The sequence below is a fragment of the Spinacia oleracea genome, chromosome 3 (assembly GCF_020520425.1).
Source record: "Spinacia oleracea cultivar Varoflay chromosome 3, BTI_SOV_V1, whole genome shotgun sequence".
Classification (NCBI taxonomy): domain Eukaryota; kingdom Viridiplantae; phylum Streptophyta; class Magnoliopsida; order Caryophyllales; family Amaranthaceae; genus Spinacia; species Spinacia oleracea.
This window is the reverse complement of record NC_079489.1, coordinates 15,417,243-15,489,331: the sequence shown is the minus strand read 5'-3', so window position 1 is coordinate 15,489,331 and position 72,089 is coordinate 15,417,243. Positions and strand designations below refer to the sequence as shown.

General features: G+C 35.3%; 3 protein-coding genes and 1 non-coding gene across 13 annotated transcripts; 3 read left to right on the top strand and 1 right to left on the bottom strand.

The window, feature by feature from the left end:
- Positions 1 to 4,758: 4,758 nt before the first annotated feature.
- Positions 4,759 to 13,671, top strand: LOC110789090 (inositol transporter 1). The gene is made up of 6 exons (XM_021993738.2): positions 4,759 to 5,252; positions 6,399 to 6,469; positions 8,710 to 9,045; positions 11,948 to 12,055; positions 12,140 to 12,322; positions 12,806 to 13,671. Exons 1-6 carry the CDS (start codon positions 5,114 to 5,116, stop codon positions 13,484 to 13,486), a joined length of 1,518 nt encoding a protein of 505 aa, XP_021849430.1. The 5' UTR covers positions 4,759 to 5,113; the 3' UTR covers positions 13,487 to 13,671.
- Positions 13,672 to 51,016: 37,345 nt separating this feature from the next.
- Positions 51,017 to 54,140, top strand: LOC110789089 (uncharacterized). Of its 10 annotated transcripts, none has more exons than XR_008930008.1 (5): positions 51,017 to 51,575; positions 52,284 to 52,596; positions 52,775 to 52,818; positions 53,051 to 53,159; positions 53,263 to 54,140. XR_008930008.1 is itself a non-coding variant. In XM_056838892.1 (4 exons), the coding sequence occupies exons 1-4, from the start codon at positions 52,531 to 52,533 to the stop codon at positions 53,295 to 53,297; spliced, it is 225 nt and encodes a 74-aa protein (XP_056694870.1). In that variant the 5' UTR covers positions 52,366 to 52,530; the 3' UTR covers positions 53,298 to 54,140. The 10 variants fall into 10 exon arrangements, 2 of the variants coding, with proteins under 2 accessions (XP_021849429.1, XP_056694870.1); XR_008930009.1 differs by having other exon boundaries at positions 52,775 to 53,159; positions 53,263 to 53,331; positions 53,682 to 54,140; XR_008930005.1 differs by having other exon boundaries at positions 52,284 to 52,567; positions 53,051 to 54,140.
- Positions 54,141 to 55,575: 1,435 nt separating this feature from the next.
- On the top strand, positions 55,576 to 55,647 carry TRNAQ-CUG (transfer RNA glutamine (anticodon CUG)). The gene has a single exon. It is a non-coding gene; the product is annotated as a tRNA-Gln (tRNA).
- A 122-nt stretch (positions 55,648 to 55,769) lies between these two features.
- On the bottom strand, positions 55,770 to 60,823 carry LOC110789079 (protein DETOXIFICATION 35-like). The gene is made up of 7 exons (XM_021993725.2): positions 60,363 to 60,823; positions 57,403 to 58,028; positions 57,227 to 57,283; positions 56,875 to 57,113; positions 56,648 to 56,766; positions 56,472 to 56,558; positions 55,770 to 56,082 (listed from the first exon to the last, which is right to left on the bottom strand). Exons 1-7 carry the CDS (start codon positions 60,639 to 60,641, stop codon positions 56,017 to 56,019), a joined length of 1,473 nt encoding a protein of 490 aa, XP_021849417.2. The 5' UTR covers positions 60,642 to 60,823; the 3' UTR covers positions 55,770 to 56,016.
- Positions 60,824 to 72,089: the final 11,266 nt, after the last annotated feature.

Sequence of the window (72,089 nt, the reverse complement as noted above, 5' to 3'; positions counted from 1 at the left end):
AATTAAACATGATATATATCATAAGTCTCATAAGCATCAACTACATAAATGCCATGCATATATCTTATTAATTTGAAGAACGTAGTTCCATTAGAAAATAAATTAAACGAATTGTAAGATGATCTAACTGAAAATTTATTTGGCATGATAAATGACGGTAACGTACATGTGTAATTGATGAACTCAATGAATCTTTTCACTTTTATGGACTAAATGCATTTTGGTCAAATATTGAGTTGAAAAAGAATCTTGAATTTTAATTATTCAAAGTAGCAATCGGGGATGACAGACGTCACTTCCTTGTGCAATTTTTTCCCAACAAAAACTTATTTTCTAAAATATATCTACTTTATTTAATTTATTATAATTTTCTTTTTTGTTTTATAAATTATTTATGTATGAAAACAAAATATTGGATTGCAGAATATGACAATAATAGATACCTTTAGAAATATTTTAGTCATATTGGTATATCAATAATGTAATATTTACTCAATATTTTGATTAAATTAACATAGTAAGCATATAAAATACGAAGTAGAACGAAATTTTTCATATTAGATGATAATTAAATGAGTATGCTAAAAAATTATTAATTATGTATTAGCTTTAGGAGGATAAATATTTTATTGAAAATATAATCAAATAATAATTTTAGAATATCCAGTGCACGTGATATAATCTAGTTTTTAACTAAAGCTTACAAGTTTTCTATTATAGTGAAAAGTAATAATGATCATCGTTCTTGGAACTCTTAGAGCAATATTCGAGGTTCTAACTACGAAGTAAAACAAAATATTGAATTGAATGCATCTTTTACTCAAACATTGTCAAGTAGTTGTGTTTTAAAAAAAATTAACTCAAAATGTCTAAGCATGTATGACAATTTACAGACCACGGGTTGCAAATAAAGAGCTTAAGTTGTGTAGTTAGGGATCATTAACTTTCATTCTTTTATCCTATGTTTATTTGGTTTCTAATAATCTTTGTTTTATGCCATTTTAAAATATTCGTAACTTCTTAAAAACTCTTTTGGTGCACTAAATCAACTTTATATGCATGCATGTAGTCGTTTTTAGGAATTAACCCCGTCATGTATTATAGCTCTTCTATTGTCCAAATTGTTGGCTTTAGCTCAACTAGTTAGCATTTTTTTTAATATCTCTCATGGTCGATGTTATGCATGTTTTCGTAATAGTCTTAAGCATATACTTGATCGACCATAAAGGGTGGGGTACACTGACCTCTCGAGACTTGCAAGTGTTTCTGTTTCTCTCATCCTCCTCTCTACCTATCTTCTCTTTGGGTCATCTGGCAACTCAAGGTTTGTCTATTCACGCTTGCCCCTACACATTGCCTTATTTACCCCATAAGTAACACTTGTACATGACCATCAACTTTGAGATTTATCCTGAAGCACACCGAGGATTATTTGGTGGAATTGGAGGCATATTATGTTGGATCACAATTCACAAACCTTATTGTATCCAAATCATTGTTTCCATTGCTAAACCTAATGTAATTAATGGGTGTAACTTTTACTACTAACTGCCGATATTGTGGCGCTCACGTTTCTTTTTGTGTGTGCCTTTGTTCCCGGGACCAAAGCCTTGAATTTGGGGAGCTACACCTGCTTAGATCCTTGAGAATGAGTTGTAAAGCTTTGTAATATTTACCGATTCTATGGACTATGTTATTGTAAGAAACATTGCTTATTTGTCTTGGCATATATTGTTTAGATGAGTTGGTTTCTCTTGTTAGGATGCTTGTATCATTTAAAGGCTCATGTAATTAAATTATTTCATTGAACAACTTATCATGATAGAATTATGCAATACGTTGTAAGCTTGTGTCTCCGCCACCAATTAGTTGAGAATTGGGGATGGATCAACATGTTTAGGCTATTTATATTGCTTCCTATTGGGAGAATTTGATTCCCATTGCTCTCCATCCCGTTTTTTTATACATGTGCTCTCTACCCTTTCGACATTATATTATGCTAACATTATGAGAGAGGATCACAATGAACAATGGGGCCCACCATGTACCCAATTTTTTCTACTCTTTAGAAAAGTTATTAATAGTATTTTTAGGAAAAATTGATAAAGGCAGTTCCAACTATGGACGTTCGACTTTAAAAGGGTCCAACTATGAAATATTACTGGCAGGTCCCAACTATTACAGGTGTTGACTTCGTGTGGACCCATCATAAAAATGACCGGCTGAATAAGGTAAAATGATGACGTGGCAAGTGTCTTCCAATTATCACGTGGCAATTAAAAAAATACTACCCATTTAAAACAAACCACCCGTTTTAAATACAAAAGCCCACCCATTTAATAAAAAAGACCTCCCTCCCTTAATTAAAACCCAGATTTCTTCTTCTTCGCTCCTCTTTCATTTTCGCTACTTTTAATTTTATCTCCATGCTCTTCTCTTAATCTCTTTAATTCATCCACTCCCAAGTCCTGTAAAATATAATGTAGAGAGGAGAAAGCTTGAGATTATTATTGATGGTCATGCATATTTATACAACCGATTGACGTTAATAAAATATCCTAATACTACTGGACTTAGAATACCAATGTCAGCAATCAATACCAACTCTAACTGTAAATATAATGTGACAAAGTTCTAATATATATCAAATACTTCCTTCAAAAGTCCCAACGGCCCTTGCAATTACCTATCTAAAAATTTGAGCCATTAATTTTCTAGATTTTGAAGAATTAAATTGCAAGTTTGGGTGGGTTCTCCTTCTTCTCTTAATTTGAAGTATATCTCCTCCTCCTTCTTCTTCTCTTAATCTCTTTCGTTTATCCCTAAACAACTGATAATCTATTTCATTTATCCCTAAACAATTGAAAATCATGATTAGAAATATCACGATCCAACCCCAATGTAGAAGCCACATCAACAATCTGAAGATAAGCCCTCAAATTATCAACGACCACCTCATAAAATTAAGATGATGAGTGATGAATTGACCGAATTGAAGTACGTCGAGAGCACGCTCAAGCTCGACGAGGTGGCCGGAGAAGGAGAGAGAAGAGGGGGGGAGTGGCGAAGGGACCAGGTGGAGAAGGCGGTGATAAAGCTAGTGTGGTCGAAGGGGTCTTTGGGGTCAGGTGACGGTGGGTGCTGAGAGAAGGAGGTCGGCGGTGGTGTCAAGTATTCAGGTGGGGCATGGATACAGATGGTTGTGGGGTGGGAAGAGATGATAGAGGGAAGGTTGAAAGCGGCGATGATGATGGAAGTTACAGGCTGAGGGGAGGAAGGAAGTATCAATCATTTTTTTTAAGTAATTATTTAGAATTTTTTTTTTTAACTTATTTAGTCGGTTACCACGGTTACCAGTAAAAAGGCCCACGTAAAGTTAATACCTCTCTTAGTTGGAGCCTGCCAGTAATAATCCGTAGTTAGACCCTTTTAAAGTCGAACGACCATAGCTCGGACTGCCTTTATCAATTTTTCCGTATTTTTATGCATATATCCTAAAATATGGTCAATATATGTCTCGATATATTGCATAACGATGATTTGTATTTCACTTTTGCTCCTTCATATGCTTTCCAAAAGAAGCTTGCGTGGAGATATATTAAGCATTATCTGCCTCAAATATAGATTAAGTATTTTCTGCCTCAAATCACCATACAAAATCTATCTTACACTCGGGTGCATTAGGTGCCCCTATGAGTGTTTTTAATCTTATTGAGTTGATCAATTAAGCATATCTTTCGAAAAAAATAAAAAAATTAAGCATATGTAGACCCAAATAAAAAAATGAATATATTGGCCGAGATGATCCACTCTTCCATATACTCACGTAGCCAGTAATGACTCTAATTTGTAAATATGAATGTCTTAATTACTATCTTAGACGACTATTGGATATGCTCTTTATGCCATACAAATATATATAACTTATAAGTTAGAACACAAGTGCATATTTTATACGGAGTACTATCTATTTACGGGGTTTTCATATTTACCCTCACTTTTCTGGTGATTTGGTGAAAGTGATGGTTGGTTGGTTGTTGGTAAGGGGCACTTGTGTTCTTTAACTATCTATTTTACTTCTCCTTAATATGTGGAGGAGGTATTTTCGGATATCGGATATGTGTTTGTAAATGCATATCATATCAAAAGACAAAATAGGAAAAAGACAAAAAAAGAAATTGAATGGTACTTTGGTCAGAATGGTACTTTTTGTAAACATGAATGGTACTTCCTTTTTTCCCTATTTTGTCTTTTAGCTATTTGTCTTTTACTCTGATATATGTGTTGCCACACATATAGATATCCGAAAATACTTCCTCTAATATGTGCGCCAAAATAAATAATATCATATAAATATAAACGGATGAAATACTATATTGAAACGAATATAACAAGACATCACATTACTATATTACTTCTTTCGTTGTCACATGAGGTCCTATTAGATTCGTCTCAATGACTATTTTTTAAATATCAATTTTTTATAATTTTTCTTGTACATAATTGAAGATATTAATGTTTGAAATCTTGTATTGGCAAACGTACCTAAAACATTTGTGTCATTTGAAAAAAGAACGGATGAAGTATTTTTGTTATAAGCTAACGATAATTTATCGTCTCAATTTTTAAAATTTTACCCAAACAATTATAATGAAACAATCTTTTAAAGACGGAAAGAGTATTTTGTAAGTGCGTTTTCAACTTTAAGAATGGAAGTGAATAAGATTAATGAGGTGGACGGATGTCTTATACGGAAGTATATCCATTCTGAGTTGGCAACATTGCTGCGTTGGCAACTTGGCGACATTGCTACTTCTGTTTTCTTCCTTCATCCCAACTTCCAAAATTCCAGAAAAATCACTGTTTAATTGCATTTTACATCCCCATTTGTTTCTGGGTTTCTCGAAGTTCCTTTCTTTATGTTATCTTCCTTTATACATTGATCAAATCAACCCACTACAACTTCAGGGTGGTCCCAATTTTATTCCCAAAACTTGGAAACTTTCCTCCAATTATCTGCTGATGACAGTTCATATTGATTTTTAATTCCGGGTTTGCAATTTTGTGAATAAAATTTGGTCAAAGTTGGGTCTGTTGTAAAAATTTAGGGCAGATGTTGGATTCTATACCGGGGAGTTCTGGGTATTTAGAATCATATCCTGAAAGAAGATTTACATATTTCAGTAATAAATATGTGTTGGGATTGACTGTTGTTGCTGGAATTGGTGGTTTGCTATTTGGATATGATACAGGTATTGTGCTTTAGTTCTCTGAAGAATCAAAATTTCTCTCCTTAATTTAAATTTGAGGTGTAATTAGGTTTTTCTGAAGTTAAATGTTGTAATTAATTGTGGGATTTAAGCGTTAATTTTATTCTAATTACTTGTTTATTCTTAGTTCTTTTAACAGTTTCATCAGCAAGAAAAAGATGTTAGCTTGAAATTAATGAATGCCATAGGCCCATAGTGAAGAACTTTTGATGTAGGGTATGAAAAGCAAGACATTTATGCATTCAATTAGTCTTTCCAGGCTTTTAAGGTGGCAGAAATGCAGAAGCCTTATTGGGGGTGTGAGCGCACAATTTCCACTATACACCCGGGTGTAATTTTGGAGTGTGTAATGGCTCCTACTCTCCTAGCATGTGTGTTTGAGAATGTTAGGATTCTTAATGGACACCCTGGTGTTTTTGCTATTGTAATGCATCCTAAGAGAAATTGTTTGTGAAGTTTTTTTATGTATGTGTTTCGTGGTTGTTTTCGTTTATTTCACCTTACATTCAAAAGTTTTGTTTGTGTTTTATAGGGAAGCATAGAATATTGAAAAACAATAATTTTGATTCGTGAATAGTGCAAATAACATGGAATCTTCGTAATCAAATCGGTGAGAAAAACAAAAAAAGGTGGAAATAAAAAAAGAGGAGAAAAATGTCAATTAATTGAATAATGTTTGAGCTTAAAAAAATAAAAGTTGAGTTTAAATGAACAAAAATAACGGTTTAAATGAATAATTTGGTCCAACTTGAAATTCAATTTATTTATATGATTGTGCCATGTGATTTGTACTATTCATAAATAACAGTTATGGATTTAGAACCACCCGGGAAGCACACTCCTCTCTTTTGGTTTATTTTATTAAGTCCAATTCCATGGTAACATTCAATTGTTCAACCATTTAATGTATAGGTTAGTCTTGATTTTATAGTCTGAGTGATGGATTTTATGTAGATAAGATTTTTTAAAAGTTTCAATTACTGCAACTATGCTTCATATTTGAAGTAATTTGAAGGCGTATTTTCCTAGTTATTTTCTGTTGTACTTCTGCAAACTTTGTTCATGATAACTTTTGTCTTCATATACTTTTCATAAATCATGTGTTATTAAGGAGATCTCGGATTGCAGGTGTTATATCAGGGGCACTTTTATACATCAAGGATGATTTTGAAGAAGTCAAAAACAGCAGTTTCTTGCAGGTATGAGCTACTGTAGGTTTATTTTGCAAATTGGTTATGCGGAAGTGGTAACATATGGAATATAGATCTACTTTTTCTGGTGGCTAGTTGCGTCATACGCTTTATGTTTCTTTGTGAGTGCTCTGGTTGAATGGTGAAAAGGGAGCTTATACTAGGCCTGGTGTTAAATAATCTGTTGGGGGTTGGTATACGAATTAAACTGTATGCATTTCCTTGCCCATGTAGAAGTGCAGTTTTGATTAGCTATAAATCTGTCATGTTGAAGTTGATTATAGATTATATGGTAGTCAATGTAAAGAATCTCAAATTCACATCCAAGCACCACTGCACAAGAATGAACCATCATGCTAGTTATAACTCACACTCTTCTCAAACCAAGGAGGTGCAGTGCAACTAATTGAGCCTTTTAAACACAAGTCAAATGCTTCTGATTTTCTTTTCTATATGATATGACATTCCTTATTTTCTTCTCTATTATATTCCGCTTATGTGGTATTGCACAAAAGGCTGCTCTGTCCTCCAAACATGTACTACGTATTTCACTGAAAACCGAACTGCTAATTCCATGCTAATTCGTATTCACTGAAAACCGAACTGAAAACTATCAATTTCATGCTAATTCGTATTTCACTGAAAACCGAATTGAGGTACTCTCATGCCGTTCAGTTTTTCTGTGTGGAGCATGGGCATTTGACTATGGTTTGAACTGACATGAGGAGGTGGTCATATATAGTTCCTTGGTCAGGGCTAGAAATGCTAAAGCTGTACCCTAAACTCATTCACCAGGGTCAACTTAGGTATTTTCTCCTTTCTTCGAGTTCTTACAAGTTTACAGTTCTACACTAAGCAGTTGACTGTTAGACTGGGAGCCAAAACTTTCCATTTCCCTTCCATTCTTATATATGCGGGAAAAGTGTTAATATTGTAGCTTTATACAGTGTTATGTTATGAATTAGCATATATTGGTGAAAAAAACAGAGAGACTATGGACAGCATAGAGAGATTAAGGGGGAAGAAGGATGATTAGTGAAGAAGAGGTCCATATGACTATTCATGCTAAACAAGCGACAAACCACCAATTACAGCCTTGCCAGCCTTTCGAGAGGAATGTCACTCACCCAAACTACGGACATCTTATTACTTTCCACAATATTCTCTCTCTCCCCCTAATTTGCTCTATATATAGAGCTTTTCCCCTAACAACCTAGCTAACTTATTATGAAAGCCACTAATAACTGAATCATAATGCAACTCACTAAAATACCCCTCTCCATGATATCAATTCGTTTCTTGTTAATGAGAAGGGGGTGGGCACTTTATTTATTGTCAGTCGTTGACATCTCTTCCCCCTAAAGAGGTTGAATTTCTCATTATATTTGATCCTCTGGAGACTGGAAGGAATTTAAACCATGAGCAATCGATAACTTACCAGCTACAGATTATAACAAGTGTTGGAACAATTTTATGGGTAACATGGTAATCATAATTCAAAGGGAGGATTGTATACTAGCCTGACCGCGTGCCTTTTCTCATCCCGAGGGAGGGGGAAAAAGTTGTTTTTTATTTTTTTTGGTAAATGTTCAATGGGGAGCCAAGTAGTTATGGTTCTTTTCATTCTGCACCTGCACTTGGATTGGTCCCCTCCTTTTGCAATGGAACACTTAACAGACGAGTAGAAGTTCGACAAAAGCACATGTCTAATTATATATTCTTTTAGAAGTAATATACTTATATAGTTATATGCTTCTCAAACAAGGTGTAGGATATCTACACAAATACGTCCTAGGGGGTTAGGTTGTAGATCTGGATCCTTACGTTTCCATAGGCAGGAGCGACATCACAAGATCTGGTAAGTAATGGTATGGACTATGGTAGGGACAAGATATTTCCAACACAAGCTTACTGAGCTGATTTTTATCTCAGTATTTTTTTACTTTTATTCCCATAACAATAGATATAAATGTGGATTATTTTGGTTGGAAAAAATTATTTCACATATATTGCACATGGTAGAATAAACCTTGAAATGTGTGGCCTGTTTGTAATTAAGGATGTATTTTGATAAGTCTTGATTTATGCAGTTGTATCCGCATTCTCTGCCGCTGTATCTGTGACCTGGAATTCGAAAAATTATTTTGCATTACTTCCATACTGTGATTAAGAGAGTTTTCTAAAATGCATCCTTATTCCTTTTTTTTGTCCTTGCTTACTTGAAAAACTCTCATGGCTCTCATTGGCAGGAAACAATTGTCAGCATGGCCCAAGTAGGTGCAATAATTGGAGCTGTTTTTGGTGGATGGATTAACGACACCTTTGGACGCAAGAAAGCTACACTATTTGCCGATGTTATCTTCGTGGCCGGTTCAGTTGTCATGGCTGCCGCTCCAGATCCTTATGTTCTTATATTTGGACGTCTTTTAGTTGGTTTGGGTATTGGAGTGGCTTCAGTTACTGCTCCTGTTTACATTTCAGAAGCATCCCCGACTGAAGTAAGAGGAGGACTCGTGAGTACAAATGTGCTCATGATTACAGGTGGACAGTTTCTTTCCTACCTCGTTAACCTTGCTTTTACTGAGGTCAGTTCAATCTTGCAGAAACATCACTGTAGGAAGCTCTCTTTTCATTCCTGCCTGTCTATTAAGTGCTACGTATTACAGTTCCAAAATGAAATTCTCTATTGCAGGATGCTTCTTTTCTTCTAAGGTGCTTGGCGCAGTTGTATTTGTTTCTAAATTCTAGCCCATAAAAAGCTAACTCATTTGAAACTTTTAAATGATCGTTTCGCCTGCAATTCCAATAATTAGCATGCACTAGATTTAGGCATGTGATTTTTATCGGGTTTTCAGTACAAATTTGGTCCTTTGATGGTTTTATCGAACATATCCCTCTTAAATAAAAACATAAATAAAGTATTTGGTATAAGAAACTGATATCTTTGTTGATCCTATGTATTGGTATCTACTTATGCTCTGAAGCAACATCAACTGGAATTAAGTTATAGAAAATGTATCTGCAATTCTGCATTCTTCATAGCTATCATGACTGTCGATGTTGTAGTTACAAGAACAAAATCCTCTAGTGGACCTTTTAACCGTTAATGTCCTGGAAGGCTGGTAGTCTTTGCTCATCTATCACCTACGTGATGTTGACTGTTTATTTTTTTAATTTACTGACTCTGTTTTGTGGGATCACATATGGTTGGAGAACAAAAGATGGAGCCTGGAACTGGACATGTCTGATTTTAAAAATTTAGGCTGCCCAAATGATATTTTGTCCTGAGTATATTGATAAGTGATAACAAGAGAGAATTGCTACAAGTCTTACCTTTAGCCGACAAGCGCTTTATCACTATTATTGTTTTTATGATTTCAGATGTTTTTTATAAAATTGAAACAACTATTAGTCTATTACTAGTATTACTAGAAATTTAAGAAACTTTCAGCGAAATTCAGAATCAGTCATACGGAGTATTATTTTTGCAAAGTTTTAGCCAATTTCAGCTGAGGCAAACACACTTCAAAACGGCTAATTAGCTACATCGACTTCTTACTGACTGTGAAGTAACAGATGATGATTACATTTTGGGTCAAGTGCTCTAATGAAATTAGTTACATTAGGTGCAAGGATGCGAACTTGCAATCAGCCTCTAACCTGTTTTGGCCAGGAGCCTTGGTGGATGCTTTGAGTCATTTGATTTTGTGTGTAAATAGTCTAGCAATGGTGTACCTTCATACTAATCGTATTTGATATTTTCATTTTCTCGTATTATTTTTGCAAAGTTTAGAAATTTCTGGCAAGTTTTAGCCAATTTCAGCTGAGGCAAACACACTTCAAAACGGCTAATTAGCTACATCGACTTCTTACTGACTGTGAAGTAACAGATGATGATTACATTTTGGGTCAAGTGCTCTAATGAAATTAGTTACATTAGGTGCAAGGATGCGAACTTGCAATCAGCCTCTAACCTGTTTTGGCCAGGAGCCTCGGTGGATGCTTTGAGTCATTTGATTTTGTGTGTAAATAGTCTAGCAATGGTGTACCTTCATACTAATCGTATTTGATATTTTCATTTTCTCATGGCATTGGTTAAAAAATCATTTGAATATTGCGTCATGGTCTCATGGATATCTTGTGAAGAGTGGCAAACTGAAGGAATTGTGAGGGTAGGGGAAGACCAAAACAAACTTTGAAGAGGGTGATTGTGAGTGATATGAGTTTATTAGGGGACTGAGGAAAATATGGCGTTATATAGGGTGGAGTGGAGGGAGATAATATATGCCGACGACTCAACATGACTTCTTTTTTTCCTCTTTTCTCTATTTTATATCTTCCTTTGCAAACTTTTTTTTTTCAAAATAAATAAATTTGTGTCTCTTCTTTAAGGGGACCTTATTTTCTTGTTCCTATTTTTCGTGCCTCATTATCCCCGCCTCCACTTTCTCAATTTTGCTTGTTTACTCTTTTTAACATAACCTTTTACTTTTTCTTGCTTCACATTTTGCGGATAGTTTCCTATGATTGCTCTGGGTGTGAATGAGCCGAGCCGGTCAATAAACTACTCGGGTTCGGGCTCGTTTAAAACTCGTTCATGTTCGTTCATTTATTAAACGAGCCGAGCTTGAACAACTTTTGAAGCTCGCTTAATAAACGAGCTTGAACATGAACATAGGTATGCTCGTTCATTTAAGTTCATGAACAACTCGTTCATTTATGTTCATGAACAACTCGTTCATTTATGTTCGTGAACAAGTTCGTCTAGTTATGTTATGTATCATATTTTACCATATATACGTTTTTCAAATATAAATAAAAATCATGTTTCTGACTTTTGAAATCTATAATAGAATTAAAATCTTTTGAAATAAAATTTTAATTGCTAAATTAGTGTTCTTTGCCTCTTTCTAAATTATTAGTTTGTTTATCAAATAAAGTAATGTACTTTAATCTTTATAATTAGATATGATTATAATTTGTTAGATTTTCAAGTGGTTATACTCTAAAGCTCGTTTAAGAAAGCTCGTTCATGAAAAAAGCTCGTTTGTAAACTCGGCTCGATTAATAAATGAGCCGTTCACGAACAGTCCGCGAACACAAAATCTTTTAAACGAACCGAGCTTGAACAGATTTTGGAGCTCGGTTAAAAGCTCGGGCTCGGGCTCGAGCTCGCATAAGTTAAATGAACATGAACATGAACATGAACATGAACAGGGTAAAGCTAAGCTCGGCTCGGCTAGTTTGCACCCTATTTGCTCATGTTAGCCGACCCCAAATCATTTGGGACTAAGGATTAGTTGTTGTTGTTGTTGTGGATATGTTGTAATAGACCTACTATTTTACCCATCTCATTTGTGACATTAAACATGATCCTTGTTCCCAAATGCCGTAAAAGCACGTGGAAGTTCAACATCCTTTGTGTACAATGTATTTTTAGTTTCAAATGAATCTACCTGACATTCTGACCTATAATTTTCTCACCAGGTCCCTGGAACTTGGCGATGGATGCTTGGAGTATCAGCCGTGCCAGCTATAGTACAGTTCATTGCTATGCTCTTTTTACCGGAGTCCCCACGCTGGCTTTATATGAAGGTCATACTTGATGGATTAAATGCTTCACACTAAGTTTGTTTGGTGTGCTAAAGACTAATAGAATTTAAGTTTCATGCATGTCAGGGGGAGAAAGCCAAGGCTGTTGCGGTGCTTTCAAACATTTATGATCCGTTTAGGTTAGAGGATGAGGTGGATGGTCTTGCTTCTGCTGCAGAGGAAGAGCTTAGTAGAAAGAAAGCCAGTGTCTGGGATGTTTTTGGGAACAGAGAAAGAAGACATGCATTTCTAGTTGGAGGTGGTCTTCAGGTAAGCTTAAACTTAATTTGGAAAAGAACATGATGATCGTATGTTTGCTTCTTTTGCACTTGTTGGGGTTGGGGGCATTAGGAAGTAGCACTACCACCAAACTGCGACTGGGTTATGTTCAATGACCTCTTCAACTGCATTTTTTGCTTTACATTCCTTTGACTTTAACTTTTGGTAAAATTAGATTATGAGTAATTAACCGGAAGTTCGGTATCACTACCATTGCCTAAAAGTCATCTAGTATCACTACTTGTGCCACTTACCCTGAAGGAAATGAACGATCACTCATTTGAACAGTTCTTATTTGAAATCATAGACATTTTTTTTGAGGTTTGAACCTTTCCTCTGCCTAGGCTGTTCTAACCTTTAATATGAAGCATCATCATATGCAAACCACAGTTGATAAAATTTTACCACAATTTATCAGTAGTATGATCCACTGATTCTGTCTTATTTCTGTATTTTTGGACTTCGTCTGTGCAGGCGTTTCAGCAGTTTGTTGGTATAAACACAGTTATGTACTACAGTCCAACAATTGTCCAAATGGCTGGTTTCCACTCAAACCAACTAGCTCTTCTCCTCTCCCTCATTGTCGCGGGCCTAAATGCTGCTGGAACCGTCGTAGGCATTTATCTCATTGATCACATGGGACGCCGTCCATTAGCCATGATGAGCTTGGGCGGCGTGTTTGCATCCCTCATCATCTTATCTCTTTCCTTCTTTCTTCAATCCACAGGGGCCCTTGCTGTAGTAGGGCTCGCCCTTTATATAATATTTTTCTCGCCTGGTATGGGACCCGTTCCATGGACAGTAAACTCCGAGATATACCCACAAGCTTATCGAGGCATCTGTGGTGGTATGGCTGCTACTGTAAACTGGATTTCCAACGTGGTTGTCTCAGAGTCCTTCCTTTCAATCGCTGATGCTGCAGGAACCGGTACTACTTTCCTTATACTTGCTGGTATTTCTCTTCTTGCATTTGTGTTTGTAGCAGTATGTCTTCCTGAAACGAAGGGGTTGGCATTCGAAGAAGTGGAGGAAATTTGGAGAAAGAGGGCACGGGGAAATTCATCTAATACCCGAAGCCTTCTTCAAGGTGGAAACAGCCGTCAGAATGATTTTAAAGATACTCGTAATAGAGAAGATGATGAAGACATATCCTAGTTTGCACCCCAAGTTATCTAGGACATTTTTTTGGATGATTCTTTTCTCCCCATGGAGGGCTTGTTTGTCGCGCAATTGTATTTATTTACATGTATGTAAAATAACTTGGTGTATTTATTTATATGCTCCGTACTTTGTATCTTGGGGGCCTATGGCTCTATGCGAAGTTGAAGTTTGTGTGCATAGCTCAGTTGGTTCAAACAGGGTGTGTAAAATATAAATTTACTACAACTCAAAAATCTATTTTAAAGAGCATAAATTAAATATTATCTTCAAAACTCCATATTCAATTCCTTTGCAGGTTGTAATTTAAGTGTCAACAATGGATTTGCATGAAATGATATGGTGAGGATTTGAACCCTTGACCACTAAATACCAACTCATCTATGATCTATCCCACAATTCACTTATTTAGTTGTACTTGGGCGGGTAAATGTTTACCCTCGTTACACAGTGGGTCCGCCTCTGGTAAAGAGTAAGGGGGAATTCGCAAAATATATGGCGTGGTCCAGGGTTCAAGTCCTGTAAAAGATACAACTCCTTGTACACTAACCAATCGAGATACATGTTGCGACTTATCTCCTCTAAGATGCTTGCATGTCCGGACGGTGGAGTCCCTAGGGGCGAGGGTTTCGCCTTTTAACGAAGTTTGTGTACATACTTTGTATGTTTTTTTCATATGCTAAAAGAAGGTAGGAAGCCTAGGAACTATTTTCAGCAATCTTTTTGTTTAGTTGACATATTTGGCAGCCTTCGTTCCGCATGGTGCCCCAACCCGAACTATTTGTCGTATGAATAATGGGTAGCATTTGAGGTTAATCTGATAATCTCTAACCCGACATTACGAGTTTATGACACAATCTAAATGGTTTTATGTTCAAAGGATTATAAACATGTATCAATTCAAAAACTCCCCAATTAAACACATTTCACATTAGTTGTGTTATTCAATTTACGATCAATTTCATTTGATTTCATATTTTGTGAATAACCTTTAACTAACACGAATTGTGAGCCCCCTGGGTATGTCATATTTTGGTTTTTGGGCTCACTTGCATACTTGGCTTAACATGGTTTACAATAAGTTGAGAAATTCATCGGTTGTGTTGAGTTTAGCCCATACAAATGTTTCTCGTAATTTTTTATACTTTTTTTTCCGGTCCGTACTAATATTTAAAATTAGCAAAATGTTTCGATTAATGCCACTTGTCTATTTTTTTTTTTAAGAAAACAAAAATAACTCATAACCCAATTAGGAGGAGTTTTCATTTCACTTATAAGTTCAACAAATGTTCTACAGTAAAACTAATAAGCAATAGTTGGAATAACTTCTCAAGTTTATAAAATGTTATTTCTCCTCTTATTCTCCAACGTGGAACAACTCACATATGGTTAAGAGCAAGATTAACGCTAGTCTGAGCAATAGTCTGAGAAATAGTCTTATTGAGTATTAACCTAAAACCTCCCATTTAAGTAGAAGAGTATGACAAAAGTCTGAACAAGAGTCTTGGAATTCCAAGACTCTACCTAAGACGTTTAAACATCAAATTCAATCTTAATTATTATTATTTTACTTTTTTATTTTTTTTTATTTTCATTAATTTGAGAAGTCTTGAATGAGTACGAGGGGTTAAGTGAAAAAATTAAGTAAATCTAAAAGGGTCTCAACAAGAATCTGAAAAATTGAAAATAAATAAAAATTAATAAAAAGCTGATGGAAGTCTTAGCTCAAACTAGCGTTAATCTTGCTCTAACAATAACATTAAGTTTCAACAAAAAGTATTGGATAAATTAATTTTCTAATATCAAAACTATATAATGCGTAATTGTAAAAGCAATGTGACACGTGCTTTACACAAGCTAAAAACTTGTTACGTTTTTATGTACTTGATATTTAAATCGAGGGGGTGGGTTGAAAAAAGCACCATTTATATTGAAGTCTTTGATTAGATAATTCTTGGTTCTTGCTGGTCAATTCTTTAACTATAGCCCATTCTAAGCTATTTCATAATTCTAAATACCAAAAATATACTTCACCAATCATTCAATCTTATTAATTAATATAGAACAATATGGGAGGACATAACATAATAATCATCGTCTTTTTTTCCCTAGTCTCATAGAAGGATTTGTAAATGTCAAAGATTTTTTTTTAAAAGAATTATTACTCTCAGATGTTGTCAAAAGAAATCTCTTAAATTGAAAAACTTCGACGTTTCTTGGTCATAAAGACACGAAATTTCAAATTTCATGTACAAGCTTCTTGACTTCAATTTCAATACGCATATTAATCTAATGAGACGACTCTACTATAAGTAATTTTATGTTGAAAACAAGTCATTTGAATATTCGTCCTGATTAGGTCAATTTGGTTCATGTCACTTTAGGTAGCAAATAACTTGGTTCAATTTCAGATCAGGTTTACATAGTTATTATATTCAAGCTTATGATCATTTCGGTTATAATAAAAGATGACATAAGGTTGACTAGTTGAGTTACAATCGAGTTACCTATATTTGGCATCATTCGGATTCAAATACTAGTTAATCATTAAATCGCATGAATATACCAAACGTAAAAACCAAAATGAAAGGGCGTACTATCATTCTTTCATGTAATTCGATACGGAGTATATACGGGTGACTAAAATAAGGCAACGTGATTGTTGTTGCGGAAATCCATTGTGCATTAAATAATGGATCGTCAGAGAATTATATAGAATTTTCGGAACTAGCTGAGTCAGAGACTGATAACATACAAACTTAATAGGGTTCCTTATTACGGAGTACTACCAACTGGTTATGGGTGAAGTAGCTCATTGATTTTATATGTTAGTCAATCTTGCTCTATTTTTTCAATGTGGGACAAGTAGTCCCAACATCACACGTGGTTATACTTTTGACATATGAGCAAGGTTGAGGATCCTATTACATGTACACCTAGTGTACAAGATATCTTGTACATCATGTTTTCCTATTGGTTAAAATTAAATGTCATATTTATTTTCTTTCATTCTCATTTTTTAGTGGGTTTGATGATTTTTGTCAATAAATTAATGGTGGTGTACAAGAGAATCTTGTACACTAGGTGTACATGTAGCCTTTTCCAAGATGGAGGAAGATAATGAAGATTAAAACTTGCAGAAAAAATTGAAGTTGATATTATAAACAGTCGAAGCTGCTCAAAATCTCAAATTCAACGTTGTTACATTCCCATGAGTCATGACTCAGAACTCTAGACCAATTGACTATATATAGATTGATTAAGTTGATCTGGCAGTCTTTTTACGAAGGAAAAACAATTTTGATTCACATATTGCTACTTAAAGAATGTGGACCATTGGGATATTAATGTAGTACGTTTATGATTGTAACAAGATGAAAAGGGTTCTTAAATTAATGGTTGCATCGTGGAACCTTAGGGATCGTCTTATTTTAGCGATTGCATTATTGCCCTAGGTAATCACTCATTCCCATCAATTTATCATTGCCCCACTCCGTTTTCTCATATAATTATGTACTACTATTCATTATTCAATTCCATGAATCCTAATTATCAAAAGGGTCCATGAATCCTTACATTAATAAGGTTTAGTAGTTACTTCTACGTATCAAATAGGGTTACTCACTAATTCAAGAGATTGATATTTTTTTCCTACTTAATGGCCGAATCAGGAATGTTATCGATTAAGTTTCTTTTGACACCTACTCCGTATTATTTCTGCAACAATTTTTTCAAGTAGATAAAAAGTACCCTATTAAACTATCACTCTTAAGTTAGCCAACCAGTTATAAATAGTAAGTTGTGATGCACCCATCACAAATTTTTATTTACATGGGGTGTACGATAAATAATGTACACCGAAATTAAAGTTAACATAAAATGTTTAAAAGTTACTCTTATATATGTAAAAGTTATCTATTTTTTAGTGATAAAATTTTTCAATTTAATAACAAATATTTCTTCAAATTTACTAATAATGTGTAAAATTAATCATTTAACTCTTTAAAATGTTTATCTATCAACTTTTATTTTTAATAATATACGGAGTAAAAGTTAGAAAAAATTGGGTAAAAGTTAGAAAAAACTGGATAAAATCTATATTGGTGTAAAATAATTTTATTGTATGCCTTATGTATGCAAAATATTTTGTGCACCCATAGCCGAAGAGAAATCAAGTGAAAAATACCAAAGTGATAAGGATAAAAGTAACATAGGAAAAAGAAGAGAAAAACAACACAAACACATACTCCACGACTTATTATATTTAATTCAGGAAAAAAGAAACAGAAACTTATCCTGAAACTCTTAATAAGTATTTGTCGTATTTCACAAAACAGCTATATATGAACTTTCACAATTGCAAATGAAGCAAAAGTCAATTGGCTGACTTTAAGGTTTTATAGTTTTTACCATAAGTCTTAAAAAGTAAATAAGCTTTTTTCTTTTTCAATGTCGACAAGCACCTATGTTCGGGATATAACTTGAACACCTAATAATTTTTATAATTAACGTGCTTCATCACACTATTATAACTATATATTGATTTGAATATTGTGATTGAGTCTAATATATGAACACCAATATTTACCATGTAAGTCCATTATTTTCGGCAAAGACGTGTTAATTATTCTATAATCTTTAAGTAGTGTTCGGGGATCAGACAATGCCCGAGTCGTTACAAACTTATAGTACACCACTACTCCGTACAAACAAACAAATAACAATTAAGGTCTGAACAGTAGACTGATCGAGTTAATCCAATTGATCGGAAACAAACAGGCAATGTGGTCCATTAGATCATTTATATACGTATGTGACACAACCTACGAGGACTATTTCATTATCTATCAATGGAGTGGACACACAATTTTGGAGTCCGAACTTCGAACCCATGCACTTATCCACTTATCGTCTTATCTTACACCTACTTCGTTCTGGTGTATAAGTAATTGTAGAGGTCTATGCACGTACGCACGCCCATTTGAAACAACATACCAGTATACCACTATTTTAACCCAAAAATTTACCAGACAATGTCCCAATATTATTGTAGGAAATTATCTCATTGAAAACCAATAATAGTACTACAGGTTAGAGCTACGATCAAACCATCTTACACTTAACTCTTAAACTATCTTCAGTTATATGTTAATTGTCATTTGGGTAGAAGGTGAGTGAGACCTAACGATCTTTTATAAGAATTTAATTAGGGTGCGTTCTATTCACCCCTGATTTTAACTTATTTTTCAAGAACTTATCTTATTTCAACTTATTTTAATCATAATTTGTACTTGGATAACCCTCCATTTTTCTGAACTTATCTAATTAATTAATTTTGTAGTATAAACTTAATTTTACCTTAAATAAGTGGAATAATATAAGGTGAACAGAATAGAGCCTATTACTCTCTATGTGATTTTTAATTGTCACCTTAACTAACTTTCTCCATTCTTTGTTTTATTGTCTCATTTGTACTATCGATACAACTTCCACATTAAATTGTATCAAAAATATAAAATTATGCACAATAAAAAGTGAAGTTTTTTTAGTTGCTACATTTCTTTAGTCACGTTTGTCAATGCACATTTTCTTTAATCACTTGTGATCTTCCATTCTAAAAACAACGACGATAGAATTATTCTAACCCTTTTCTATATATCTACCTAACTTCGTATATTATTAAAACTCTAACATAATCTATGTCATCTATTCATGTGTTGTGATGATTTAGCAAGTGACATGACATGCATCGTCGCGCCATGCATGTCATACATACACATAATTATTTATTATGTCATCACAAAACAATGTTGATATCCTTAAACTCATGATCTCTCCTATGTTAATGCAAACTTTTATCCGACGCTACAACTTATGACTCTAAAACTATCAAAGAAAGGGAAAAGTCGTTCTTATGAATGTGTAAAACTTTAATGTCCAAATTTATGTATTTAATCGAGTAACACTATATGATAACGAAAAAATTCTTAATTTTTATTCATTTACTAATCAAATCATATATCTTTTCTAGAAAGTTATTTAGATTAGACATAAAACCATAAAAGAGAAACGAATAGGAAAAAATAATATTGCGCTTTCTTTTAGCTAATAAAATGTATTTTTTTCCTCTAAAATGCATTTCGACTCTGTAACTCAATATACAATTGTAAATTAAAAAAACTTTTAAGTTATAAGAAAATAATACAAAAAATAAAGGTTTACAAAAATAATTAAAATTACACAAAAATTTTACTTCAATTTATTATTGGTTAACAATTTTATTCTTAAGCTGCAAATATAATGAAATTCATATTATTATCAACTTGCATACTACGTATATAAAGAAATTTATAGGTGAATTTGAAATAAAAAAAAAAAAAAAATCAAACTACATGTAACACTTTGGGACATCGTCCAGATCAATTACTAATTTTTTACTCAAACATGTAAATATAGAGAATGTACGTTTAATTTATCGTGACGAGTTATCCTTAAGATGATCAAAAGCAATCCGTAAGTATTACCCGGAAGAAGATCCGAACATGTAAGTAAGAGAAAGCGAAATTGGGGGAAATGATAAATCCAAGGAAAATTTTACTTCTGCCAAGGAAATCCACATTTTTTCATAGTTGATTTCCTTGGAAGAAGTGAAATTCTTACTTGGATTTATCACTTCCCCGAAATTGGTGTGCGGCAGTCTTCTGTTGTTCCGCCATCGGCCATCCCCATACTGTGTTGCATGTGCATAATCACAAGAGGGGTCGCAAACGCACTACGACTTTATAGCGCTATACATTTTGTGACTCAAGATGAAACCGGACAAATAACATTGAGGCGCAAATGCAATATATATTTATCAACATTATGCACCTAATAATATACGCTAACAACATACTACATCTAAAAAGGTGACAAGCTAGATTTCTAAAGATAAGACATAAAAATTATGTAAAAGAAAGACCACTTATAAAAAGAAAAAAAAAAGGAGAGGAGAAATCTAAAGATTTTTGTGCATGTATCCAAAAAGAATTTGGCTAATCATTAACCTACTATACTCTAGCTTATCCAATATTTGATCTATAGTGATTCTGTTTGATATGCCATTTCAGGCACCTTGATCGTTAAGTTGATGAGATTTCAAGGCTCTGTTTGACACGTCATTTTAGGCATCTTAAATAATAAAGTGATGAAATTTTAATTCACCTTAAATGATTAAAGCAGTTTGTCAAGCACCTTAAATAGAATATAAGATCTTGAAATTGACTTAAATTGAGACATTACTTTGAGTAAAGTTTCAATTTAAGGTCCTTTAATTTTCATGTATTTTACCTTTAACTTTTTTATTTAAAACAATTACTCCCTCCATTCTTTTTTGATCTTCCTGTTTCTATAAATATCATTCCTATTTGATCTTTCTGTTTCTATTTTTTGACATGACTTTTTACCATAAATTTCCCCATCATCCCTTATTTAATTCATTCACATTTTCCCATTCACCCACCCAACCCAAATTTTATGATTTTTTATTACTTTAATAAAAATATCTTCTCTCTCCTTCATTTTTTTATTACTTTTCTTCATTTATTTATTATTTTCTCTTACACCCAATCATTACAAGATTCCATTTTTTTATTTTCCACCCCAAACACCAAATAGGAAGATCATTTGGGAATGGAGGGAGTACTTTATAAATTTCTGCTCCTCAACCATTAACTATACCAAACAACTCATCTAATCAGGCACCTTATTAATTTCAGCTACAACATTTCCAGTTTCAAATAACTTATCAGTTTCGGCTCTATTTCAATTAGTTTTGCCAAACATAGCCTAAATTCTTAAACGATTAGAGTAATTTGATAAGCCTCTTAAATACTATTCCCTCCGTTTCTTTTTGTTTGTTACGTTTGAACTTTTGCACGTTTATTTACGTATAATAAAGATTCTTTTTCTTTTTATTAAAAAAATAAACCCAAGTCAAACTTCAATCCACTAATCATTACAACAACCAATAAGATTGTTTTATTTATAAAATGAACCAATAATGGAAAAGCACAAAGATTGATAACTTAACATACTTGGAAATTATAAAGAAATTTAATGAGTTGAAAAAATTGGACCAATTAAAATTAAAAGATGGCACAAAAAATGATAATATTATAAGTTTATAAAAAGAAAGATTATCTCACGTAACAAACATTGTGAAACACCTTAAAAGGAATACGTAACAAACAAAAAGAAACGGAGGGAGTACATACTATTGAGGGTTCTTTAACTTCATATTTAAAGCAACACTATTTACAAAATTTCATCTCCTTCAATCATTAATTCTATCAGACAACTCATCCAACCAAGCACCTTGTACATTGATTTTAGCTACCCAGTATGATGAAATTGTCAGCCAGAATCCATAACAGAATTAACAGAAAGATGAACTGAGAGTAGAAAGTAGAGATAGTTTCTTATTGCTTAAGCTATTGTGATTATGATTGATTAATTAAGGAAACGGGAGTACAAAGCAACTATATATAGAATAAGACAAAATAACTAAGTTAGTCCACAAGGAGCTGACAACTCAGCAATTCTGTTAGAAGGGAAACATTCCAGTGTGTGCAGGTCTAGCAGTGCATGGATGTGCCTGCAGCATGGTCTACATCTGTATAACCAACACCCCCCCCCCCCCCCTCAAGCTAGGGGTTGCACCAGAAACTCCAAGCTTGGACAAAAGATCCTTGAAATGAGGAGAAGGCAATGCTTTGGTAAAAACATCAGCCAGTTGAGAATTAGTGGGTAGATAAGTTAGCTGAATAAGCCCTTCCACAACCTTGTCTCTAGTAAAATGGCAGTCAATCTCAATATGTTTTGTCCTCTCATGAAAAACTGGATTTCTAGCAATGTAAATTGCAGATTGATTGTCACAATGGAGAGAAACTGGCTTCAGATCTGTCACACCAATTTCCTCTAAGAGTCTGACTAACCATGTAACTTCTGCAGCTGCACCTGCCATGGCCCTATATTCAGCTTCTGATGAACTCCTGGATATAGTACTTTGCTTTTTAGACTTCCAGGAAACAGGAGATTGTCCAAAAAGCAACAAATATCCTGTAATGGACCTTCTAGAATTGGGGCAAGCTGCCCAGTCACTATCAGAGAAAGCTTGGAGAGAAAGAGCATCAGAAGCCTTCATCAAAATACCTTGGCCTTCTGTGTGAGAAACATATCTAAGTACATGATGGAGTGCTGCAACATGAGGCATCCTTGGAAGATGCATAAACTGACTTAGCAACTGGACTGCATAACACAAATCAGGCCTTGTGTGTGTGAGAAAATTTAGCTTGCCAACCAATGTTCTGTAATGTTCTGGAGAATCATAGGGAAGACCTTCATCTGAAAGTATTTTGGTGTTGATGGGTAGAGGTGTGACTGTAGGCTTGCTGATGTCAAAACCACAATCACTCAATAGTGATTTGGTGAATTTCTTTTGTGTAAGGACAGTTCCATCAGACAGATAACCAACCTCAATTACCAGAAAATAATTCATAATCCCTAGATCCTTGATGCTGAAAGTAGTATCCAAGTGTTTCTTCAAGGCTGTGATTGTGGGCAAGTGATTACCAGTAAGGAGTATGTCATCCACATAAACAGCTGCTAGGGTGATATGCAATGTATCTTTCTTGATGAATAATGAATAGTCATTCTTGGACTGTACAAAACCTTGCTTCTGTAACTCCCCATGTAATTTTGCAAACCATTGTCTTGAAGCTTGTTTCAGCCCATACAAAGACTTGGTAAGCTTGCAAACTTTGTTTCCTGGGTTAGGTATTCCATCTGGCATCCTCATGTAAACTTCTTCATGTAAATCACCATGAAGGAAAGCATTGTTGATATCCAATTGATAGATATCCCATTTCAAACTTGCTGCCAGAGCTACTATGCATCTTATAGTAGCCATCTTGATCACAGGAGAAAAAGTTTCCTCAAAATCAATCCCATATTTCTGAGTATAACCCTGAGCAACCAATCTAGCCTTACATCTCTCCAAAGAACCATCTGCTCTGAGTTTAATCTTAAACACCCATTCACATCCAATAGGCTTCTTTCCATTAGGCAAATCAACAACTTCCCATGTCTGATTGTTAAGTAATGCCTTAATCTCCTTTTCCATAGCTTGTACCCACTCTGGTTTCAAAGCTGCTTCTTTATAGGATTTGGGTTCAGTCAAGTTTTCAATGGTCAACACCATAGCATGGTGATGACTAGGAAGGATGTTGTAAGACACTAGGTTACACCAATGTCTGACAGTATTACAGTGATATTGTGCTAAGTATGAAGGTGGTTTATGTGTTCTGGTAGATTTTCTAAGAGAAGCTTCTGTGAGATCCAGAAGCATGCTTGGTGGAGAAATAGAAGAATGGCTAGGAGTAGAGTGAGGGGATGAGAGAGGAGTAGTGTTTAAGGAAGAGAAGAGAGAAGAGAGTGGAGTACTTTGAGAAAACTCAGTAGGAAGAGATGGTTGGTTTGTATCTATGTCTGGTAAAAGAGGAGTATGGACTGGAAGAAAAATATAAGGTGGAAAATCTGTAGAAGTGGAATCAGAAGTGGAAGAAAAATGTAAGGGGAAATGTGTTTCATGGAATATCACATCCCTAGAGACTGTGATCTTGTTGGTTTCAGTATCTAATACCTTGTAGCCTTTCTGTGTAGGGGAGTATCCAATGAATACACTGTGTTTTGCTCTTGCATCAAATTTGCTTCTGTGTACTTTAGAAGTAGACACATAGCATAAGCACCCAAAAGCTCTCAGATGATCATAAGAGGGTTTATGACCATGAAGCTTCTCATAAGGTGTCAAATAACCTATGCTTTTCAAAGGCATTATATTGATTAAATATGTTGCACAAAGAATACACTCCCTCAGTATCTGATAGGTAATTTTGATTGAAAGTGTAATGCCCTGGCTGTTTCTAACAAGTGCCTGTGTTTCCTTTCCACCACTCCATTTTGTTGTGGTGTTCCACTACAACTGGTTTGCTGAACTATGCCTCTATTCAGAAAAATCTGTTTCATTTCACCTTCACATAATTCTAAGGCATTGTCTGATCTAACACACATAACCTTGGTATTGAATTGGGTTTCTACCATATTCAGAAAATTGATAATCACTTGCACAGCATCAGTTTTAAACTTCAGGAGGTGAGTCCAAGTAGTTCTGGTAAAATTATCTACAATAGTAAGGAACATAGAACAACCATTGTGTGTTTTATTCTTGTAGGGTCCCCATGTATCCAAATGGATCGTTTCAAACATCTTAGTAGTCTTAATACTACTGATAGGAAAGGAACATCTATGCTGTTTAGCAACAGGACAGATTTGACAAATGTTGCTATCAGATACACTATTGTCTATATTATTAACAACAAGCTTGATCTTAGAAAATGGCATATGACCAAGTCTGAGATGCCAAACCTTTGCTCAGCTGCATTTGTACTTGATGCTTTGAGACAAGTTGTAGGAGTTGCTGTAACTATCTGCTTCTGTTTGGTATCAACACTGTATAGACCAGAAGTCACTTTACCAAGAACCTGTGGCCTTTTCATTAAATGGCCCTGGAGATAACATTCATCAACAGTAAATGAAACTGTACACTGATGATCTTTGCACAGCTTATAACAGATAGCAAATTGTATTGAAATTCTAGAACATGCAAGACATCCTTCAGTTGTATGCTATCATTTAAAGTTACTGTCCCTTTATGATGTACAACAACTTTTCTTCCATCAGGTATAGTAATATATTCTTCAGTGTTAGTAATAGGTTCATAATGATCAAACATATTTATGCCTGTGCACATGTGATCAGATGCCCCACTATCTAACAGCCATGTAGAATGAGAGCAAGTAAGTAGGCAAAAAGAATTACCTTCCATGAGTGCATGGCCAAGAGTGTCTCCCTCCTCTATCTGTGTATCTGGTGTTCCTTTGTCAATCTGTTGTTTGTTCAGAAGGCTTAACAACTAAGAGCATTGATCTGCAGTGAGAAAACCAGGTTAGAGTTGTGACTGACTTGGTTCTCTATCATTTGGATAAAACTGATTCTGGTATTCAACCATGTCATCATCAAAGCTTTCTTCAGAATAGGTAGCTGCTGCTGCTCTTTTGTCAGTTTTGAAACCTGTAAAACCTGGTGGGAATCCATGTAACCTGAAACACCTTTCAGTGCTATGGCCATTAACCTTACAGTGATCACAAAAGTAACTAGAAGGCTTCTTGTAACCAGATCTAGTTCCTCCTGACATATTACCAAACTGTGCATTGTTGTTCTTGTTATATTGTGGTCTGTAAGTGTTGTATGACCCTCTATTTTGATAGTCATTAAATCTCCTTCTGTCTGCAGCAAATGCATGGCTCTCATTGTGTGCTATAGGTGCACTGATCTCCTTTTGCCTCTCTTCTTGAGCTAACATTCTGTATGCATGAGACAGAGTTGGCAAAGGCTGCATCATGAGTAGATTACCCCTAGCAATACTCAAGTGATCTCCTAACTTCATCAAGAATTTCATTAGTCTGTGTTCCTGTTGCATCTTGTAGAATTGTTGAGAGACATTGCAAATGCATTGGTTATAAGTGCAAGTAGGCAATGGATTTGCTGCACTGATCTTGTCCCAAATGGACTTGATTTCTGTAAAAAATTCTGCAATACTCTGATTACCTTGGGTGACATTTGCAGCTTGTTGTTCCAAAGAATACAATTGTGGTCCAGAAACATAACCAAACCTATCCTCTAAATCTTCCCATATTTCCTTTGCTGTACCAAAATACAACACACTTTTGGCTATGTTTGGTGACAGATTAAACAAAATCCATGATATCATTATATCATTACATCTCAGCCATGCTTGATATGTAGCATGAGTTGCATCTGGTTTTGGCAATGCTCCATTCACAAAACCTAACTTGTTCTTGGATGACATGGAAATCATCATGCTTCTTTTCCAGTCTCCATATCCTTCCCCTCCAAATTTCACTGAAACCAACTGACTAGCTGTATTGTCTGTAGGATGCAAATAAAATGGGCTAGAAGGATCTTGATTAGGTGGTAAAAGTGTTTGGTCCATTTTTGAGAGTTTTAGAACTAGATTTTAGAATCTAAGAAGGAAGATCACAACAGATCTTGAACAAACAGTTTATGACTGAGAAAATCAGGAAAACACACACATACACAGAATCACACAGCAGTGACTTATCAGAATCAAGAACTACTTCTGAACGATTTGTTAGAACATGAAACAGATTTTGATCAAAGAAAATTGCAGAAAATTGATCGAGGAAAAAACAGACCCAGTAAATCGAAGTTCTCAGAATTTAGATTGAATCATACCATTGCAATCAGGAAAGAATGTTGAATCAGGATCTTAAGTTTCTGCTCTGATACCATGATGAAATTGTCAGCAAGAATCCATAACAGAATTGACAGAAAGATGAAAGAGTCAAAAAGGTTAAAGGAGTGTTAATTAAGAGTTTATCATAAATGAATACGTTAATGGTCAGGTAAAATTTCTTGCATAATGGAAGTAGTCCTACTTGAGTTTCTAAGGAGTTGAGGTCTTAGTGTAAACTATATAAGAAATCCTAAAATAAGATTTAGTGGAACCAAAGACACCACTTTTAATTCTAAATTCTTGTTTTCAATAAAGGTTTATGTTTTCTTTCAACTGGGTCATACTTGTTTTTTTTAATTTTCTTAAAAGACGCTTGTTTTCTTAATCAAGGATTAATAATAAAAAGAAGAGTTTCTAACATGGAGTATGAGAAGTTCTAAACTATTTGAAATAAAACAAAATCGAGTTTTAAATGAATCTTTAGCGAGTTATTTCAAGGGTTATAGTAATTCCGGACAAGCAACCTTATTTTGAAATTTTCTTAAATCGCATGGTTTTCCTTAATTTATAAATTATGAATTTAACTAGTTTTGGGAAAACGTTTAAGTGTTTAATTTCAATGAACTTAAAAGTTGGAAAGGTTATAACGAAAGATATTTTCAGTTTTTATTTTGTTTTCTTTAAATGACAGTAGTTTGCAAATAAAGAAATCATTAACAAGTTTTAAAAAGAGTTGATTATAAAGAATAAAAATATACTTTAAAATAAATAATCAATCTTTCATATTTTTATAACCTAATAGTTTGAAACCTATCGAAAGGACATTTCAACGAATAATAAAGATTATATTTGAATAATTATGTTTTATATAAATGTTTATAAAATACATTTCAGACACACTAAGTTATAAAAGAATGAATTCGGATTTGTGGAGAGTATAAGTTGTTGATAACCTTGGGATCGTAAATGAGTGTTACCCACTAGCAGTCAATTGTTAAACAATGGTCTAGAGTATAGCCAAGGATAAGGATTGATTCTAAGTTAAAAAGGGATTAGTTGAGAGGAGTGTTCAAGTTTTAATTAGATCATTACAATGTGATTAATTAAGTGCAAGTGCAAAGTGTCAAACAAGTCTTGAGTTTGATATTAAAATCGGGTTAAAGATTTATATAAGAAAGAAACTGAGTTAAAATATGACGAGAAATAAGCTAGTACTTGACTAAGGAAATGTAACTTAAATTTTGAGAACGAACCTATATAGATTGGGAATAAATGCTTAAGTAGGGGAAAGTAGCTGTGTATGTGTGACGTAGTGCTCACATGCATCGGTGATGAAAAACAATGGAAGCGAGTGCTACATCAGTAGACTCGTGGTAAGCGGGCTTGACCCGTAGTTCGGCGGGATAGACCTGTTAAAGCGGCTTGGCCGTAAAGCGAGTGCTACAAAAGTAGACTCGTAGAGGCGGGATAGACCCGTAATTAGGGACATGTCCTAGTTAAGTCTTGCAAGCGTATGTTTATCAGGAGGGCGACGGCCCCCACCAAATAGAGACAGTTGGTCATAGCGACCCTTCTCTATTCGTGTTCACTTTCCCCAACAACAAGCTAATATGTTGTGATTGAGTAAGTTATTATGTTGAGATTGAGTTGTGTGTTGTCGCATTGAGTTATAAATTCTTATGAATGTCTATGCCTTCATTTGAATTGTGTTATGAGAATTTTATGAAGAAAATCATATGACTTTGGCAATGTTGTGCGCATGCGTACCATATTAAGTTATGAATAATTATATGTTGAGTTTTCACCTTGTGGTGAAACCTAAGGATTGGGAAAAGATTTACTTATAACACTCGAGCTATCGTTATGAGTCATTGTCGAATTAGGTTATGATTGAAGATGATTAAGGGTGTGAGAATGGCAAGATGAATCTTAAGTTGTGAGTTTAATTCAGTTGATGTGATTGTAAATCTAGAAACTTTGTGAGATGCTAGGTAAAGTATGAAGTTATTGCGAACATTACTATTATATTGCTTTCCAAATTTTTGTTTGAAGGGTAAAGATTTCGTGAAATGGATTTCAATAAAGTTATAACGTTTTATCAAGTTATGTTTTCTAATTGAGTTTGATAAGCGAAGTTGCTTTTCAAAACAAAACATAAAAAAAAAAAAAAAACTAAAACTAAAACTATTTTGAGCCACCTATCAAATGCATTTTAGGTTGGATATGTGTACTCAGATTTCCGCTGATTTTGTTCTTTGAACCTGTCCTGGTGGGGGCAGAGTTAAAATGTTTTGCAGGTAGCAAGAATCGGGTCTCAGTTCAGGTTCAAGGTTCGTAGAAATCTCCAGAGGCCTTAAATGTCCAAGGTTGGAATAGGGATTCGTCAAATGTAACTAAGTTTTCTAGAGATTACTATTGGGCTGTATAATTTCTTCATAAAGTTTTTGGTCTATAATTTGTGGACTGCATATCCGTGTTAGGGTAGTAATTTAGTCAAGTTTAAGTGAGATTAGGAATAGTTCATTAAGTATGGCTGTCACGGTGACACCTTGGTGTTGTATTGGGAAGTGTTATATGTTGGAATGTTGTATTTGATGCAGGTGAAAGAAAATCAGACGTAATATCCTAAGCAATGGTTTAGGTTGTCCATATTTAGGGGAAATGTTGCCGAAATTTTAATAATTAATTAAGTTTAAGGGTTTTAATAAGTGTCTTTGTGATGGGCTAAGCCATGATTAAATCTTTGAAGTTATTTGAGGAGTTAAAGTTTGTTTAGCAGGTGTTAATTGTATCTTGCAAGCAGCTCGTTAAGGGCGGGGTATTACAGTAGTTCTCTGAATTTAGATTGAATCATACCATTGAAATCAGGAAAGAATGCTGAATCAGGATCTTAAGTTTCTGCTCTGATACCATGATGAAATTGTCAGCAAGAATCCATAACAGAATTGACAGAAAGATGAACTGAGAGTAGAAAATAGAGAGAGTTTCTTATTGCTTAAGCTATTGTGATTATGATTGATTAATTAAGGAAACGGGAGTACAAAGCAACTATATATAGAATAAGACAAAATAACTAAGTTAGTCCACAAGGAGCTGACAACTCAGCAATTCTGTTAGAAGGGAAACATTCCAGTGTGTGCAGGTCTAGCAGTGCATGGATGTGCCTGCAGCATGGTCTACATCTGTATAACCAACACAATACTATCTTTTCGATCTACTTTAGCTAATTTATTAATCAGTTTCAACTTTATTTCAGTTAGTGTTGTCAAATAGAGCATGCATGTATAATACATTTGTATTTATTTTGTAACAATACAAAATAAGACCTAATTTCATATTTATCTTTTTATAGTTATACATTTTTGGTAAGTTAGATTGAACTTCTTGATGATTGGGAGTATAAGTGATGGGTATGTTTAACGGTTTATTTTTTCCGTCAATTTTTTTGCAAAATTGGTATAGTCAAATGGCGGCTTACAATCTATCTTGTGAAAGTTTTACTCCAGTTTTACTCCAAAATCTCCAAGCTATTGACTATTTTCTTGTTCTTCCCGTCGAACCCTTTGCAGCAGGTTTGGTTATGAACCTTAAATAGGTTCGACGGAACCTCCCCTGCTTCAGGATAACGTCTCGTAAAATAGTCATAACTCCCTCGTTTCTCATCCAAAATGAGCTTATGACCATGCGTTGTAAAGCTATTGAACCAAACTTTCACCTCCAACTTGAATCAACTCAATGTAATGAGTAGATCATGAGATATGTCCATTTGAAGTCAGTTCTTCCACTATAACAACCTTCAAGGAGGGGATTTGAGGCACACATAACATGATCAATTATTTCCGCCTTGTTAATAGACACCATTATAAGATATGATGTTATTTTGAACATGACTTGTGAAATAAAATTAAACGCCAAATCGACTCATACAAGCTTTCTATGGATGCAAATAAAAATCAAAGGATAATAAATACTAAAAATAATTTTGGATATGTCATACCAATAATACCGTACAACCGATTGTACATAGAAAATTACCTAAATTTCTATGTTACATGCGCAAACATAAAGAGATCTGACCAAAGGAAGGTATGACTTTTTACCGGAACAAGCCAAAAAAAAAAAAGTCAAGGGAAAATGCTTACACGTATGCTTCTCATGTGTATGGTAAACAAGCAATTTCCTTTCAACTTCACCAAAATTTGATAAGAACCTAACCCTAACCTATATAAACATCAAAATTCAACCTTAATTAAGTTATTTTCAATGTATAGTTATAGAATAGGTTAATTATAGTCCAAGAGATCTCATGCATTTATATTTCCCCCAACAACTTTGGCCTACAAATTAATAATGATGTTAACAAATTCTACTAACTTCCACTCCTAATTGTTTGAAAATCACATGTGTCATGCATCAAAAACCAATTGATCGATCGAGAAACACAACCTAAAACAAGGTGTACCAACGTTGCTTGTTGGATGGGGTAACATAGGAGCAATTTGGGGTCCAATTAGGGTTGGAAATGGAGGATCAGTCGTCATCTACTTATTAATTGGTTTTGCATGCCATTTTCCTTCTTAAGGAGTAATTTAGATAAGGACGGGTTACTACATACCACGGATTCTCTTTATGTTTCGATCTCCATCATTACATAAATTATGTGATGCTCTTAAAACTGGGAAAATTATTTGTATTTGCGGCTTTAATTATTTAGTTCTTCTCGAATTTCACAAATAATATAGATTATGTTCAAACACTACAAGAAGTTGTATCTTTAATGACAACCTAATTACGACGAGTTAAAAATTTCGTCGTAAAAGCCTTTAGTGACGGGGCTAACAACCAAAAAAAGACGGGAACAACCGTCGCAAATGTATTTTACGACGGGTTAACGCGCGGCGAGAATTTCCATTTATGACGGCACCCTTTTATGACGAGTTCGCGACAGGAAATTCCGTCATTAATCAACGGGTGAAATTTCCCGCCGTTAATGGTACAATTTCTTGTAGTGAAACTACGTGATTTGTGCAAAGTTAATTTTAAAAATGGATGGTTTATATTTGATATAACACGACATTTATGAAATATAGGTGGGGTGCCTTCTAAATATAGTGAGTTAATTAATTACTCACTTGAATTTCCCTAACATGACATCTATGTACTTTTCATAACTATTATATTTCTTTTTAAGTGAATTAGGTAACTTTTATTGCCCCTAAACTTAAAAAACAACCGATTTCATATTTTATGTAAGAAATGTGAAAAGAGTTATATTCTTATCAAAAGCTCCGCTTTAACGACTTCATACATTTTGAAATGTGCGTGCGGTAAAAAAAAGCTAGCCAACCCATTTCAATTCATGAATAAAATATGACCGATTAACCAATCAACAAAATTACTTGTAGGTTCAAAAGACGGCTCCTTTTTGCCAGTTCCTGAAGAAATATTGGATGCAATTAAATGTATAGAGCATACTCAAAACTCAAAAGAGATAATTGCTCAAAAGACAATCATTTTCTTATGTTTTTATAATACTCTTTCACTTACTGAGATAAGTGAAAATAAGGGGAGTCGAGCCAGCAAGGTAAAAATCGATGGATTATCAGGGTTTGCTTCTAATACGCATAATTAGCTTAGATTCGAGCTTGTGCTTATGCTAATGTGCATGGTATTATATGGTGTATGAACAACATAGATAATGTTATGTCACATATGGGTCCCACAAGAACTGGTCCCCAACATGGTATCTCGTGTTTCCTGCAATTCAATAATTGAGCAAGACGACGACAGTGACTAGCCACGTGGGTTGTTGGAGCTGTATTTGTCTTTATTTGGATTATTTTCTGTCCACTGCAATTATTCCACGTGGCTCCTTCATGTCCATGAGGTCATAAAAATCTTAATGACAATGATATTAGGTATGGCCATGCAATGATATGAATGGATGCACATAGTTTACCATCCAATTAATTTTTTAAAAATAATTTAAGGGTGCATGTGAATACTGTAGGTTTGGGTTGGTTGATAAGAATATGTGATCTGTAGGTTTGGATATATGTATAAGAGAAAGTGGTGGATGATAAGTTATCTCAACTAACCGATAAGCAACAACATGCAAATAGATCTAGCTAAAAATGAAAGTTGTGGTTTTGTAATTTTGTTTCATGTTGCACACTCTGTAACTTTGTACCAATTAGCTAGTGGTGAAGAACACGTCTATTTCACGTTTTTTTTTATTAAAAAAGAAAATTATCAGACTAATTATAAACTTTTTAGAGACTTTGTGCAGATTTAAAATTAGACCCCTGTCTATAAATGTATGATCAAAGGCAAATATTTACTCTAAATTCGATCACCAAAAAAGCAATACCCCGTCACAAAAAATTCTAATGCTTATATAAGGGTGAGTTTATCCCTCAGACTCAACCCCAATCTCCAGACTCTGCCACATCATCTTTCCAAAAAAAATACCTATTTTTTCATTTTTCAGACTTACACAAGACTCTCCCTATTTCACAATTATCCACATAATCAACTAAACTCCTAAAAAAAGGAGTCTGGATCTTCTAGAGTTTTAATAAAACTCTACAAGGTAGAGTTTTATCTAAACCATACATTTTAAAATCAATGGCATAATTTGATTTGGTTGGAGAAAAAGTAGAGTTTTAAATGAGTCTTGAGTGAGTCTTGGATTTTCAAACTCATACTTTTTTACCACATTATTCCAAGATTCTAACTCCAGACTCTCTTCAAGACTCCCTTCAAGACTAGGGATAAACTCACCCTAAAGTGGCGTTCTTGGTTTGGGGCCCCTATAAACTAAAGGGCCATGTGTGGTAGGGCTGTTTGTACTCCCTCAAAGACGGGCCTGAAAAGTACACAATAATTACAATAATCTTCTCTCAAAATTATATTCTAACTTATCTAAGTAAATAAAATAAGAAGATCTACTATCTAGATAAAGGTCAATAGGTTAACGAGTCGGAATTTAGTAGCCTACGGAATAATCTGATTCACGATTGACTTCACGATATACATGTTGAGATGTAACTTCTTTGACGTGAGTCGGAAAATGTTTAACATGCATCATCCATTAGCAGTTAAATATTCTTCTAGAAATTAAACATTGTGCTTTACCTTGTAAAATATTAATAAATCAATAAGTTATCATCTTCAATGAAAACATGATGAATATTATGTTCAATAGCTAACAAAAGAATATTGCGAAGATCTAATGCTTCTGCAAGAAACGATCTATTTGATGTTGCCAAATCTCTAAGTGTCGTTATTACGATCGAAGTATAGTTTCTAATTTTTATTGTCAGTTTTCAAATCAATATTATTACTATAGGTAAGACTATTTTTTAAAAATTAATGATTCAATCTAGATTTTATGACTTTCAAAATTAAAAAAACAAAAAGAAAAAAACTAGTAGTGATACCCAACGAGTCTAATACAATCGAATAACTTTAAGGGCATGCTTGGATTTGGTGTAATGGATTGTGGCTCAAACCACTTTAATAAAAGGACAAGAAGGTGAATTGAAGTGGTTGCAAGGAAGGTGGTGTGGTGGTATTGTGATGAGAAGTTGTGGTAGTGGTGGTGTTGTGATGAGCAAATAGGATTAGAAAAATAATGAGATTGTAGAGACTAGAATTACCTAAGTAGCTAGGTTAGATTAATTTATCCAAGGTGACTTCCGATCCCAATGGCACGAATAGTAGCAAAGTATGTGTTTTTAGTGATTTTTTGTATTTGAGAGGATTGATTAATTGTAGATTGAATTTGGCATTACGACGTTGTATTGATTGTGTGATTTTTCGTCTACTTGATGCTCATAAAATAGGGGTTTATATAGAAATGCGGCTGGGAAACCGACAAAAGGCTGACGCCTGGCGCTAGCACGCGCTGTCAAAAAAGGACGATGACGCCGTCCTTTTGAGGCACGTCATAGTTGTACCCTTGTACTATTTGATACGTAGGGAAATATCCTTTTCTTGGGGAGGTGGTTTTCTTGTTTTTAAACGCAACACTTTGTGTATTTTATACAGTTTGAATCCGGTTTTACGGATCGGGGCCCGGGATGCTCGGTTTGTGGGTCGGCGCCCGAATTTGGATTTCTTAATGTCATTTAGAACAGAGATGTGGATCGGAGAGGTCCGTTATGTGAGTTTGTGTTTGGATGTTGGACTTGTGTTTAGAAATAGCAATTTGTACCAAGTTCCGGAATGGAACGAACTCGGGGATTGGACTTTAGACTTGGAATATTTTCATTGTATTAAAGAAATTGAGACTTTCACTCGGAGTTGTACCAATCTTGACCTAGGCTATTGGTTTCGTCATTGGCCCTAAGGGGAGACACAAATTAGGTGTCTACAAGGATTTACTTCAAGAAAAGAGGACTATTGGTAGTGGATGGGTCTACATAATTAAATATCACTCAACTAGTAATGTTGAACGTCTTAAAGGTCATCTTGTGGCATTTGGAAATCGACATGTTGAAGGTGTAGATTATAATAAAACATTTGCTCATGTGGAAAAATGGAACAATTCGTATTTTTCTTGCTGTTGACGTAGCTCAAAGTTGGGAATTACAACATATGGATGTTTGTAATTCTTTTCTTCATGGCGATTTGGAAGAAAAAGTGTACATGGAACTACCTCAAAGACATAGTAGTCCTATCCAAGGGAAGGGTGTGCAGATTACGCAAGTCTTTGTACGGTTTAAAGCAGGCTCCCCGCCAATGGTTGTTAAGTTGTCTGATGTTTTGAAGACTTTTGGTTTTTCTCAATCTTATGCATACTACTCTCTTTTCACTTATCAAGGGAGCAGTGTTTCCCTACATGTTCTTGTTTATGTGGATGATCTTATTATTGATGGTTCTTCTCATGATGTTGTTTTGAGATTCAAACAATATTTGAGTTCTTTTTTTTTTATATGAAGGATCTTGGTATCCTAAAGTATTTCTTGGGCATTGAGATTTCTCGTAGTTAAGAGGGGATTTTGCTTTCCCAGCAGAAGTATGCGCTAGACATACTCACTGAAGCATGATTGTTAGGCTGTAAGCCTATTGACACCCCGATGGAGCAAAATCATCGTCTTGCAAGTACTGAGGGGAAGCCGTATCCACATCCAGACCACTATCAACGTATGGTCGGTCGTTTGGTGTACTTGTCTGTTACCCGTCCAGAGTTGAGTTATCCAATTCATACTTTGGCTTAGTTCCTCAGTAATCCTCAAGTTTCCCATTGGGAGGCTACAATTCGAGTGGATGCGATACATTAAAGGCAGTCATGGCCAAGGTATTTTGCTACGACCAGGTGATATGCAATTGAATGCCTTTTGTGACAGTGATTAGGCGGCATGTCCCATAACTCATCGGTCGTTGTCTGGATGTTTTGTTTTTCTTGGTAGGCCTCCTGTTTCTTGGAAAACTAAGAAGCGACCTACAATTGCTCGTTTTTCTGTAGAGGCAGAATATCATGCTATAGTTGTCATTACATGTGAGCTTAAATGGCTAAAATCATTGTTGCGATCTCTTGGTGTGATACACTCTAAGCCATCGCGTCTATTATGTTATAGTTAATTTGCTCTTCATATTGCAAAAAACCATGCATATCATGCCCGAACTAAGCATATTGAAGTTGATTGTCATTTTGTTCGTGATGAGTTTCAAGCTGGTAATATTTCCCCACCATATGTTCCTACTGGTCATCAGTTGTGAGACATTTTGGTAAAGGTCTTGGGCGTCAACATTTTATCTTTTTATTAGGCAAGTTGGGCATATGTGATTACATGATCCAATTTGAGGGGGGAGTGTAAGTTTTGGTGTATATTAGCTTATGTAAAGTATATATATTAGCTACTAGAGTTTAGGAGTTTTTAGTCTTTACACTATTTGACTTAGGTTTTGTAAAGTTTACTATATATATAGTGTTGGAAGTCAATGATAAGAGGCAGTCGTTTTTCTCCTATTCATTTGTTTATCTCACTTTGTCTTCCATAACATATTAAGGGAAGACTTTATAAAGAAAATGGGATAAGTATTAAAGGGACGGAAATAGTATTTTTCAATCGCTGACTACATATGAGTCTGGCCATAAGCGTGGTATTGCAGTACTGTCCAGTGTAGTCTTAAAAGTTTCACAAAAACTATATATTGATTATTGACATACCATGATACGACATAGTGAACATACATGCTTGCTAGAGCTGTCAAATCTCAACCCGAACCGTTGAACCCGCTGGGTTAATCCGATTCGTTAAGAACCCGAACTGTTAATAACCCGTTAGTTGGAACCCGAAAATTAACCGAACCGATAACAATCAACCCGAACCCGAACCGTCTCGAAAATATTAAACCGATTAAGACCCGATACCCGATAACAAACCGTTTGCATCAACCCGAAACCGTTTCTACCCGAACCGAATGAACCCGAAAACCGTTAATGACCCGATTTATTTCAACCCGAACCGTTTCAACCCGGGGAAAACCCGTTCTCAACCCGAACTGTTTCTACCCGAACCGTTAACAACCCGAACCGTTTCAACCCGGACCGTTTACAACCCGAACTGTTTCAACCCGAACCGTTTACAACCCGAACCGTTTACAACCCGTAACCCGTTTATAACCCGTTTAATTCAAACCGTTTATAACCCGCAATATCAAATATGATACAAACATAAGTGTTTCAAGGTTTGACTTTCATATACGTATTTATTTACAGTTGAATAACAAAACTGTCAAAAGACCATATGTAAATATGCCATTTCAAATTATAAGTTGTCATTTGTTTACTTTTAATTGGGCACTCGATTCATCTATACTCGATGTGATTCGTCATACATTATATGAACTATTTTAAATTCTAATATTAAAGATTTCAATTCCTACACGTTCTTTTGTATTTATGTTAGAAAATAAATACTTTACAATATTATTTTACGACGAGTCTATTATCTCATCGTGAATAGTTATATTTGCGACCAAAATACTCATCGTAATTATCATTTTGTTAATTATCTAAATTTATATTTTCGACCAGATTTATTATGCGTAGACTATTCGAGGCGTATGCGTTATTTAAATTAAAGGAGTATGCGTTATTTAAATTAAAGGCGTATGCGTTATTTTTTAATTTTGTATTATGTATTTCTTTTCAAGGATTATAGACATGGATAATAATCTATTACGAAATGAAACAATTCTAAAAAGACGAACTGAAATTTTACCATAATACAACTTTTGAAACTTAATTTGTAAATTTCCTTCTTCTTTATTGAAATATATGTTCATTACAAATATCAAAAATCATCCTATGTGTTCATACAGAACTTTCTCAACCAAAAAAAAAAATAACTCAATGAGGTTCCAATGAGGTTCGAAAACATAAGAGTGATTACTGTAGAAAATCTGTTGGTATGCATAACACTTCAAATTACACTTGATTAAAAGGCCGTGCAGCCTAAAGGAAGTCTAAACCCAAAATGATTTGTCTGAACCCATGTGAGCTATCAACTAAACAGAAAGCCAATGAACGTCCTATTCCAAATTGGCATTACAAGGAGCAAACAGCAAAAAATAATAGCCCCATAGTGCAGGTCAGCATATGGCTCTTCTCCAGTAAGAAGCTTTCACATTACAATACCAAAAGAGAACACATCAACCTAGGAAAAAGACAAAGAAAGAATTTCAGCACTAAAATTAGGAAAATCGAAATTAGACCTTCAAAGACATTATTATAAACAAAAATGACAAACCTTCTCAGAGACTAGACTGCTACTGCCGTTCAGAAGCTCAGGTGCCATCCAAGGAAGGGTACCTTGGACTCCCCCTGATATTAATGTTTGGCATTTCACTTTGGATAGACCTAAATCCCCCTGATATTAATGTTTGGCATTTCACTTTTTTATGCCATTTTTTTTGCATAAAACAACGTGCCTGCTTATAAGTATGTAAAATGTCCATTTCCAGAACTCAAAATACTTTTCTTGGCTTTCTCATACAAATACAATAAAAGAAACGTCAAAGTACAATGGTCCAACAAGCTGCCCATTTTTGTAATGACACTATTATTATTACTTTTGACCGTTAGTTTTTCATGCTTTAGGATTTTCTTCTTATTTTTTTACTGTTAGTTATCATAGGAAAAGAACAATACAAAAGCATAAATTATGTGGAGTATTTTGATCTGAGTTTCAATGAATTTTAATTTTAAAAAAAATGACTGCCAGTTTGGATCTTAAAATCAAGGGAATAAAAATCACAGTTTCTCAGATCACTAAAATCACAGTTCTGAACTTGTGTCTCTTTGAATCACACCCAGAAAAATGAGCAAACAACAAACAACCCAGAAAATCAAAGCTTCAAAACTTATTGGAAAACCCAGAAACTCAAAGCTTCGAAAATCCAGAAACTTAAACCTTCGAATAAAACTAAAATTCCTAAACCCATAACAACCCAGATCAACAATTATCCATATCTTGAAGAAAAAATAAGAAAATAAATCGAAAAAATAGTCAAAAATAATAAGAAAATAAATCGAAATAAATAAGAAAATCGATATGCATAAACATTAGCACATAAATAAATAAAAAAATCGAAACAAATTAGAAAACAATCACCTAGTGAAGAGGAAGCCGAAAACTTGAGGAGTTGAGAGTAGAGAGGCGGAGATCGGCGCAAGAAACCCGAGATCGGAAAAATGAATAGAGATAATTAGTATCAAATAAACCGAATAAAATCAACAATTTAAATCCACAAAATCACCCATAAAATTAACATGAAAATTAGCACATAAATCGGAAAAATAAGACAATAAATCGAAAAAAAATCACCTTGTGAAGAGGAATAAACCGGAAAAGAGAAAGAAGATCCAGAAAAATGAAGAGAGAGATCTTTGAGAGGAGAGAGAGAGCCGTAAAAATGAAGAGAGTGAGAACCGTAAAATGAAGAGAGAGAGAGAATCGTGAAAGAGAGAGATCTTTGAGAGAGAGTGAATGACTGCAAGAGAGTGTAGGGTGAGTTTTTAGGGTTTTTGAGGAGCTTATATAGTCATTAGATTTTAGGGTTAGAAATAGGATTTTGGGCTTGGCCCATTGTTTTATTAGGGCAAGAAACAAAGTACGTACACAAATACCTAGTACACCGTATAATTTATTTCGTATAATTTACTCTGTACATAGTACACCCAAATTAGTATTTTATTTTGTATCCAACTTAAAATATTAGTACTTTATTTTTTAAAAATAAATTTGAAAATAAGTTTGAAAATAAATTTCTTTTCTTTTAGAACTTTCAGGTTATCGGGTTGGGTTGATATTGCGAAAGTAATTATGTATAAAGCATATTGATATATATATATATATATATATATATATATATATATATATATATATATATATATATATATATATATATATATATATATATATATATATATATATATATATATATATATATATATATATATATTTTTAAGGTAATATTGATATCGTTGTATATCATATATATTATAGTGGATCACTCGTAAGCAATAATTGTACTTCTTGAACCTTTATAAATCAAAGATATAATTCAATATGCGTTGTTTAAACGAGTATTCGAACTGTTGTTTATCAACCGACTAAGTAACTAGACATGTTCTCATTTAAACTCATTTAACATATTGTTCTTTAATAGGTAAATTTCCAATAGAGTTATATTACTGTTTAGTTATAGTCTTATAGAATTAGATAGATGTAAACCGATCTATATCTCATAAAGTTATATATATTTACATAGTTATATAATTACCTTCATACATAGCTATATAATTGTGAACTTGTAATCTCATAAAATTATATAGAATTAATAGATAGTTTTAACTAATAACCTCACAAAGCTATATGCTTATATAATTACACAATTATATCGTTATAGATTCATATCCTTACATAGTTATAGTTATGTCATATATGGACTTTTAGTTTAAACTAATTATTATCATTAATTCATCAGTTATTACTTATTAGCTTATTAGAGTAATAAATGTAGAATGTTATATTCCTTACTTTTTGACAATGTTGTAAAACTATAAAACTCGTGAATTTGTATTGTTTTATTAGCCTGACACTCTTTTGTTGACTTGTATTCAACTGACTAATTGTCTAATCGATCATTAAACTAAATTGATATAATTCAATACCTTATAAAGTCATAAGCTTATAACTTAAGAACTAATCGAAAAGCTATGTGTTAATTGAATCGACTTAATTCATTAACAATTGAAGTTGTTTTGTCTCGTTTCGTTGTTGAACATGTTACTCTCTCTGATGTTTAAACCAATATGAATATATGACAAAGTTGTATTTACAAACTTTACAAATTCATTACGTATTAATTCATCTTTATCGATTATTAATTACTACATTATTAGTATTTAGTTCAGTTCATCAATACATGTTTGGCAATACTCTGGCATGGTGGGGGGGGGGGGGGCATAGATGATTTTGATTCCATTTGAATAATATGATTGGTAAATATTACAAGACATAATAAAAGACATTGACTGACTTTTGTTAATTAAGTTTATGAAATTAATTGGATAGTGAACATTACTACATTAGTTGTTCGTCAAAAAAGAAAATAACATTAGTTAAAATCACGTAATCAAATTATATGACCTCTTTTCTTTTACCTTTCACCTAGCTTTAATAATGTAGATATTATAATATAAACGTATTGAAAATTGTGATTTTAGTAATAACCTGACATTAGTTGTATCATAATTGATCTGACTAAACATGAACCCGACCCGATATGAACTCGACCCGATATGAACCCGACCCGATATGAATCCGACCCGATATGAACCCGACCCGATTACAATCCGGCTAAACCCGTTAACAAACTGAACCGATTTGACACGACCCGACTACAAACCGACCCGATCTGACCCGACCCGGTATGAACCCGACTCGATATGAACCCGACCCGTTATGAACCCGAACCGATATTAACCCGAACCGATATGAACCCGACTTAACCCGTTTATGACCCGACCAAATATGAACCTACCCGATTGGAACCCGACCCGATATGAACCCGACCCGTTATGCACCCGACCCGTTATGAACCCGACCCGATATGAACCCGTACCACATAACCCGAACCCGAACCGAACCGTTAATTTTTCAACCCGACCCGAACCGAACCGATAGCAAAATAAACCGATTTCAACCCGAACCGATGAACCCGAACCGAAATCGACCCGATGACCCGATTTTATACAGTTTGAATCCGGTTTTACGGATCGGGGCCCGGGATGCTCGGTTTGTGGGTCGGCGCCCGAATTTGGATTTCTTAATGTCATTTAGAACAGAGATGTGGATCGGAGAGGTCCGTTATGTGAGTTTGTGTTTGGATGTTGGACTTGTGTTTAGAAATAGCAATTTGTACCAAGTTCCGGAATGGAACGAACTCGGGGATTGGACTTTAGACTTGGAATATTTTCATTGTATTAAAGAAATTGAGACTTTCACTCGGAGTTGTACCAATCTTGACCTAGGCTATTGGTTTCGTCATTGGCCCTAAGGGGAGACACAAATTAGGTGTCTACAAGGATTTACTTCAAGAAAAGAGGACTATTGGTAGTGGATGGGTCTACATAATTAAATATCACTCAACTAGTAATGTTGAACGTCTTAAAGGTCATCTTGTGGCATTTGGAAATCGACATGTTGAAGGTGTAGATTATAATAAAACATTTGCTCATGTGGAAAAATGGAACAATTCGTATTTTTCTTGCTGTTGACGTAGCTCAAAGTTGGGAATTACAACATATGGATGTTTGTAATTCTTTTCTTCATGGCGATTTGGAAGAAAAAGTGTACATGGAACTACCTCAAAGACATAGTAGTCCTATCCAAGGGAAGGGTGTGCAGATTACGCAAGTCTTTGTACGGTTTAAAGCAGGCTCCCCGCCAATGGTTGTTAAGTTGTCTGATGTTTTGAAGACTTTTGGTTTTTCTCAATCTTATGCATACTACTCTCTTTTCACTTATCAAGGGAGCAGTGTTTCCCTACATGTTCTTGTTTATGTGGATGATCTTATTATTGATGGTTCTTCTCATGATGTTGTTTTGAGATTCAAATAATATTTGAGTTTTTTTTTTTTATATGAAGGATCTTGGTATCCTAAAGTATTTCTTGGGCATTGAGATTTCTCGTAGTTAAGAGGGGATTTTGCTTTCCCAGCAGAAGTATGCGCTAGACATACTCACTGAAGCATGATTGTTAGGCTGTAAGCCTATTGACACCCCGATGGAGCAAAATCATCGTCTTGCAAGTACTGAGGGGAAGCCGTATCCACATCCAGACCACTATCAACGTATGGTCGGTCGTTTGGTGTACTTGTCTGTTACCCGTCCAGAGTTGAGTTATCCAATTCATACTTTGGCTTAGTTCCTCAGTAATCCTCAAGTTTCCCATTGGGAGGCTACAATTCGAGTGGATGCGATACATTAAAGGCAGTCATGGCCAAGGTATTTTGCTACGACCAGGTGATATGCAATTGAATGCCTTTTGTGACAGTGATTAGGCGGCATGTCCCATAACTCATCGGTCGTTGTCTGGATGTTTTGTTTTTCTTGGTAGGCCTCCTGTTTCTTGGAAAACTAAGAAGCGACCTACAATTGCTCGTTTTTCTGTAGAGGCAGAATATCATGCTATAGTTGTCATTACATGTGAGCTTAAATGGCTAAAATCATTGTTGCGATCTCTTGGTGTGATACACTCTAAGCCATCGCGTCTATTATGTTATAGTTAATTTGCTCTTCATATTGCAAAAAACCATGCATATCATGCCCGAACTAAGCATATTGAAGTTGATTGTCATTTTGTTCGTGATGAGTTTCAAGCTGGTAATATTTCCCCACCATATGTTCCTACTGGTCATCAGTTGTGAGACATTTTGGTAAAGGTCTTGGGCGTCAACATTTTATCTTTTTATTAGGCAAGTTGGGCATATGTGATTACATGATCCAATTTGAGGGGGGAGTGTAAGTTTTGGTGTATATTAGCTTATGTAAAGTATATATATTAGCTACTAGAGTTTAGGAGTTTTTAGTCTTTACACTATTTGACTTAGGTTTTGTAAAGTTTACTATATATATAGTGTTGGAAGTCAATGATAAGAGGCAGTCGTTTTTCTCCTATTCATTTGTTTATCTCACTTTGTCTTCCATAACATATTAAGGGAAGACTTTATAAAGAAAATGGGATAAGTATTAAAGGGACGGAAATAGTATTTTTCAATCGCTGACTACATATGAGTCTGGCCATAAGCGTGGTATTGCAGTACTGTCCAGTGTAGTCTTAAAAGTTTCACAAAAACTATATATTGATTATTGACATACCATGATACGACATAGTGAACATACATGCTTGCTTATCCGAAAAAGGGTTATACATGAGACATGAGACGTTAAATTAGGCCGGTAGGACTCTCATACATTTCTAAGCGCGCTAATATTCATAATTCATGATTAGCGATGTCACATAAAAGTACGAAAAAGTGCGATTAAAGGACTTCCGGCCAGCACACCAATAGACAAATGAGTCAATGAAACACACATAACATAATTGATAATACCACTAAATTTGGGCAATTAACATAAATTGAACCCTTATAATTGCAAACTTTAACAGGTGTAACAACCTAAAAATAGTAGAATCCTAATTGTCCGAAAAGAGTAGAAAGAAAGAAAGAAAAACCTAATTAAAAAGTAGGAGTTTGCCACTTATTTATAGCTAGAAGTTTGGAATGAAATGAAATGAAACAAAAAAGTCAAAAAGAAAGAATAATATATTACTACCTCCGTTTCAGAAAGTTCTTTACAGTTACTATTTGCATGGACTCCAATGTAATATTTAACTACTAATATATCCAATTTCGTAAGTGAAAAAATTATAAAAAGTTGATATTCTGAAAATACATACCGAGACCAATCTAACAAGATCTTACATGTAACGTTTTGAGGTATATAATAGTGAGAATTTACGGTCAAAGTTTTCATATTTCTGACACATATTCCAAAGCGTAAAGAACTTTCAGAAACGGAGGAAGTATAAGACTGGAGAATCTACACTTAACAATAGAAAAGGTAGGAATGAATTTGATAAATGCCAACTCGATCTCTTTATGATTATTGTGGACTTATGGTGGGAATTAGATGCTCTGCGTTGGCGCAACCCATTGTCTAAATAATCATCATTCTGCTTATATTACTGCCCCTTCATAATATTGTCTATTACTTAATTAAATTAATTTATCCGTAGTCCTTTCATTTAGAATATTCTATTTTAAACAAAGAACCTTTAACTATGAAAATTCATTACTACATACTGATCCATCTGTACCAATTACTCGTACCTAAATCTGCTAAATGGGTCAGATGAATCTGAAACGAGTCGGATAAATACGAATTTAAGTTGAAAATAGATCTGTATTTTAGATCGGATAAACACGGGTTGAATATATACGGGTTTCATTAGTTAAAAACTAGGGGTTCAGTGACTATGTCTCTAGAAACATATAGCTATATAAAAAAAAAAACAATTCAAATAACCAATAATGTACTCCGCAGCATAATCCATTATTAACACTAATTAATGCGCGCTCAAACGATATACATACAATTACTTGTAAAAGTAACAAGTGGTCCAATTAACTTCTTAATTAAGTACACTAATACGAGATATAGAGTAAGCAAACACGTAGGATTGACTAATTGAGCATACAATAATGCTTAATGAAAATGGGAGTGACTAAGCATCCTCTAATTCCTCTTCATATATATGTTTCGTTGAATTTTAATTATGCCTTCGATGTATATTTCAATGACAAGTGACTTGGGGTTGAAGTTAAATCTATCAATAAATGACCAATCATAAATTTTGTAATATACTATAAATTAATTAAATTATGGCCAAGGGATTAAATAAATATTGCAAGTTGGAAAGTTGTTGGATGCTTACACACATGAGAGTATGAGACGTTTTATTCCCAAAGATACCGGATCAAAATATTGGACATTATATTTTTATATAGATTTCAGAAATATGTGAACCACTAATAAACTAATGCATGCAACCAATGAGGTATCGATATAATGGTTAAGCTTTTTTTTCCCCTATCCGGAGTTTCCACCATTTTCGGCGAGTGGACTAATCTTCCACGGAATTTTATATGGTACTTCGATGGACAGCATCCCTCCCATTTGAGGTTTTTTCCATTCTCAAGGCTCGAAACCGAGACCATGGTTAAGGTGCAAGAGACCCTAACCACTCATGCCAACCTCAATTGAGGACAATGATTAAGCTTTAAGACTAGAAAACTGTGCATGATAAGCTACAAGTTTGAATTTCTCTATTTTGAGTAATTAGTTGATTGCCCCCTTATGGCCTCAAAAAAAAAATTATGTTTATATAAAGTACTACGTATGAGTTAATTTCATCATGGAGCGACTGAGCTAATTTGATTAATTAGAGTGAAAAATCGAATGTCATTTAATATAATTGTAATTAGAGGTGGTAATTGAGCTTTAATTTAGTGGTTGATGTTTGAAATAGACCCACCTTTACCCAATTGCATTATTGGAGAATAAGTATTTCAGGTCTTTTTGAGCATATTTAGTTTTGGTTTGTTACCTAGTTGTACGAGATTACTTAGATTCTGTTAAAAAAACTAACTATAATTACAATAAGTTTTAACCATTAATTTGTTGACACATCATCAAACCCACTAAAAAATGAGAATGAAAAACAATAAATATGTCATTTCAACCAATAGAAAAACATGGTGTAAAAGATACATTGTACACTAGGTGTACATGTAGTAGGATCCTTTGAATAGTAGTTGTATGCTTGTCAATTAGTAGTTGGCACACTGTAGTGCATATACTTCTGATTACGAAAACATCTTGAATCTCAACATTTTCCTCTTTAGAAATCTTAGGAGAAGTTTGAAGAGTACTCGAAGTTTGAAACATATTTTATTTGAAGATTAAATTGTAAACGTTATCCCATAAAGTTTTCCCTACAAAATTGTTTTCTATGGAAATTATTTTCCTTTGAAAATATTTTATGTTAAAACAAGCGAATTATTAATTAGCATGACGGAGAATATATAAACTTCTCAACTAATTTGTTGATTATCGTAATACAACGTTTTTGTATCGCTATTCACGCAAATGGTTATTTTGTACAAAATTTTTTCATTCTCTGTTACTCGAGTACAAATAATTTTTTTAAAAATTGAATATATTATTAATTAATTCGAGTTTTTTTTGACATCTAATTAATTCGAGTTTAACACATTGATGACTCAGCTTAACCAGGAAAATGACTTTACATGAACAACTAAGGACACATTTCATCCCAAAACAATTCCAAATTAAAGTACAATGTGAATTGAACTTATTTAATAAACCTTATAGTTATAGAATACTCCCTCCGTTCCATAATGTTCCTCACTTTTCCATTATGCGCGGTCTCCAATGCACTCCTTTGACCGTTAATAATTTTAATTTCGTATTAATAAAAATTATAAAAAATTGATATTTAGAAAATTTATATTGAAACGAATCCAATGATATCCCACAAGTTAACATTTATACTCTTAATCATACTATTAATTACGGTCAAAGTTTTTAAACTTTGACCATATGAATAGTAAACATGAGGAACATTATGGAACAGAGGGAGTATACGCTAAATTTTCGAATTTGTATGTATTATTGCCGTTAGATAAGTCAAAATACTTTGATACACTTTAAAATTTAATATATTTTTTTTTAAAAAAAATTTGTTAAAATATTTGGTTATGTAAAATAAGGTAAACTATACTACGTACGTCATATTTGATAAAAAAAAAGCACTTTAGTTTACACGTTACGCAATCCACAACGATAATAACGTAATTGAAAATGCACGAAGATGTTATGATCCTTCATTATCAGTTCCACATGTGTACTAATTTGATGTTGTTTTGTTCAAATTAAAGTGCATTGTTTTAATATTTTTTAAATCTTTGTGAAGTACGCTAAATTCTCGATTTTCTACGTACTATTATCTTTAAATAAGTCAAATGTTTTGATACACCTCATAAAAGCTATGAAACTTGTTAAAATATTAGGTGATGTAAGATTAGGTAAAGCTTATGTATTTGATTCATTGTAAACTCAAACACTTTTGTTTACACGTACGTTATACTATCATCAACGACAATAACGTAATACTAAATACACGAACTCATTAGAATCATTCAACATCAATTCCACGTGGATACTAAGCTTTTTTTTATCCAAGCGATATATATATACATTGTATTTCACTCTTTATCCAAGCTTTTCCTCACAAGTCTAAGCTACTCCACAACTTTTGGAATCTTGGAATTTTCCCAAGTTGGAATACATTTCATGCATCAAGGAACTGCGGAGTAATTAGAATCTCAATATTATTCCTCAAAAATAAAAAACCAATTTTAAAAATGTAAAACTTCTCTAGAACTAAATTCTTCAAAACACGTTTTTTTTTTTTTTTTTTGAGGGGATCAAAACACGTTATTTTGGACAATTGAATTGGCAATTTATTTGTTCGAAACACGCTACAAGCAATGAACAAATAATTTCAACTACTCATGCTATTATTATTATTATTATTATTATTATTAATGAACATGGATCTGTTTGTGGGGCCCGGTACCAAAAGGGACCCACTTCAGTGGCCATGAAATTTTGTCATTGCCCTTTTCACTAAGGCAGCAGGTGGATGGCCCATTTAGTTTCCTCCACGTATACAAAAGTTGTACAGCTGTCATTTTGTATGTGAATAGCATTTTCCTTTCTCACATCACATGCCCATATTAAAAAGATGGACTTTATACTATATTTTTTATTTTTATTTTTGTAAAGGAAAGGTACACAGAAGTTAGGATAGTCTTCTCTCAAAACTATATGGACTTTATACTATATGATCACCCCATGTAACATCATGCATTATCAATTTATCATAAATCATAGTAGTGCATCCATTTTTTAAATAAAGGTGTTATTTCATTTGACCCACTTGCTGATACATGATTTTAACCACTAATATCTCAAATTATCTACTAATAAAAGTTATAAAAAATGGATTATAAATCGTACATTAAAATTAATCCAAAGAACATACTATATGATTACATATATTTTTTATATGTCATTAAAAATCAAGTTAAATTTTAGCGTATGAATATTGTAAAAGTCTAATATTTATTCAGAAACGGAGGGAGGAATATAATATAAGTATAGTCTCATCTGTACAAAATCTTGTAAAAGAGGTTATGACAGTTTATGCCATGTCATCAATCTCCTACACATTTATCATACTACATAGTGTAGTATTAAGCATGATCTAACATTTAAATATGTGAAAGACGATTTGAAAAGAATACTAAAGTTGTCCACACTTTTTGAGATATTGTTATTTCCACGAATAATCCTTATCTTTTTTCACATTTTACCTCATGCCTAGCTTCATCCATTATTCAAGGTGCATAGAAAAATAAATAAATTAGTTGTAAGTTCAATAAATTTAGATATGGGTAAACAGATAAAGTAAGGTGAAAAAAACTTTAGACACCCTTTATCAAATTACCCAAAAATAAATAAATAATAACTCTGTTTCATAATAGATTCATCGTTTTGATTTTGATGTTTTTCAACACCCAATCTTTAAATATTACTTTATATTTTTTAAAATTAATTATGGAGTATTAACAAAGTTTATAAAAAGTTATATTTTGAAAATATACATCCTAAAAAAATACATAAGAGACCTCATGAGAGGTGGTCTCATAATCACAAGTCATTAGGTTAAGAAACCCCTTTTTTGCGGTGGTTTCTTTTTAAAAATAAGAAACCAGCTGCCATAAAAAGGTGGTTATTTATATATTAAATTTATTATTTAATTTTCCTATATAAGGAACCACTCCGAACTATTCTGATAAAATTTTATATTTTACATTTATTTTTAGTATATTACTCCGTATAAAAAATAAGTCTTATCTATTACTATCTCCATTTCGTAATACATCTATCTCATCAGGCATTGTTCATCAATCAACTTTGAATATTTGATAATCTTTCTTTTACCATTATGTAAGAGAAAATATTTATTGCTTAAAATTACAACACTTACCAATCTTAGCATCCTACATTATTTCCTTTACCCTATTTACTACTCGTTACTTGTTATACTAAATTTATATTAGTACGTTGGACCACTTAATTAAAATTATTGCAATATCAATACTTTATATATTTAAAAGGAAAATAAATTTGTTTTATTTATTTTATGCTTATTAAAAACTAAAGAGAATATAATCTAATAAACTATTTGTCTAGTACTAGTAGGGGGGGGGGAAACAAAGTATGCTACAACAAAAATATCCTTAATGGTCATTTCACATATTAAACAACTAACAACTAATTTACTAAATGCTTTTACACAAAGCAGCTAATTCAACCAGGTAGTCAAATATCTCAAACTAGCTAATATAAACAACTACTCGTAACAGCAAACAACTAGTTAAACCAACTAACAACTCCTAACCAAACAGGGTCAATGTCCAAATAAGCGAAAACGGAAGTATTACCTCCGTTTCTGAAAGTTCTTTACGCCTTGAAATATGTGTACAAAGCATGAAAAGTTTGACCGTAAATTATCAATGTTATATAACATCAAAATGTTATCATCCCTAAGATTTTATTAGAGTAGTCTCGTTATGTATTTTCAGAATATCAAATTTTTATAAATTTTCCACATAAGAAATTTAATATATAAATAGTTAAATATTGCATTTAATGGCAAAAAATATTAAGGAACGAAGTTAGAGCATCTCCAATGATTGTAATTAGGGACTAGCTTAAAGTTTATAAAAATTTCAAGCTAATAGCTAGACCATTGGAGTGAAATTAATACTCGTAGGTTTTACGGCTATTCCTTGTCCACATACAACTACAAGGGGCATCATTGCAAAATAAAAAAATAGCCGTCCTTACTGTCGTGACCGACTTAGGGACTAAAACGCAAAAGCCCCTACCTTTATAACCCCTTCGCCTTCCCCTCTTTCTTCTCACAAACACACACAAAAAGAAGAGAGAAAAAAAACCAGAGGAGAGAGAGAGAAGAAGAATTTGTTTTTTGAAAAAACAATGGCCGCCTATATTTCAGAATCTGATTCCCAAGAAAAACAATTAATCACCACCCAAACAACCCCTACCTCCGAACAACAACGATATGAAGAAGAAGAGGTGATTGTTTATAAGCCAAAGCCCAAAACCAGGAAACCCAAAAAGAGGGTCCCACAAGTATGTTTAGAAGGGTATGTAGAAGACGATGATTTGCCCAGAACAAAGAGCTTAACGGATGATGATCTTGATGAGTTAAAGGGTTGTTTGGATTTAGGGTTTGGGTTTAGTTATGATGAAATCCCTGAACTTTGTAATACTTTGCCTGCTTTGGAGCTTTGTTATTCTATGTCTCAGAAGTTTCTAGATGACCATCCTAATCAACAACATCACCTCCACCAGGGAGGTGGTTCCGGTGGTGTTTCTTCTGATACGGCTTCGTTTTCCGGTTCCGAAAGTTCCAGTCCCATGCCTACCTGGAAGATCTCTAGTCCTGGTGAGTTGATTTTATTTTTTTTGTAATTTTGTTGATCTGGGTTTGATTTTATCTTTGTTTTATGATCTGGTCTTGATTTGGATTTTCTTGGTTTTTGGTGATCTGGTTTATAATTTGATTAATTCATTAGAGAATTGTTTTGCTTTGGTTTAGAACTAATAGCTGTAGATTAAATCCATGGTATAATTTTAACTAGTAATGTGAAGATAAATTGGACGGAGGTAGTATTGACGGATTCAAGATCGATTTTGATCAATTTTAGGACAAATGATCACTTAATGATGAGCCTATATATTTGTGTGTTTATGTTCAGAATCACTGTAATTTGGGTTAGATTATTAATTTGGAGTAGATCTGATTGATTCTGTGGCAAATTTTTAATTAAAATAGGTTGAGCTAATCGAGGGGAACTTTAGATTATTCGAATTCAAGATGTTCCATGATCTGTGCTGACAAATTTGTTACAAGAACGAAAGACTTGATTGTATGCACATGTTATCTGCAGACTAAGTAGAAACCAATCAATAATCATTTCACATTGTTATTGCTGTGTATTGGATTTTGTGATTTTTTCAGCTGTTAATAGTTGGCGTTTGTTAGGCATGAGTTGGCAAAATTGCAAATTAATTGACCTAATTATGTAGTTTTCATATCTATTCTTTGCTCACATTGTGCTGTGCCTTACCTTGTTTGCTTTCCTTTGTTTAGGTGACCATCCTGAAGATGTCAAAGCGAGGCTTAAGTTTTGGGCTCAGACCGTGGCTTGTACTGTCAAGTTATGCAGCTAGATTGCAATGGCGTCGACTGATTTGATCAGTCAAGGATGAAGGATGTCTTATTTTCCCTAAAAGATGAATATTCTCAACTTTCGTGATCAAAATGGATCTTTGAATGGGAAGATGAGCATGCCAGGACCGCCAAACTTTAGAACTTTGCGACTGAATTTTTGAACAAGATGGATTCAGAACCATTTGAGAAGAGGGCCGTGTCAGGTCTGAGATGATTCAACTAACCGATGATGGTCTGACATTTAGTCTTCAACTTAGATGTTAGCCTGTGAATTATTTGTAATGATAGATGAAATAAAAGAGATGGAAATTGAATAAAACTAGCTTCATTAATCACTATTTTGGTCTATTTGCAACTGTTGTTCTGCTGTTATATTTCTATCTGCTTATTCTACTGCGATTCTTATGCAGTGTATGCCATTGCAGCTGTTCTTAGAGACCTCTGCATTGCTGAGGTAACTCCTTCTATTGGACAATCAGTCTGATAATCAGTCTTGGTTTATTGCCAATCCTTTTGATTATCTCTGTCTGGTGAATGGTTATCTGATGTGATGATGAATGCCAATACGGATCCAATCTAACATGAAAATCACTATTGTCATTTGCAAGTTGGTTTTTCGACAATGGCAAAACTACGTGCTTACTTTGTTTATACGACTGATTACTAACTTGTTCTTACGTTTGAAGATGAGCACTCTTGATGATTCTTTTGTCGGTCTACTGCAACTTGCTTTCGAAGTTTGGCATTCTAGCGGAGGTGTCTTTGTCCATCTCCCAAACTCATATCCGTGGCGTGGTTTGCCTTGTCATACTTGTTCCATCTAAAATTCTTGTCCACATAACTTGGTTGGTGAATTGGAGATATTTTCTCAAGTTGTTCTTTGTATGTGTTCTTGCAGAAGTTTGGTACACTAACATGAAGTGGCTGTTCTAGCCGGGTGATGGAGACCCGGAATGCCTAATTGCTGGTTGGTTCCTTACTTGTCTTATAGCTTAAAATAGTTTGAAATCGAGCCAATTAGTAGTTCTCTGTACTTCTGTAGTAGCTAACATATCCCCAATACTCAGATGTGGTTGCAACCTGAGTTTGTTCTGTTCATGTCATATTTTAGCTATATAACTGCTTCATGGTTAATTTTGTGTCTATTAGAATGATCAGTAGGACACTTGCCTAACTCTGAGTCCCATCTTACTTCGAATCTCATAAGAGTATAAGACTCAGACTAACCCGAAGTGATCTGATAGTACTAACCTAGCTGATGCGGTATTAATCTGCCTTTGTACTAACAAATGACACCATAAACCCGTGACCTTGAAGTTACGAGTTTTATGTTGATGGATGCGGCGAAACTAGAAGAGAAGGAACATGAGACGAGCCATAGTGAGACAGAAGACCGGGATCTGGATTGGTTTGAGTTAAGCTGCTGTCAGCATTTTTCGCTGAAATCCAGCTTGTGTGGATCTTGAAGCTTTGTTTGCGGGAGAGTTGATTAAGAGATACGGCTACAGGCTGCAGCTGACAGATTCTTACTTGAAATAGATTCGTATTAAACTTAGATTTTGGGCTTTTGACTCTAGTAAACTTGCGAATCCCGTCTCTGACTTATTGATATCAGAATATTTTGGTTAGATTGACAAATCTGAATCGTAAGTATAAGAATTAATCATTTGATGTTTAGTTGGCCAGATTAATCTGGCAAGTGGTGTTGATTAATCTTAAGTTGTTGGCATATTCTTTGGTATTATGGTATAATATCACCTAACTGATTTCATTTCATATCAACCTTGCTTTGTCAACTTAACCTACCAAAATAATTATTCAAACTTTCTGCCGAAGAACACGGATGTTATATATTTTTATACAGATTAGAGACTGCATTATTAACATAATCATGGGTTGAATTTTTAATACTCATTAATGACTACGTTTGGGATGACGCATTCGATCTCCATCTTTGTGTTGGTTACCATCCATGCTCTTAGAGAAAACAGGTAATAAGAGGGTGAGTCTAGGAAGGGATTACCAGATGATATTAATTATTAACCACGATTAATAAATTCGTTAACCAGAAAAGTCAATGTTGTGAGGAAGGGATTATCAGTTTTAGCAGTAACTCTGGGAATAAGGTAACGGATTTGTAACGCTCCATGTAGGGGTGCAAACGAGCTGAGCAGAGTACTATCAGTTTATGTTCTTGTTCATATAAATTAGAGGAGTTTGAGCCCAAATAGTTTATTATATAATAAAACAATTATGTATGACAAATTTTCAATTTACATTGATGTTAAAAGTCAAGATGTGTACGGGGTCATATCCAGATCAAGGACAGAAGAGCAAACCTGACTTAAAAGGTCAGCTCTACTCTTGAGGGACTAGTTGTACGGGATCATATCCAGAGAGGGCAGAACATCAATGACAGAGCAAACCCTGACACCCAGGGCACGCCCAAGTCAAAGAAAGACTCTAAACCCCAAGCCAAGTATATGCAGCCCAGGCAGATCAAACCTCCCCAGATCACGTGTAAAGACACAGAGCAGAGCTAGGCAAAGCTGCATCAGTCCAAGAAGGGACCTGCAGGCTAAACGACAACGACAAGGAATAAAGTACATCGCCGTCATACACGTGGCGGCATCTGAGTAGGCCAAAGTACAGAATAGTACGCCTATAAATAGCACCCACATCATTCATGATGGGACGGATTCTTACACACGGTACTTGCTCCACCTTCTCTCTATATTCCCTCTCTAAAGACTTCTTACCTATTTGCTGACTTAGGCATCGGAGGGGGTTTCCTCGGTTAAACCCCCGAGGTTAGCTCACGTTTGCTCTGCTTGACAGGGCCAAGGCACTCCGGAACGTCCTCCCAGTTCCACACCCGGAACAAGATGTGATTTCCTTTTTACCTATAATTAAAGTCGAAACCATTTTCAATTTTGCATCGATACTACTTCATTCATAGAAGTTCACGCTAAATACTTCAAATTTGCATCGAAAATTGGGGTTGGATTAAATTTTTTATCAGGTATTAAAATGATTTTAAGTGTAATTAGCGCTGCTTGTTGGAAAACTAGGTAATAAATGACATTTTTTTTCAAAATCAAGATAATAGTTGATAAATGTTTCTAATACTTGATGTTCATGCTTTATCTAGCATGCCCCAGTTATATACTACAGGTATTTAAGACAGCACTCACAGAAGTTAGCAACAAACGGTCCTATGGTCTAGTGGTCAGGACATTGGACTCTGAATCCAGTAACCCGAGTTCAAGTCTCGGTAGGACCTTAATTTTTCACTTTTTTTTTGAAAAAAAAGTGATTCAACACCCTGCCTATATGAGTTAACCTTGAGTTCAAGTCTCGGTAGGACCTTAATTTAAGCTTTTTTTTAAAGAAAAACTGATTCAATACCTTGCCAATATGTGTTAACTTTGTATCATTACACTTGACTAAAATTGGAATCCAAGTCATAACAAGAATACAACAGTTGCAAATCATCAATAACAGAATTACAGCAAAACAAAGAACTACTTACAATCTTGCTGGGGCTTTTAGAGAAGCAAGCACACATTTCATTGAACTTTAAAAGGTTAAAATATGCTCAAACAATGGAGACTTGGTTGGTGATTCAGCATTATCATCAAATTATAGTTTTTCATATGTTATCTGCATTCATGTCCTGCCCACCCCACTTCTGCATGCGGCTGCTTGTTTCCTCCACCTGTATATAATGCAGGAGGCAGCGACAGTCATGACTCTTTTCTATTTCGAATGCTTTTGCATAACTAATATGGAGTTTTGTTCAGAAGTAAGCCGCCTTGGCCTTATTATGATGTCTATTACCAGCATACTCTACAAGTTGAGTATTCAAACTCTTCAATTACAACATACTGGAGTTAAAACATGCAAGACTTTTCGAAAAAATGGCTGATCAGTAACATAGCTGGACTCCTACCACTATAACTATCAAATACCTGAATGCCAAGTCTGAAGAACATAGCAGAACGCCATATACAACTTCATAATGGCGAAGTACTATCTCAGAATTATGGCAAACCAAACTAAAAAAAAAAACCAGGACAAAGTAACTGAAAGCTCTGTCATGCTCACCTCTTTGTTCCAATTAGTTCTGTAAAGGATGAAGAGTAGAATGAATGTCTGCAAGAGGGTTCCAGCTATCATACCGCCCCATAAGCCCTGTCATTCATGGATCCATTTTTCAGAACTTGGGATTACTGAACAAATATATTCTTAAGTACAAATAGAAAGGAACATATATTCAGTACCATTACTCCAAAATCTGCAACATAGCCGAGAATGTATCCAAGAGGTAGCCCAAAAGCATAATAGCACACCAAGTTTATATTAGCGACAGTTGCTTGCCACCCTCCTCCAATGGCAACTCCTACAAAATATCACATCATAAAGAAACTAATTATTGAATCATGGAGTACTCAAGTACAGGGTGTCCAAGAAAATGTCACAATTTAGATAGCAGGAATTGCAGAAATACCTGAAATGACAGGCTGAACACTGTTAAGAACCATTGTCACACCAAGAAGCCAGGCTAGTTTAGAAACTGCTTGTTGCAATTCCTTGCTGTCAGTGTAAATAACAGAGAAGTAGTCCCTAGTAACGAGGATAAGCGCCATGCACAAAAGCCCGATGATGAGAGACTGGAAGACTGCAACGTACACACTATATCTGGTCGCCCTTGGATGCTGGAATCCGAGCTCATTTGATACACGGACACTAATGCGTACAGTAACAAAAACCCCTTCAGAATTGATAACTTACCAAAGCTACTTAATTATAACTTCTAAAAGTATATGATCAATTCAGAATATCCATGGGTATGTCTTTACCTTACAGCAGCATTTATTCCGATGAATATCATAGCTTGTAGTCCATTTACATTCATGCTGAAACATAAATAAAAACAGCAACATTTATCAATAATATGTAACACAAGTGTTGATCTTCCCAACAATGACATGCATGCAAGAAAATCGTCATAACTCAGAGAGGTTCTGAAACTGACCAGATAGAAAGGGAACCTATAGTAATGACAGCATTTGGAAGATGACCAGCAAGAAGCATTATGCTCATCATGTACCAGATTTCAAGACAAAGCATGACTGCAGAGGCAACTGAAAGCTTAACAAAAGCCCACATGTCCTTGAAAGCAGCCCATGAGAAGCCTTTCCAAGCATCCTTACACCAACCAAATACATACACAACTTGGGAAATTGCAGTTACCCATCTTGCGATGTTGTTAGCTGCTGCAGCCCCTTCTAGACCCCATCCGAAGACAGATATGAAAAGCCATAGAAGCACAGCGTGTTCGATTAGAACAAGGAAACCGATCCAAGCCATTACATCAACCTTACTTTGTGCTTGTAAGAACTTCTGAGTAGGAAATATGATGGCTAATGCAAATACTGAAGGTATAGTAAGGATGGTGAACTGTGCGGCAAGGTCAGCTACATCATGGTCCTGTCCAAGAAGCTTTAACAATGGTGCAGCAAAGATGAAAATCGGCATAAGTAGAAGACAGCTGAGTAATAGGATGATCCAGGAACGTTGCAGGTAAATTCCAAGCATATGAACTTGTCCTGCACCAAAGGCTTGTCCACATAGTGTTTCAAGCGCACTCCCCATACCAAGCTACAATGTTAGAACAACAACCAATGAGGCCTAAGCCTAGTGTATAATAGATCACATGTTCGAATTCCACCACACCTCTGTAATGCCCTTTTTTAAACAGTTATTTATTTAGTTAATACACTTTTGAATTTCCAAAAATATATTTTACTACTTGATAAGCTGACAAATCAAGTAACAACGAAATACTGTAACGATTTGGTTAGTGGCGGTACCAAGATTCGATGCTTAAGGGTTTGAAATTTCCAGACACGCGTAATAAAAATCAAACATGATAATACGAAATTCAAATGATAACTAACAACTTGGTGGTACACGTGTTCTATTACAATAACATTAAAACAAATTACAATTGAACTTGATCGAGTTTTTATTTTCTTATGTTACAGGATCACTCTGAGGTGGTACAAGTGGCCTTGAATTTAGTAAAAAACAAGTAGATGAGTTTTGTGACTTTGAGAAACGATCTTTCCAAAAAAAAAAAAAAACTCTAAACCCTTCATTTCATGTCAAATCTTTTCAAATCAATTCACAAGTTTCAATTTTAATACCACTTTAGCAACTTTTTTACACTAAAATATTTAATACCACTTTAGCCACTTTTTTACACCAAAATATTAAAGATTTATTGTTCACAGACCCTCAATGTTAAGCACTAGGTCAAGATATCATTGATTTAAAAACCAACTTTTTAAACACATGAATTCATTTGTTTGTTTAAACAACTACTACGTATAATTTAATACAAACAAGAAAACTAGTGGAGAGATTTTTTATATCAAATGTAAATGAAAAAATGTGCAGCTATAGGGAATTGAATCCCCTTTGATTTAACATCAATCATTAAGACACCTATTCCCTTCGTTTCTTTTTGTTCTTTACGTTTTTCTTTTGGGTGTCTCGAAATGTTTTTTACATTTTCTTTTATATTATCACATAAATGCTTTAATATTCTATCAAAATTTGTGTCAAATGATTATTTTAACAAATTAAATTTATTGGGTCATTTAATCTCTCACATTTTTCTTTGGGACATTAAAATTTTCTCATTTTCCCAATATCATAATTTTGATAAGAGTGAAAACATTAAAAATAAACGTAATTTTCCTTGTTTAAATAAATAAAAAAAGGAATCTCAATGCACATTAATTAGTGGTTAATAAAATGCAAAAGACCAAACGTAAAGAACAAAAAGAAACGGAGAGAGTAGTTTATTTGTGACATGCGTTTGCAAACAAAACACAAGCAAAAGGTGTTGCTGGTACAATAAATTTATTGTATATCGAGTTAACTTTTACTCAATTTTTGTTAACTTTTAACTCAAGCAAAAGGTGTTGCTGGTACATTATTTGTGATTATGGAAGGATAATTTTTATGAAAGTGGGAAATTTTTATCACTAAAAATATTTCGTATATATAATTTTTACATTATACAGGTGTAACTTTGTATATTAACTTAACTTTCAATTCGATATACAATATTTATTGTACACCACATTTAAAAAATAACTAGTGTGTGGCTCGTGCGATGCCCCGATTGCTACATTAAATAGTTAAAATTTTAGATTTTTCTTGAGCTCGATATTTGATAAAACACATGTATACCATAAAGTGAAAAACATCCATCAAGTTCGTCAACTACACAAACACACTACGTTGTTTATCATGAGAAATAATTTTTCAATTACATCATGTTACAATTTGTATAATTTGTTTTCTAGTGGAACTAAGTGATTCAAATTACACAAAATTAGATATATGCAGCCATGCAAAGCATTTCTGTAGTTGAAGCTAATGAGACTTATGATATCATGTTTATTCATGGTTGTCATAATTCTTTAATATCGTTTTTTTCCCCAAAATAGTCCATAGAAAATAAAAAGTCAAATAAAATTTAGTTGTTTTAGTCTTTTAGATTTCATGTTAACATTCATTTATAAATTAATGTGAAGAGATAAACCACAATTAGTTGTTGGTTAAGATGGTAATGAAGGTTATCATCCACACTTGAGGTCTAGAGTTCGGACCTCATTGTACGTGTTGATTTTTGGTTGTTTATGATATGCCATTCATTTGATGAGTGAATGATGTGGCGAAAAGGGAAGAGTACGTACTACGTGACACATAGACATTTTTCTCAACGCCTTTTAATATATTAGTATAGATTTGTGTAATACAAAAGTATTGTGTTTTAAGGTTGTAAATACCGTAATTTCCTTAGAATTAATGTTAATCATAATTGAAAACAACAACAATTAACAAACCTTACTTAACTCGTTAAATTAGAAAAAAAAAAAGGAGGGAGGAAAAGTGAAAAGAGAGAGAGAGAGGAAAGACCAGGAATCCGAAGGCGAAGGAGTTAATAACAGACAAGGAAATAGAAATAGCAGAAAGCTGAAGCTCCCCAATATGTCCTGCAAAAATGTTGGTAAGAGAACCAGTGCCGTACTGACAAAGTATGTTAAACACTAATGGACCTGCTATCTTCCATAGCATTCCCGACTCCTCCTTAAACACCGACACCGCCTCTCTTACGGTTTTCACCGCCGCATAGTCTCCGTTCTCCGCCTCCAACCTCTTAGTGTTGCCGCCGTTGATCAGCAATGGCGCCTCCATATTTTCTCTAATCCCTCTTAATTTCTCTCTTAGCTAGCTTACTTGTTTATATTTTATCTTCTCTCTCTTCAATTTGATCCTCGTATTATGGCATATTATATAATATCATTATTAAATTAATCAAGAAACGTGAAACTGGCGGGTCAGCGGGTGCAAACCCTGCAATGGTAGGTGCAACGAAGATGATGAATTATTTATAGAGCTAGCGTACGTACTGGGTGTTAGAAATGTTACAATAATGGACAACATGAGTTTCTCTATTTTGGAAATGTTATTCTGTATTATATTTGCAACACGCTATTAATAAAAGAAACATTTTCTTTTTAATGTACAATGACATTTATCTACCCACCAGCCGGCTACAAGGGTTGACAAAAGTATCCGAAAAATCAAAAATTCGAAACTGGGTCCGATATCCGATTCGAAAAAATAGATGTAACGGTAACTATATGGTTATCGGTTTGAATACTTGATGCGAAATTCGGGTTGTATGCACGGTTACAAATATCATTTTACAAATAACATTATTAGGTAAACGATAACAACAACAATATAATAATAATAATAATAATAATAATAATAATAATAATAATAATAATAATAATAATAATAATAATAATAATACGGAGGGTCCTCATTTAGGTCTCCATGTTAATGTTGAGAAGACGGAGGTTTTCTGGCCTTCGGAGGACCCACGCAGTCGTCTAGAGGGTGTCTATCCTGCGGATATTGCTCGTCCTGCGCTTGGTGTTAAGTTGCTTGGTGGCCCAGTCAGTACGGATTCCTCTTTTTGTAAGGAGTTGGTTTCGCAGCGTGTGGCGAAGACTGTTGTGTTGATGGATGCTGTAGCCAAGCTTAATGATCCCCAGTGTGAGTTGTTGCTTCTTCGTGCGTGTACTGGAGTTTCTAAACTCTACTTTGCTATGCGCACTTGTCCGCCTCATCTTTTCGAAGCGGCCCAATTATCTTTTGATGTGGCTCTGCGGGCTTCTTTAGAGCGCATCGTGACTGCTTCGGGACCTGGGTTCGGTGACTGGCAATGGCGCCTTGCCACCTTGCCTTATTCTTATGGAGGATTGGGTGTTTATTCAGCTGGTGATGTTCGGTATTATGCTTTTCTTGCATACCGTTTGCAGTCTTCTGGTTTGCAGGATTCGCTTCTTCGGCTTACAGGTGTTGATGGTCGGGGACCGGCCTTTGATGATGCTCTTGGTCTTTTCAATAGGACCGTGGAGACCGACCTTATGCGTAGCCCTAGTGAGATCGCTGCCCCCACACTCATGAAGAAATTGGCAGACATATATTTCACAAAGGTTACTGCTGATGCGGAATCCGCCTACTCCTTATCTTCTCGTCTTGTTGCCATATGGAAATCTCAGCAGGGGGATCACTCCTCAGCTTGGTTGCGGGCAGTCCCCATCTCGGGTTTAGGCCAGACTATGAACGGTAAGACTTATCGTTCGGTTCTTTGCTATCGGTTAGGTATTCCGTTGTTCTCTGATTCGACGCCATGTTCTGCTTGCTCTCGGGTTTTCGACGGGGACATTTATGGGGATCATGTCGTGTCTTGTGCTGGGATTGTGGGTATCAAACATCGACATAATGTTGTTCGTGATACCCTATTGGATATTTGCTATCGGTCGGGGATTTCTGCTCGCAAGGAGGTTGATGTTGGGCTGACTAGTGAGAGTGATGGAGCTCTTCGTCCTGCAGATATATTGCTTTACTCATGGGATGGCGGTCTAGATGTGTGTGTTGACTTGACTGGGTCTTCCCCTATGACGCAATCTGGGTTGTCAAGCTTCGTTCCGGGACGGGTTGTGGCGGTTGCAGCGCAGCGGAAGCAGGATAAGTATGCGGCACGTTGTAGGGCTTTGGGGTACGGTTTCTTTCCATTTTCCTTCTCTTCTTTTGGGGAATTAGAGAAAGGGGCTGTTTCTTTGCTGAAGCGGGTCCAGACGTACTCTAGGGCTCAGGACATTGGGGCACGGGCAGCTGCCCACATTTTCAGCAGGATCGGGTTCGCCATAGCTAGAGGAGTGGGGGCCCAGATTGTATCTCGGCTCCCTTCCAACTTCTTGTAGTTCACTTGATCTTTGTAGCTTGTTAAGCTTGTAACTTTTTATAATAATAATAATAATAATAATAATAACTCTTGAGGATTTGAAAGGATCAAGAGTTTTCCTCGTGGTACATCATGTGGGAGGGATGGTTTACGTGCTCAACACTTAATGGATTGCTTGAGTGGTGCTACTATTGCTGTTTCTGATGAGTTGGTCCTCTCTATAACTCAAGTGGTCAATCTCTTTCTTGATGGGAAATGTCCCAAGATATTGGGTGAGTACATTGCTAGTGCTCCTCTCATACCGCTTGTCAAGCCTGGTAGTGACATTCGCCCTATAGCTGTGGGCACTATCTGGAGGCGCTTGGTTTCTAAGGTTGGTGCTGCTATGATTGGTCATTCCTTGAGTGATTACTTGGATGATTTTCAGTTTGGTGTTGGTGTGTTTGAAGGATGTACGTGAGGCGATCCTCCATGCCATGAATCGTTTACTTGAGGATCATGGTGATGTTCTTGGCCTTTCTACGTTGTTGGTAGATATTAAAAGTGCTTTCAACTTAGTAGATCGAGAGGTCATGTTACGAGAAGTTCGCCTTCGTTGTCTTGCTATTTCGCAATGGGTTGAGTTTTGTTACTCTAATCCGCCAGGTTGTATTCTGAGGATCACACTTTATGGTCATGCCAGGGGGTGCAGCAGGGCGATCCCATTAGCTCTCTGCTATTTGCTTTAGTGTTACATCCTTTGGTTTGTAAAATCGGAGACACTTTTGACTTGTGTACGCAGGCTTGGTATTTGGATGATGGCACTATTGTTGGTGATACCTTGGTTGTGGAAGGTTCTAGAGTTTGATTATAGAGGATGGACCCCGATATGGTCTATACCTCAATGTTGATAAAACCAAGGTTTTTTTTTTGGCCTAAGGAAGACTCGAGAAGCAGGTTAGTTGGTGTATTTTCACCCAATATTGATAGGCCTATATCCGGTGTTAATTAAATTGTTAGGGGGTCCTGTAAGTGTGGACTTTGAGTTTAACAGTGAGCTTGTGATGAAGAGAGTGGCCAAAACCATTATGCTTATGGATGCGTTTGCCAAGATTGGTGATCCTCAATGTGAGTTGTTGCTCCTCCGTGCTTGTACTGGAGTTTCAAAACTCTGCTTTGTTATGCGTATATGCATGTCCACCTCGTGTGTTCAAGTCAGCTCAACTCACTTTGGACAAGGCATTGGAGCGTATTGGTGTTGCTTCGGGGGCAGGTTTCGGAAGCTGGCAATGGAGACTTGCTACATTACCCTTTACATATGGGGGACTTGGTGTTTGCAGTCTACTGACTTGCAGACTAAGCTTCTTCAGCATACATGTGTCACATATTCGGGGTCTATCTTTGACGATGCCTTAAGTGTGATTAATAGTACTATGGGGACTGACATTTTGAGTAACCCTAGTGAGATCGCTACCCCCGAACTCATTGATATATATTTCACATAGGTTACTATAAATGCAGAAACAATATTTTCTTTATCACCTCGACAGTTGGATGTGGAAATCACAACAAGGAGAACGCGCTCATGATTGGCTTAGGCGGTCCCGAAATCTGGTTTGGGTCAGACTATGAATGGTAAGACATATCCTTGTGTGTTGTGCTATCGGTTGGGAATACCTTTGTTTTCCATTTCGAAGCCATGTTCTGCTTGTTCTAGGGTTTTTGATGGGGATATTTATGGAGATCATGACGTGTCATGTGCTGTCATTGTTGGTATTAAACATCGACATAATGTTGTCCATGATACTCTGGTAGATGTTTGCTATCGTTCGGGGATCTCCACGGTCGGTAAGGAGGTGGATTAGGTTATGTGGGGGCGAAGACAAACCTCTCCGTCCAGCAGATATGCTACTCTATTGATGAGATGAGGGGCCTAATGTGTGTGTGGACTTGAATGGGTCATCGCCTTTGACGCAATTCGGGATGTCTGACTTTGTGCATGGCCGTGTTGTGATAGATGCGGCACATCGTAAGCGGGTCAAGTATCAAGCTAAGTGTACGACAATTGGGTATGGTTTCTTACCTTTCTCCTTTTCTTCATTGGGGGAATATGAGACATACACTATTGTGCTACTCAAACGGATACAGAAGTTCTCCAAGGCTCAAGATATCGGGGCACGAGGTGCGAAACATATCTTCAATAGGATCAGTTTCGCTATTGGTAAAGGAGTGGGGGCCCAGATAGTATCTCGGCTTCCCACTAACTTCTTGTAATGTTTCGAGTTGATTTAATATAATAATAATAATAATAATAAGGAAAAATTAACATTAATAATCCCAACTATGGGTGGTCTTCCAATAATAATCCCAAGTATTGATTATGAAGGAAATAATGCCCTTGGTCCAAGTATGCATTCTATGTTAAGTCTAATAAATGCGGTTCAGTATTAATTAACAAGTTAATAATTCAGTGAGATCAAGTGAGCTGAATGCCTAGCTAGAGGCCGCTTCAGTTCAAGTGGAATTAATGATATTAATCCACAGCTTACTCTTGACTGAACCCGTAGGGTCACACAAATAGTACGTAAACGGATCAAGTATTTAATGGCATTAAATACTCCATCTATGAATATTCGGAACCGACGGATCTTGGTTTCAGTGGGAGCTAAGATCGTCACAGGCAAGAAATGAATACTCCGGAAACGATGATATTGCCGGAAACGGAAATATGGATCGTATCGGAAATATGAATATTATCCAAGTCGTAGATGTTGCCGGAAACGGAAACATGGTACGTATCGGAAAATATTGTTGGAAATGGAAATATTACCAGAATCGGAAATATTGCCGGAAACGGAAATATTGTCAGAATCGGAAATATTACCGGAATCGGAAAATAATTCCGGAAACGGAAATATTAAATATTTGTTCGAAACGGAAATTAATTCCGGAATCGGAAATATTAAATATTGTTCGTATCGGAAATAGATTCCGGAAATGGAAATTTAATCGGAAGCGTATCGTACGAATTAGCATCGGACGAGGCCTGCCGGACGAAGGCCCAGCACGAAGCCAGGCCATCGCCCAGCAAGCACGCACGCCACAGCCCAGCGCGCACAAGGCCGCGCATGCGTGGGCCGCGCTGCGTGGGCTGCTGCTCGCATGCGTGGGCAGCCCTAGTGGCTGCCGTGTGTGTGTGAGTTTGAGCTCATGCGAGATTCCTGAATCTGCAAGAGTCAGTGTATGATTAAATGTCTATTCCTATTGGATAAATTGATTAAGTAGAATTCATGTAGAATTCTAATTCCAATTAATTCGCATCCTACTAGGATTACGATTCCTTTTCCATAACTCTATAAATAAAGGCCTAGGGGTCATAATTTATATACAAGTTTCAAAGTATTCAAAAATTGGTCAATCTTAAGGCGGATCCGGACGTGCTGTGGACTTTCTACGGAGGGACGACACTTGGAGTCCTAAAAGACTTGTTCTTGTTCGGTTCGGGCGCAGCTAGGGAAGGCACGCAACAAAGAGTATGCATCTAATTATGCTATATGATTATGTGTAAATAATATGTTTCCTGGGTTAATGGTTGTTTCCGCATGATCTATGTAAATGTCATATGTATCATAACCTGACAGTGGTATCACGAGCCCCTTATTATTTTCATAATCTAAATTGCATGAACATGGTTAAATATTACAAATTTGCAAGAATTAAAAGGGGTGATTAATTTTCGTAATTGTTAATTAATTGCAAATTGCGTTTATTTAATTATATGTACGCAGTTTTTCGGCAGTTTCTTCATTACTCATCCGAATTGAGTGATTTTTGTGTCAATTCCGCATGTAAAAGGCATTCTAAAATTTTGACAAAAATAGTATTTTTCTGCCGAACCCAGAATTCTCAAATTCGAAGCCTAACTATGACTTTTCGAAGGTTTTAGTTTTTCGGATGCAAAATTTCGTAAATTTAAGATGTTAAATTAAATATTTGCGATTCTTGTTGATAAATCTTGAATTTTTGATTGACCTACTGCATATGTTTAACAAGTTTGAATGCCTAGTCTTGTTAATTATGCAATCTAATTTGTAATTATGATTAATTTGTTGAAAATTAGAATAATTTAGAATTAATTTGATTTTCATAATTAATTGTAATTTAATTAGAAACCTATGATTAAAAACCACCATAAAAATTGTAAATTTACGATAAATTTTAAATTTTTATGACCTAGACTTGAATCCATATCAATCGGAAATCAATTGGATAATAAATTTTCGATTTTTCGCCCTAAAATTATGAAATTAATATTATTTATTAATTTGTCATTAATTTTAAATATAAATTTTAAATTTTTATGCGATTCGTTCAAATAACTTGCACGCACGAAGCAATGGACGCTTCGTGTTACCCTTAAGGGGTGTTGTATAATGCGGGCATGCGACGACGAGCAAGGGAGCTCGTCGCCCGTGCGGCACGAATGCAATGAGCAAGGGCGTAGTGCACGAGCACAAGGCAGCAGCCCTGCCTTGTGTCGTGTGCCACGAGCAATGAACGGATGGGCATGGGCGAGGGGCGAGCCAAGGCAGTCGCGTGTGGGCAGCAAGCGAGCTGCGCCACAGCGCGCGCTGCCTCGCACAACAGCGCGCAGCCTCGTGCGCAGCGAGCGCAAGCTCGCGTGCCACGAGCGCTGTGCACAGCATCACTCGCGCGCACAGCGCGCGACGTCGCCCGCCCAGCGAGCGATGTCGCGCACCAGCGAGCGATGGCTCGCGCGCGCGCAGCGAGCGATCTCGCGCGCCAGCGAGCGATGGCTCGCGCGCACCAGCGAGCGATGCAGCGCCCCAGCGAGCGATGGCTCGCGCGCACCAGCGAGCGATCTCGCGCACCAGCGAGCGCGGTAACGCGCGCGCGCTGCGAGCGATAGCTCGCGTGCGGTGGGCGCTGTGCGGAGGCTTGCGTATGGGACAGCAGCAGCTATGCAACGAGCGCATGGGCTGCGCGCACATGGCCAGCAATGGCTGTGTGCGTACAGCCCATGGGCGTGCAACGCGTAGGGTGTTTGCGTTTCGATTAGATCGTTTTGAATGTTTAATTTGAAAATTTCAGTTCACGTAATTTTAATTAATTTTAAAATTAATAATTTGAATTAATTTCTTGGATTTTAATTTTGAATATTATAATTATAATAAATGGAATTTATTCTAATTATTTTACTAAAATTAAAATCATGAATTAATTTAAATGCGACTGAAATTAAATTAAATTTTGGATTCAATTATAGATTTATATGAGCTTTAAATTTTAATTAAATTTGTATGTTTCCGGTTAGACTAGAAATACAATTTTATGTTTAAAATTAGTAAAGCATATGAATTTATTGGTTTGAGTGGGAGCCCTTTTAGTCATAAACTCTTGATTAGGTCTACAAATCCTTAAGGTTAAAACAACTCGATTAGAATTAATAAGGACTGAATAATTGGTAGATTATTGGTGCCCTTGATTAATTGCTGCAAATGTTTACGTGATGCATAATGTGTTTTACTAACCAGCTATGTGGGCCATTCATGATAATGAATGGGTGAATGGTATATATTGTATATGTACTATTTTGCAGGTTATGAAGTGACTAGTATGGCCCAAATAGGATAGAAAATATGGTCTGCGTACCATTAATTTGAATGTAATTGGTCTAAAGCACCAAAGTTATTTTTCAATTCAAATATGGTCTGCGTACCATCAAATAGTTGTAATTAGTTATAGCTTATCCTATTTGAAGAAAATGGTGCCTCCCACGGAGATTTTCAAGACGGACTTTGAAGTCAAAGCTTCAAGATGAAGTCGGGCCATACTAGATCACAAATATCTTATGCATGTTTTAAGTTATTTATTGCTTTAAATATGTCTTAAAATGCATGAGATCAAAAGCTTGATTATGTTGCATGATTAAGGATTTTAGTTCACTTAAAATCTAACCAACATAGTAAGAGCCTTAAGTTCCAAACTTAAAAATTGAGTTAAAAGGTGCCATGCCAAAATATACACTTGCTTGGATATCCTTTACATCAATCTAGTAATAGTTTTCGCTCAGCGAGGTGTTACTTATTGGTCCTAAAGGGGCAAGGTACACAAATAATTGTGAGTACATGTTAGTTTTGGTGAAACTCAACGATATAAGTAAGGAGTCCTTTTATGTCGTGGCAAATTCGATAGGTTTACCTAATAAGTTCTTAGACGTACCTATCAACCAAGAATAGTTTCTAGACTATTAGCAAAAGGCTTTTGCTTACCTAAGATGTTCTAGGATTAAGTCGACAAACTGTGCTTAGTTCTTCAATGATTTTAGGATCTTGGAATCATTTTATTCACACCTGCCGGAACACATAACTTGAATAAAATGCTTAATAAACATTGAATTATGCATGAATGCTAGAATTTAAGTTTATTAAGAGAAACTGTGAATGGTTATTTATTTGTTTATTCTTTTCAATTGTAGTTTTTAATATGGCAAACAACAATTCATTCAACATTCGATCAATTCTCGAAAAGGAGAAGTTGAACGGGAAAAACTTCCTTGACTGGCAAAGGAACTTGCAAATAGTTCTTATGCAGGAAGAAAAGGAGTATGTCCTAGATGAGGCGATGCCCGAAGCTCCAGGCGACGGGATCACTCAGGCAGCCCTCAATCGTTGGATTGATGCCAACAAGGATGTGAAATGTCTAATGCTCGCCACCATGAGTGCGGATCTGCAGAAAACGTTCATCAACTCAGATGCTTTCACAATCATCAGTGAGTTGAAGAACATGTTCCAAGATCTGGCTCGAGTCGAAAGATTCGAGACTCATAGGCAAATTCTTGAGACCAAGCTTAAGAAAGGCGAGCCCGTAAGTCCACATGTTCTCAAAATGATTGGACTCATTGAGAATATGAGTCGGCTGGATCAGCAATTTTCTCAGGAAATGGCTATAGACACCATCCTCCATTCTCTTCATAGCGGGTATGATCAGTTCAAACTGAACTACAGTATGAATAGTCTGGACAAAACGCTCACTGAGCTTCACGGTATGCTGAAGACCGCTGAAAAGACGCTCAAAAGTGATAAGCAGGATGTGCTTATGGTGCGTGGGGGCAAGTTCAAGAAATCTGGAAAGAAGAGGAATGCTAAGAAAGGTGGCAACAAGGCCAGCCCAACTAAGCAAACTGGCGCCAAATCTGCAAAGAGGAAGGTCAGTCAACCCACTTCTGAATCCGAATGCTTCTACTGCAAGAAGAAGGGGCATTGGAAGAGAGATTGCTTGAAGCTAAAGGAAGATCAGAAGAACGGAACAGTCGTTCCATCTTCAGGTATTTTCGTTATAGACTGTATACTTGCTAATTCAACTTCTTGGGTATTAGATACAGGTTGTGGCTCACACTTATGTTCCAATCCACAGGGACTAAGAAGAAGTAGAAAGTTAAGCAAGGGTGAAGTCGACCTACGAGTGGGAAATGGAGCACGGATTGCTGCATTAGCCGTAGGAACTTACTATTTGTCGTTGCCCTCCGGGCTAGTTTTGGAACTGGAAGAATGTTTCCATGTTCCAAGTCTTACTAAAAACATCATTTCAGTTTCTTGCTTAGATGCTAAGGGATTTTCCTTTATAATAAAAGACAATAGTTGTTCGTTTTATTTTAAAGAGATGTTTTATGGATCTGCTAGATTAGTCAATGGACTTTATTTATTAGATCACGACAAACAAGTATATAACATAAATACCAAAAAGGCCAAAAAGGATGATTCAGATCTCACCTATCTGTGGCATTGTCGATTAGGCCATATAAACTTGAAACGCTTAGAAAGACTTCAAAGGGAAGGAATTCTAGAACCATTTGACTTAGAGGATTATGGTAAATGCGAATCATGTTTACTTGGCAAAATGACAAAGCAACCTTTCTCTAAAGTTGGAGAAAGAGCAAATGAACTATTGGGTTTAATCCATACAGATGTATGTGGACCAATGAGTACAAATGCTAGAGGTGGTTTCAGCTACTTTATCACTTTCACTGATGACTTCAGTAGGTATGGTTATGTCTACCTAATGAAGCATAAGTCTGAATCCTTTGACAAATTCAAGGAATTTCAGAGTGAAGTAGAGAATCAATTAGGCAAGAAGATTAAGGCACTGCGGTCTGATAGAGGCGGTGAATATCTGAGCTATGAATTTGATGACCATCTGAAAGAATGTGGAATTCTATCAGAATTGACTCCTCCTGGAACACCACAATGGAACGGTGTGTCAGAACGGAGGAACAGAACCTTGCTAGACATGGTCAGGTCAATGATGGGTCAGGCCGAACTTCCATTAGAATTTTGGGGACATGCACTAAATACAGCTGCACTCACTATAAATAGAGCTCCGTCTAAAGCTGTCGAAAAGACTCCATACGAATTATGGTTTGGAAAGCCTCCAAATGTGTCTTTTCTTAAGATTTGGGGATGTGAAGTATACGTCAAACGATTAATTTCAGACAAACTTCATCCAAAATCTGACAAATGTATCCTTGTGGGCTATCCAAAGGAAACAAAGGGGTATTACTTCTACAATACATCTGAGAACAAAGTGTTTGTTGCTCGAGATGGTGTCTTTTTGGAGAAAGATCACATTTCCAAAATGACAAGTGGGAGAAAAGTAGACCTCGAAGAAATTCGAGTCGAACAACAAACTCTAGAGAATGCTCAAGATGACATTCAGGATGAAACTCAGAGATCTTTAGAAGAATCTGGTGAGAATCATGGTCAATCTAGAAATGTTACCCCGCGTAGATCGCAAAGATATAGATCTCAACCGGAAAGGTACTTAGGTATTTTGACGAACGAGAGCTATGACGTTCTATTACTTGAAAGTGATGAACCTGCGACTTACAAGCAAGCTATGACGAGCCCTAGCTCCAAGCAGTGGCAAGAAGCCATGCAATCTGAATTAGACTCCATGTCTGAAAACCAAGTATGGGATTTGGTCGATTTGCCAGATGGCTACCAAGCCATTGGAAGCAAATGGGTTTTCAAACTGAAAAAGGACAAGGATGGGAAACTTGAAGTTTTCAAAGCTAGATTGGTTGCAAAAGATTACAGGCAAGTCCACGGTGTGGATTACGATGAAACTTTTTCACCAGTTGCAATGCTAAAGTCTATTCGAATAATGTTAGCAATCGCTGCATATTACGATTACGAAATATGGCAGATGGATGTCAAAACTGCTTTCTTAAACGGCGTTTTAACAGAAACTGTGTTTATGACACAGCCTGAAGGTTTTGAGGATCCAAAGAATGCTAAAAAGGTATGCAAGCTAAAGAAGTCAATCTACGGATTGAAGCAGGCATCCAGGAGCTGGAATATACGTTTCGATGAAGCAGTCAGTGA

Bases quoted from the DNA above. Each gene is read 5' to 3' on its own strand.
- LOC110789089 (XM_021993737.2), top strand. From the start codon at position 51,104: ATGGCCGCCTATATTTCAGAATCTGATTCCCAAGAAAAACAATTAATC. The intron at 51,576-52,283 runs GTGAGTTGATTT...TCCTTTGTTTAG, and splicing joins CTGGAAGATCTCTAGTCCTG to GTGACCATCCTGAAGATGTC.
- LOC110789079 (XM_021993725.2), bottom strand. From the start codon at position 60,641: ATGGAGGCGCCATTGCTGATCAACGGCGGCAACACTAAGAGGTTGGAG. The intron at 57,284-57,402 runs GTCAGTTTCAGA...TTTATGTTTCAG, and splicing joins ATAGGTTCCCTTTCTATCTG to CATGAATGTAAATGGACTAC. The intron at 56,083-56,471 runs GTGAGCATGACA...CATTATATACAG, and splicing joins GAACTAATTGGAACAAAGAG to GTGGAGGAAACAAGCAGCCG.
- LOC110789090 (XM_021993738.2), top strand. From the start codon at position 5,114: ATGTTGGATTCTATACCGGGGAGTTCTGGGTATTTAGAATCATATCCT. The intron at 5,253-6,398 runs GTATTGTGCTTT...CTCGGATTGCAG, and splicing joins GCTATTTGGATATGATACAG to GTGTTATATCAGGGGCACTT. The intron at 12,323-12,805 runs GTAAGCTTAAAC...TCGTCTGTGCAG, and splicing joins TAGTTGGAGGTGGTCTTCAG to GCGTTTCAGCAGTTTGTTGG.